At 46.0% G+C, this 72,089-nt stretch overlaps 2 protein-coding genes across 5 annotated transcripts; one reads left to right on the top strand and one right to left on the bottom strand.

The window, feature by feature from the left end:
• The first annotated feature begins 20,811 nt into the window (after window positions 1–20,811).
• Window positions 20,812–42,218, top strand: LOC138765809 (A-kinase anchor protein 17B-like). Its single transcript, XM_069942878.1, has 5 exons — window positions 20,812–20,890; window positions 31,275–32,041; window positions 33,604–33,728; window positions 35,757–36,030; window positions 37,131–42,218. The coding sequence occupies exons 2-5, from the start codon at window positions 31,289–31,291 to the stop codon at window positions 38,724–38,726; spliced, it is 2,748 nt and encodes a 915-aa protein (XP_069798979.1). The 5' UTR covers window positions 20,812–20,890; window positions 31,275–31,288; the 3' UTR covers window positions 38,727–42,218.
• A 3,707-nt stretch (window positions 42,219–45,925) lies between these two features.
• On the bottom strand, window positions 45,926–57,824 carry PGRMC1 (progesterone receptor membrane component 1). 4 transcript variants are annotated; one of them, XM_069942875.1, is made up of 4 exons: window positions 57,727–57,824; window positions 57,182–57,528; window positions 50,351–50,506; window positions 45,926–49,059 (listed from the first exon to the last, which is right to left on the bottom strand). In XM_069942875.1, the coding sequence occupies exons 2-4, from the start codon at window positions 57,471–57,473 to the stop codon at window positions 48,953–48,955; spliced, it is 555 nt and encodes a 184-aa protein (XP_069798976.1). In that variant the 5' UTR covers window positions 57,474–57,528; window positions 57,727–57,824; the 3' UTR covers window positions 45,926–48,952. The 4 variants fall into 4 exon arrangements, with proteins under 4 accessions (XP_069798976.1, XP_069798975.1, XP_069798974.1 ...); XM_069942874.1 differs by having other exon boundaries at window positions 57,703–57,808; XM_069942873.1 differs by having other exon boundaries at window positions 57,655–57,799.
• Between the last annotated feature and the right edge of the window lie 14,265 nt (window positions 57,825–72,089).

Raw genomic sequence — 72,089 nt, 5'->3', positions numbered from 1 at the left:
TGGCGCTGGTCACTACCGGCAGAGATGTCCCCAACGTCCTCAGCGTCCGGGAAACGCTCGCACCTAGGTCTGGTGGGAGAGGCCTCCCTAGGTGTGAATGCCACCTCTCCAAGGTTGATTATGCCCGTCTCCATCCAGACACCCTCAGGGCAAGTTTTCCAGACTACTGCCCTCATCGACTCCGGCGCTGCTGGCAGTTTCATTTCTGCTTCGTTGGTCCAAAGATGGCGGCTACCCGTGATCCAGCTAGACCAACCCCGGTCTATCTCTTCGGTTACGGGGGAGATTCTTACCGAAGCTGTGCACTGCCAGACGGCACCCCTAGTCCTCCAGGTGGGCGCCCTTTATCAGGAGAAGATCTCTTTCTATGTCTTGCGCCATTCCTCTTCTAACATCCTGCTGGGTCTTCCTTGGCTGCAATTACATACCCCTAAGCTGGACTGGAGAACGGGGGAGGTTCTCAGCTGGGGCCAGGACTGTCATAACCTGTGTCTGAGATCTCCTCAACCCAAGTGCTCTACGAGGTCACCTGCTTATGTCAAGCCTCTATCCGGACTACCGGAGGACTACCAAGACTTTGCTGATGTTTTCTCGGCCAAGGAGGCGGACTCTCTACCACCACATCGGGCCTATGATTGCCCTATAGACCTTCTTCCAGGGGCTTCCCCTCCACGTGGTCGAGTATATCCTCTCTCTGTGCCCGAGACTGAAGCCATGTCCTCCTACATCCGGGAGAACTTACAGAAGGGCTTCATCCGTAAATCCACGTCTCCCGCTGGCGCTGGATTTTTCTTTATTCAGAAGAAGGACGGTTCCCTCCGCCCATGCATTGACTACCGGGGCTTGAATAAGGTGACTGTTAAGAACCGCTATCCTCTTCCGCTTATTCCTGAACTATTCGACCGTCTTCGTGGAGCTAGGATCTTCTCCAAGCTGGATCTCAGGGGAGCGTATAACTTGATCCGTATTCGTAAAGGAGACGAATGGAAGACCGCTTTCAACACCAGAGATGGGCACTACGAATATCTGGTCATGCCATTTGGCCTATGCAATGCCCCAGCGGTCTTCCAGGAGTTCGTGAACGATATCTTCCGAGACCTCCTCTATGTCTGCGTCATTGTCTATTTGGACGACATTTTGGTCTTCTCCCCGGACCAGCAGACTCATGTGGCGCAAGTGCGTCAGGTCTTACAAAGACTACGGGCCAATCATCTATATGCCAAGCTTGAGAAGTGCGTTTTCCATCAGCGCAGTCTTCCATTTCTTGGCTATATCGTCTCCGACCAGGGTCTACAAATGGATCCGGCCAAGCTCTCAGCTGTCCTCCAATGGCCACGCCCTGTGGGACTTAGAGCTATTCAACGTTTCCTTGGATTCGCCAACTATTATCGGCAATTCATCCCTCACTTCTCTACCCTGGTCGCACCCATCGTGGCCCTCACTAAGAAGAGGGCGGACCCCAGACATTGGCCTCCAGAGGCCGAACAAGCCTTCAATAGCCTTAAGTCTGCCTTTGCCTCTGCTCCTGCTCTAGTCCGCCCGTATGTCTCCAGGCCGTTTTCTCTCGAGGTCGATGCTTCTTCTGTGGGCGCAGGAGCCGTTCTCTCGCAAAGGGACACATCTGGCAAGACCAGAACCTGCGGGTTCTTTTCTAAGACTTTCTCCCCTGCCGAGAGGAACTATACTATTGGGGACCGTGAACTCCTGGCCATTAAGTTGGCTCTGGAGGAGTGGCGTCATCTACTAGAGGGGGCTAAACACCCCGTTAACATCTACACGGACCACAAGAACCTACTCTACCTTCAATCGGCTCAACGCCTCAATCCCCGGCAGGCCAGGTGGTCCCTCTTCTTCTCCCGGTTCAACTTTACCATCCATTTCCGTCCAGCCGAGAAGAATTTAAAGGCCGATGCATTATCCCAAGCATCCGATGTCATGGGGCAAGAGGAATCTCCTCGTCACATAATACCTCCCGACCGCCTAGTACCACATTGGGATGGATTTCATCACAGACCTACCTCCATCTGCGGGCAATACAGTTATTTGGGTGGTGACGGACCGCTTCTCTAAAATGGCTCACTTCGTGGCTCTTCCTGGCCTACCCTCTGCTCCTCGTCTGGCTCAGTTGTTCTTCCGACACATCTTCCGCCTGCATGGACTTCCTCTTCACATTGTGTCCGACCGAGGCTCTCAATTTGTCTCTAAGTTTTGGCGTGCCCTCTGCTCGCAGCTCCAAGTGAAGCTGGACTTCTCATCGGCCTACCATCCCCAGACCAACGGGCAAGTGGAGAGAGTCAATCAGATCCTGGGTAACTACCTACGTCATTTTGTGTCCAGCCGCCAAGACAACTGGTCCGATCTCCTTCCATGGGCGGAATTCTCCTATAACCATCTGGACTCGAGTTCCACAGGCAAGTCTCCTTTCTATGTGGTCTACGGGCATCATCCTCGTCCTCCTCTGCCTCTCTCTCCATCCTCTGGGGTCCCAGCCATGGAGGAGTTGTTATCTGACCTGCAGTCGATCTGGGAACAAACTCGACAGTCCTTACTCAAAGCCTCTGAACGCATGAAGGACCAGGCTGATAAGAAGAGGAGACCTGCCACGAATTTTCTTCCAGGTGACAAAGTCTGGCTCTCGGCCAAATATGTTCGACTCAAGATTCCCAGCTACAAGTTGGGTCCTCGATTCCTTGGTCCTTTCTCGGTGCTAAAACGCATCAACCCTGTCACCTACAAACTCCGCCTGCCCCCTACTATGCGGATTCCGAACGCCTTCCATGTCTCCCTCTTGAAGCCAGTGGTCCTCAACCGGTTCTCCGATCAGTCTCCGTTCTCTGTTCCACAAGCCGTCTCTGACGACGTCTACGTTGTTAAAGATATTCTGGCCATGAAAACTGTCAGAGGGAGACGATTCTTCCTGGTGGACTGGAGAGGATTTGGTCCTGAGGAGAGGTCCTGGGAACCCGAGGCTAACATCCTGGATAAAGATCTCATCAAGGGGTTCCTGCAGGCAAGAAAGAGGGGGAGGCCAAAGGGGGGGGGGTACTGTCATGGCCGCGGCGGCGTCCCGTGCTCCGGGCCGCCGCCGCGACCGCCCTCTATCTGACGCAGCTGCCGGGGTCCCGGTGCAGGGACCCGGCGCTGCGGTCTGTTCGGCCCCGGGGGGCGCCTCACCTCGTCCCGCTCCGCTCTCCGTCTGTGCCGGCCGGCGCACGCGTCCCCGCCTCCTAGGGCGCGCGCGCGCCGGCTGTCTCAGATTTAAAGGGCCAGTCCGTCCCTAATTGGTAGTTGCACCCAATCACTCCCTATAAATCCCAGCATGCCCTGTCCCTCGTGTTGGAGCCTCTACATGCTTCCCATAGCGTTTGGCCCAGCTCCCTGTTGTTCCTGACCTTAGTCCTTGTCCCTGGTTCCTGTCCTTAGTCCTTGTCCCTATCCTTGCCCGCTGCCTTCCCATTGTTCCTGAGTCCTGTCCGCCACCTGCGAGCACGCCTTCTGTCCTCTGCCTGCACGATCTCCTGCCTACTGCTCCTGCCACGCCTCGCCTGCCGTCACCAGCAACCAAGCCAGGGGTAGCGACCTGGGGGTCGCCTGCCGCAGCAAGTCCATCCCGCCTTGCGGCGGGCTCTGGTGAAAACCAGCGGCCCCTTAGACTCCGCTCCCTGGTGAGGTTAGTGCCATCGCTGGTGACGGTCCAGTGGATCCACTACTCCAGGCGTTACAGATGGTAACATGTAAATATATATATATATATATATATATATATATATATATATTCATTCATATATATATGCATGGAAGAGGAATTTAGCTAGGCACTGCCTCTCCGTGTATACAGCGGGTAACCGGTAAGTGAGGTATAGCCGATGGCGTTGCAGGATGTGATACTCGTAGTGAAGCACTAAAGGTGGTGCTCTGCCCAGCAATAGTCCAATGCAAAGCAACAAAATAACAAGAAGGCAGTCACTCACCATACAAGTGCTAGATTTATTGTATCATCACCATAATAGGTTACAGGCAGACATGCTGTGCGCGTTCCACTAATGCTGGGTTTACACGGAGCGATAATTCGCCCAATCGTACGATTAACGATTTCGAAGTAACGATTTTTCTTTTATAACGATCAGCGTTTAGATGGAACGATATATCGTACAGAAAATTCGTTTTCCGATCGTTTTGCGATCGCTTAAGCCTATCTCGCACATAGGTAAAATCAGTGACCGACTGTTTACACGGAACGATCGGCGAATTTTTTTCGAACGACGATTTAAGAACAAGTTAAAAGATCAAAATGAACGATTTCTCGCTCGTCGTTCGATCGTTCGCTGCGTTTACACGTACGATTATCGGTTGAATTCGATCGTTATCATGCAAATTCACATGATAATCGTTCCGTGTAAACCCAGCATAAGGCCTTAGTGGAACGCACACAGCATGTCTGCCTGTAACCTATTATGGTGATGATACAATAAATCTAGCACTTGTATGGTGAGTGACCGCCTTCTTGTTATTTTGTTGCTCTCTCTCTCTCTCTATATATATATATATATATATATAGCCAGCGTTAGAAAAACACGGCCACCCTTGTCTCCACAAGAGTTGTGCTGTCTCTGGCAGAAAGTTGCCATGTTTTTCTAAGGCTGGATAGCCCCTTTAACCTTTTCTTCCTTTTCTTTCTATTATCCACTTGTATTCTCTGTTTTTCAGTTTCATGTACTCTGGCTGGAGGAGCAGTCACAGAAGGAACATCACTTTGTTACTTTCTTGTATTTAATCTTAGGGAAGGAGTCACTTCCTTGAGTCTTTGTTGGATGATACAGATTTGCACAACATTGTATGACTCATTTCTGCAGAATAACTACTGACCTCTGTTTATATGCTGAGAACACAAAAAAATAAAACATGGAACATTGTGGTTTGTGAATTGTATCTAAATCTCTACAGCAATGACAAGTGTTCCCTCAACTGCTCTGTTTTACTGCCATGACAATGAGCCTTGACACCTCGCAGTGTGTCTGGAGACATATCTCTGGGACTACATTCCAGTTTACATAAAAACAACCCTGCTTCATGCCGCTAATGCACATTAACCCACCAACATCTGGATTAACTCTTTATAAATCAGAAGAAGTTGTACAGAATGCTGTAGGTCATTTTGCACATCGGCATTGAGCTCATAATTTGCAACATACTAAATGATACTAAATGTTCCCTGTCTGTCCTTGATCATTGATCTCAGCAACTGATGCTTCCCAAGCTAGAGTATATATGGTTATTTTATACAGGGATTTTATACAGCACACAGGGGGGCTATATACTTCAGGAGGGAGCAACTGGGGGGCTATATACTACTAGGGCAGTCACCCCCATTGTACCTAATTTGAAAGGGCTGGTGAGAGAGAGAAAATGCCAGTTTTCCCACTACTTAACATAAATTCTTTCACGTTTGTGAAAAGTAACAAAACACGTTACCTACTGATGTTCAGCTCGGACCTTCACCTGACAATAGACCCCGGTAAGTGGCCCTTCACTAAAAGTTGTTGAGTACCCCTGTTCTATGGTATAGAAGCACAGACAAATATATATATAGGGTGCCATGTGTCTTCTTGACCTAACAGCATCTAACAGTGTCAGCAGTTGGGAACACGCATTAGAGCTGACAGATTCCCTTGAAGTCTTGTAAAACTAACGAATGAAAGGCAGGCAGGGGGGTGCAGGAAAATAATAAAGAAACTATACTCCTCAGTTCTCACGCCCCTGCACCGCTCTCTCTCCCACAGCCGCTAGAAGTCATTTTCAGTCATTTTTGTATGTCACAACCACAGCTCCTTTAGCTGCAATCAGTGGCGTAGCTACCATAGAGGCAGGGAAGGCGGTTGCTATGGGGCCTGTGGAGGGAGGGGGCCCAGGGAAGATAAGAGCCTCCTGTGTCTTTTTGCTTAACCCCTTATTTACTGCAGTGTGTAAGTGACCCAGTGTTCTCTAACATGCTGCAAAACAAAAAAAGGGTTAATACAGAAGACAATTAGCTCTCTACCTGACTACTCTGATAACCTCTGACCTCTGTTCTCTGAGTTCCTGCAGAGGTCAGGGGTTATCAGAGCTAATTGTCTTCTGTATTAACCCTTTTTTTGTGTTGCAGCATGTAAGAGAAGACTGGGTCACTTACATACTTACACATTAGTGTGTAGGGGAGGGGGGCCCCCATACAGTTTTTTGCTATGGGGCCCCATGAATCCTAGCTACGCCCCTGGCTGCAATGTCACATACTAATGGATTGCCTGCTCAGCCAGTCACTGACTACAGTGGCGTCCATCCCCAGTCAGTGATTGGCTGAGCAGGCGATCCATCAGCTAAGTATGTGATGTTGCAGCTGGAGGAGATGCAGGAGGCCGGTGGCTATTGGATATAATTAAGGAAGAGCTACTCTACATAGAGGAGTGAAGCTGTTTCTGGGAGAAGGCTGTGTTCACACAATTTGTATATCTGTTGCAATTTTAACATGCATTTTGATTGGTGAACTTATTGAGAGACTTGAGAGTTTACCAACCACATAGCATCATAAATATCCAGGTAGGGATTCCCTCCTTACAGACTGCATAGGGCCCCTATGCAAAAAATGTACCTGCCCCCCCAGCAAACCATGCCATCACATTCCTGGTTTCACCCATCCCCAGACTCAATACCCACCCGACCCCCCAGCGATCCTCCAGGTCATCAGGATGCCCAATGCCACGATCGCCAATGTATGACCGTCAGGTGACTCCCCGAGGAAGGGAAGGAGCGTGCGGCCGCTTTGGCCGACCATGGCTCACATATCCAATGCAGTATGTAGGGCGGGCCGCGGCTGCTGGCATCTCTACGTGGCGGGCACAGGTTGGCAGGACATCCGATCACACCTGGTGCATGGGTGGATGGACACTACATATCATCTATGCGGCGAGGCCCGGGGTAGTGGAGGGCTCCGTTAGACTGAGGCTCATAGTCCAAGCCTGATGAGCCCCTTTGTTGGCCTGGGACCCTGTGCAGCTGAACAGGTTGCACAAGTGATATGTCCACCACTGTATTTGGCAGCCCTTTCAGCATATAATTACATCAGATTGTCAGCAGTCTCCTTCATATTAACAAATCCACCGTATATAACCGTATACCAGTGGATTCTAAACTGAATGACTGGAAATGCTGGGAATTGTAGTGTATAGAAATGTTTGTGAACCACAAGTGTCCCTCCAAAAAGTTGAGAGGTATGGAGGAAGGGCTGACTGCAAAGCATTATGGGGAAGCTTGATGTCATGTGTTTTCACTCATCATCATCATAAACTTTACAGCAATGGAGCAGCTTTATTAACCTGCCAGAGACAAAACACAGTCTGATTCGCCCATAGCAACCAATCACAGCTCACCTTTCATATCTTAACAAGCTCTTATAAAATTAAAGCTGAGCTCTGATTGGTTGCTATGGACAAGTTATACTGTTGCACATGGCAACCAATTACAGTTCAGCTTTTATTTTACCAGAGTAATTTAAGAAACGAAAGCTGTGCTGTGATTGGTTGCTATGGGCCACATCAAACCATATTATTTAGTGTTCTTAGTGTGGCCTAACCATAAGCTGTTTGCTTGGTCACAAGTGTGTTTAGTGATCTCTGCAGTAAAGCGCATTGCCAGTGGTCAATGGGTTAATGCTTCAGATGTCTTTGCCTGCAGTAACCATAGCAACCGGACACTGTGATGACAAGCGCTTATGTCATAAAGAAACTTCCATAAAGCAATGCACCGCGCCCTGATCAGTGCCATCTTAGATGCGCCAGAGGACCTTGAGCTTGACTACTTTACTGCCCCCTACCCTTGATGTAATTTGGAGGTTCTAGCAGGGGAAAAGGGGTGGTCTGCTTTAGACTACCCCTTCATCAACTCTCCACCTTCTTGAGAAGTGGACCTGGATCTGTGAGGGAGAAGAGATACAGCCGCCGGCCATCAATAAGGTGACAGATATTGCAGCCGGATTTCTCTCACATCCAGTTTATTATATTTATAGGATGGTATTACCCTCTAAGCCTAGGGGAGGGGCAGCTCTCCAGCCATGGCTCCCACGAGGTTTCCCCCACAGGGGTTTTTTCCTCGCCTGAGTGCTGGAGGGTGACTCTTCATGAGTCAGGGGTCTGCCATTTTTGGTGTCATGTAATTTTAAATAAAATTGGGCCCCTTTGACACCTGATTACATTGTGTTGTGTCTTTATTTTGCGTTCTTTGGTATAACTTATTATGTTTGGGAGTTTGGGATCCATCACATACTGAAGAGTCATAAAGCTGGACATCTGCCTGCTACACAGATCCATTACCTGCACAATGAGCCCAAGTAGGATACAGCGGTGGATAGTAGGACTCCTGCATGTAGGTGCGCTTCATTGACTTAACCCCTCGCCGCAAAATGACACTCCGAGAACGTCATGGAATGCAGGTACTTCCCGCAAAATGACGTTCCCGGAACGTCATTCTCTCCCTGCCTCCCCCCTCTGTCCCTAGCAGCGATCGGGCAGCGGGAGGAGGCTGTGTCACACAGCCTTCTCCCGCTGCCTCTGCCCAGAGGGGAGCCGCGCTCCCCCCCGGGCAGTTAACCCCATAGACACGGCGGTCGGGGCGACCGCCGTGTCTATGGAGCAGCCGGAGGGAGATCCGCTCCCTCTGAAACCCACCCCCCGAGCCACGCAAGTGTTCATGTGGCTCTGGGGGGGTTACCATAGCAACTACTAAGGTCCTACTAAGGCAGGGACCTGATCTATGAATAAGCTGTCAGATTCTGACAGCTTATATATTCTCTATAATACATTACAGCACTGATCATGTGCTGTAATGTATTATAGAGGTACCTGTAAAGTGAAAGTGAAACACAAACACACACATACATACACAAGTAAATAATTGCACAAATAAAATAATAATTAATTAAATAAATATAAATAAATAAATATACACATTCCCCATCCCCCTTTATGAACCCCCATAAATGAAATACATATATTTGGTATCGCCGCGTCCGTAATGACCCCATCCATTAACCCATTACATTAATTATCCCACCTGATTAACGCCACAAAAAAACTAATAAAAAACTAATCAAAATTACAATTTTTTGTTAATCCCACCCCCTAAAAATATAGATAAAAGCTAAACATCACATGTACCCAAAAGGTGTACCACTAAAAACGTCAGCTTATGCCACAAATAAAAAGTCCTCACATAACTCCATTGGTGAAAAAAATTTAAATATTGCTGCTCTTACAATATGCAAGACACAAACAGTATTTATAGTATAAATGCCATAAACTATAACAAAAGCTATATAAAATGGATATCGCTGTAATCGCACCAACCTGACGAATAACAATAACATGTCATATGTGACGTATAGTAAACGGCGTACAAAAAAAAGGTGAAAAACTGCTGCTAAATTGTGTTTTTTATTCATACCACCTCATAAAAAATTTTTTTTTTAAATGATTAGGGTGTCACATGTCCCCTACCGAATGGTAAGACGTCAACCTGTCTTACACAAATATTTTGGCACCACAAGGCCTCTGTTACATGGTATAATGGCTAAAAAAAACTGAAATAAAAAAAGGCCCCAAAATTCCCCAGGTCTCTGTCATGTCTGCGGCCTGTGGTTGAGTCAGGTGATACGGCCACATATGGGAAATTTCTTCAAACATTGGAATAGGCGGAATAAATAGTGAGTGGTATTTCTCAGTTAGTATTTGATGTGTTAGAGGAAAAAAATTATTAAAATAGAATATCTGCCCAGAAAATTTACATTTTAAATTTTCCCTCCAACTTGCTTACATTTCTGCGAAACACCTAAAGGGTTAATAAACTTATGAAATGCTACTTTGAATACTTTGAGGGGTGCAGTTTTTTTTACAGTGGAGGGATTTATGGGGGTAACTAATATACAGGCCCCACAAATCCAATTCAGAACTGAACTGGTCCCTAATAAAATTCAGAGCTGAAATTTTCATGAAAATTTGAAAAATCGCTGCAAAATTTCAAAGCCCTCTAACATCCTAACAAGTAAAAGGATGTTCACCAAATGACGTCACCATAAAACAGACATGTTGTAGATGTTGCATTAATTAGTTCATGTGGCATGACTATCTTTCTTAGGAAAAAAAAATTTGTGCAAATGTGATTTTTACAAAAAAACTACTGTGTATCAACCAAAGTATACCATAAAGAGGAATATGCCACGAAAAAACTATCTCAGAATATCTGCAAAAGTTAAAAGCATCGCAGAGTTATCACTACATAAAGAGACACAGGTCCGATTTGAAAAATAGGCCCCGGGCATTGAGGCCAAAACAGTCTGAAGAGGCAAGGGGTTAAAAGGACACTCAAATCTTAAAGAAAAAACATGCATCGCATGGATTCTACCTACATCTGCAAGGTTTGTCAAAAGTTTTTTTAAAGTGACAGGGTCACACCAATCATAGCAATATGGACACCACCATAAATATACACCATGTATATGTTACAGGGAAATGATAAAATCAGGGATTTGATCAAATCCCTAAGGATTTGATGTACATATTGTGCATGTGTGTGTACTATGTATGCATATAGGTAAGTGCATTACTTTATATCTGTGTATGATGTGTGTATATATTGTGCATATTTGGATGTAATAAGTATCTACACATTATGTTCACTCGTCTGTAACTCCCGCATTCCCATACCTAAACCTGCTGGGGACTCAGCATCCATGCATCAATTAAACAGGGAGAAGCCTCTTTGATTCTTTGAACCAGAGAATAAAAGCATTTCCTATGCTATGGAAGCACAGAATAATATATTTAAGGTGTCATCTTGATATAACCGCATCTAACAGTGTCAGCAGTTTGGAACATGAATTATAGCTAAAGGAGAAGTCATGTGAAACTAACAAATGACAGGCAGGCAGGGGGGGGGGGTGCGTGAAGATAATAAAGAAAGTATACTTACCAGTCCCTATGCCCCTGTAATGCTGCTCTCGGGTCTCTCTTACAGCTGCGAGAAGTAATTTTTGCCGGGGTTCAGTGTACATCTCAGCCCTGGTTCCTCCAGCTGCAATGTCACAGAGCAGCTGATGGATTGCCTGCTCAGCCAGTCAGTGACTGCAGTGGTGTCCTGTCCCAGTCACTGATTGGCTGAGTGGGTGATCCATCGGCTGAGTATGTGACTTTGCAGCTGGAGGATCTGCAGGAGGCCGGCATCTATCAGATATCTTTAAAGAAGCACTACGAGGGAACGGGAATAGGTAAGTATACTTTTGTTATTATGTTCCCGCACCCCCCTGCATGCCTGAGATTTGTTAGTTCAGTGGCACACTGTGCTGTTTGCATAGATTGACTGACAAGTTACTAGCAGTGAGCTAGCATCATCACATACACAGCTCTGTGCAAAGTAGCTAGAGTAATGTGAAAGGTTTGATGCTGGTTATATTTGGTGTATGTAGGGCGGGCCCCTAGAATTAAATTCCCTGGTGGGCTCAGGGTACCCCAGTCCAACACTGCAGGAAGTGAATGAGAGCTGAACTGCAATTACAGGTCTCCATTATTTCCGACTGAATGGAGACAAACTTCGGTCACTGTGTAGTATGGGCACCAAACAGATGATTGGCTCAGGTACCAGAAGTAAGCACCCCACCAATTAGTGCATTGCTTATCAGTCTGTTTTGGTCAGAAAACCTCTTTGATGGTCTCTGTCATTTTTAACAACTTCCCTCCATCCCTCACTATGTGCTCTCAAACATATTTGTAAATCTCTTGATTCACCAAAAATAACTCCTTACGTCAGAAAAACATCAATAATGTATTGGCCATTAGGTATCTGGAATCTGCTGTCCACTAACTGTTATTATGGGAATTCTGTCTTTAGTAACAGCTAGAACAGGTCAGAACACAGAAAGGGAGACAGGGCCTCTCTAGTCCTATGTGCAGGAGAGGAGGGTGAAAGCCTGGGCTGTGTACCTGCCTGCTAAAGATAGCACCAAATAACAGTGCCATATAATAGTTAAAATAAAAATGGTTAAAATAATAAAGTTATATCTGCAATGATGTCCATTAAAATATGCAAGGCCTAGTACATGCACACTTATGGGTGCGTTCACACATAACAAGTTTGCAGCGAATTTTATGCTGCGAGTCTCGCAGCAAATCTGCTGCCATTCCCGGGTCTATGGCCATGTATTCTCACTGCGGCTTTTCATTCCACTGCAAGAAGGTAGTGACGGCCATGGTTAACTTTTTAAATGCTGTGGGGGTTAAAAAAGAAACAGATAAACAACAAACAAAAAATAAAATAAACAACAAATAAACAATAAACTGCGATCCCCTGACGTCTCTGAATCCTGGCTCAATGACAGCCCACTCAGCCAATCAATGAGCTGTCCCACCACCGGATCGTAGGCAGGTAAGCATTGGCTGTTTATTATTTTTTAACCCTACAGCAGTTAAATAGTTAACCAAGGTCGTCAGATAATTCTCATAGAGAAATGAAAATCCTCTGTGAGAATGCAGGGCCATAGACTGTAATGGTACAGAGTATCACAGCGGATTTGCTGTGAAACTCAGTACATGTGAATGCACCCTTATAAAGAGGTCCTGGCTCAGTTCTACACATATCTAGCGCGACACTATTTATCTACTAAATATTGGAACATATTTATACAAATGGACACAAATGAACAGTTTTTGGCACAAATATGGATAGGAACATAAAGTAAGAAAGTGTGCAGTATACATTCAGCAGCTGTCCATTTATGCATGCTATCTTCATATTCAACCTCATTTGGGATTTGGCTTAATGTGCTAAGTGTAAGTTCATGCAACTTTTGTACACATCAAATAACATATACCCATTTTTTGTATTTGATGTACAGTCAGTAAATGTGTCTGCAAAAGGTTTTTTTTTTATAAATGTGTCAGATTGCATTCTGCTTTAGATGTTGTTGCCTCTTGTCTGAGCGCAGTTCTAATATTATCCAGCAGGGGCAGTGATTCTTCACTTTTCTAATGTCTGTGCATCATGAAGCTTCCTACATGTCTGTTACAGACTAACAATGATATATTTATAAGAAAAGGAAGAGTGGCATATACTGATTGTGGATCAGTTCCCAAGCTGTAACTAGTGGATAGCTAATAGTCAGGAGCTCAACAAGTCTTGCAGCTGTCAATTGTGGCACTAAAGAGCTCTTCTAATTCACCCAAGCAGCAGGACCTGATGCAGCTTTCATAGGTGAGTGTGCGCTCACCTGCCAGCTTGTTGTATTTTTATTAGAATTTAAGAAAATATTTTTTTATGAAAACAATACAGAAAGACAAATAATACAGCAATAGACAAGTGCGAATAATGCAGATAAAGCCCATATCACAGAAATCTAGAAAATCAAGTAAAAAAAAGCAATCCAAACAGAGAGATAACACATTCCAAAAACCATTCCAAAAAATCCGATGATAAGAATGCAAAAAAAACAAATGTTCAAACAGTTCTGCATCACTTAGGGGACAAGGGAAGAGAATAGAACACAGGTGGTCTCTTAACACACAAAACCTTGTCGTGAGGTACTTCAGAGAACGTATTTCCTAATTCTCGCCACTAAATCTGTAAAGGGAGAGAGGGCTGTTGCTTCCAGTGTCGAGCAATCAGAGTCTTAGCCGCAGTCAATAGATTCAATAGAGGTTTAGTGGGCTTTTTACTAAAGGTTTTAGGGGTTAGGTTCAACAAACAAACTACAGGGAATAGGTTGCAAAAAAATAATAGAAAAATTACTACAAAAGGCTATCCAGTAGTCTTTAACAACTGGGCAAGTCCAAAAAATATGATAAATTGCGCCTATTGCTTGAAGGCACCTCCAACATATGGGGGGGTTTCACTTAACAAAAATGACAGCAGCCGCTCACCTGTCCCGCCGCCCGCGCTCTCTGCTCTCTCCACATCACGTCACCCTGCAGCTGTCTTTGACCTCTAGGCTGTGTTGAGTGCCCGGGGTCGGTGGGGGACGTGATGGGGCGATTGGGTCGCGCGGGGCCACCGGGGGGGGGGGGTTGTGGTTTGATGCGGTGCGGGTGGTGTTATGAAGTTTGGGGGGGGGCGTGGCGGTATGCTGGCCGTCAATTAGGGGGCGGCCGCCTGAGGTTTGCCTCAGGCAGCAGAGACCCCAGAATCGGCCCTGACGAAGGGGTATAAATCAGTGACTGCGAGGGGGCCAGAGATGGCAAAAAGTAAAAAATTTAGGAGCCCTTGAGGTGGTTTACAGGAAAAATGACATTTATGATTTTCTTTTTGCAAATTTTAAAGGGGTACTCTGGATTGGTACGATTTATAACAATTAATAAAAAGTTACATTACTTTGTAATTGTACCTTATTACCAGTTCAGCAGTGTTTCACAAAGGAGGACATAAGGCTGCATGAAGAGAAGCGGCCAGAAACAAGACAACGGGACTGGAGGAGCGAACCAAGCGAAAAAGTACAGGAAAAGAGTAAGGGAGGAATGGAGGTAAGTATGCAGCATTTTTTAAACTTTTTGAATGGGGCTGGCCGTAATACCCCTTCAAGTTTTAACCATTTTCTCCTGTAAGGGTGCGTTCACACCTACAGGATCCGCAGCAGATCTGCAGCAGATCCGCAGCAGATTTGATGGTGCAGATCTGATGCTGTGTTCAGTTATTTAAATGAAATCTGCTGCGGATCCGCAACAGAAAATCCGCTGTGGATCCGGTAAGTGTGAACGTACCCTAACACAACAGATAATAACTAAATTTTTATTACCCTGATTCTGCAGTTTTAAAAATATCCCATATGTGGCCCCCTAGCGCTGCTTGAAAAATTGTGAATTTTGTGACTTTTTTAATTAGGGTGTTTTTTTAGGCACCATTCTGGGTTTACTGAGGTGTGAAAACGTAAAAACTATGCCCTAAAGACCCAATTTTGACCCAAGAGGTTTTGTGAGCATTTTATCCATACAGACATTTCAAAGAATATATTCAAATTAGGCTGCAAAACGGAAAAAAATTACAACTACATGTATATATAGCTTCAGCTTAAAGCAAATTACGATAATTGATCAGCGCTGGGATGCCCATGGCATGGACCTTTTTTTGAAACAACGCCCAGTTCCGGCACTCTGCGCTGGTCTTTTCCTAAGCACCGGTCTGCTTCAGAGCTTTGTGGCGGTATCCCCTCCTCTTTGTGACGTGGCTCCATTGATTCTAATGATTAAAGTAAGTCTTGTGTAAGTCTTAAAGGGTTAAATTAAGTTCTTAGCTTTGCCCCCTTTCTGTAGTCATGCACATGGGTGGGAGTAGTCCTGCCAGCTTTAGTGTCTCCTTGGCAGGTGTCACCTTGCTGTAATTGAGGCCCCGGTCTCAGGGATGAAGAAGGCCCTGGTCTTAGGCCTACTTCCTACCTGAGACCGGGGCCTCAATTACAGCAGCAGACTGGTCCGGCACGCCACAGCTGCGGCCTTTGGGGGTATGCATTGAGTGACAGCAGGGGCAGGCATCAGCGGCGACGCAGGGGGTCTGGGTGGGTCCCCTGCTGTAATTTAGGTCCTGGTCTAATGGAGGAAGAAGGCCGCAGTGGGAATAGTGATCCGGAGCTCCGGAATGCTGCTCCAGGATCAGGTGAACTTCAGAGGCAGGCTCAGCATTGGCAGCAGTGATGGGGATAGCCCTGGTACCACTTCCCCATCATCTGCTCATACTATGATCAGATGATAAGGGAGTAGTACAGAGCATATGTGGCGGCAGCTGGGGGGGGGGGGGAGCGGATTGGTGACGGGGATGGCCCTGGTACTACTCCCCCATCCTCTGCTCATACTATGAGTAGATGATGGGGGAGTAGTACAGTGTATATGTGTGCAAACAGATGTTTTACATAGACAGCCATTGATTCCATAGAGTGTCCAGCAGGGGCACACTATATATAGGAGTCAATTGAATTCTATATATAGTGTGCCCCCTGCTGGACACTCCATAGGAATTACAACTGATTCGTGACATCACAAATTTTGAGAGAATTTCAACACTACATGATCTACTAAATTAAGGGAAATAGCCCTATATGTGCATTTCCCATAATTAATGTACATTAGGAATTTGTCTAACTTTCCATAAGAAATAACATATTAAAAAATACTTTTGGCTGGAGTTGTCCTTTAAGGTTCCCTTCACACATCTTTACAATACAAGTGCTTTCAATATGATCTAGTATGCCAACATACATTCCATGTACATCACATGTGCCCACATGGCCACTAGTGTACCATGTCATTGTCTCCCCTTTGTGTACCGTCCCACCATGTCCCCCTTGTGTAGCGTGTCATCATCTTATCTGTTGCAGAACTACAACTCCCATTATGTGATGTAGTCCTGCATATTACCACACACCATGCTAGGAGATGTAGTTCTACAGCCTACTCTATACACCATGCTGGGAGATGTAGTCCTGCATATTACCACATGTCATGCTGGGAGATGTAGTTCTACAGTCACTGGCGCCGCAATGATGAGGCGACCTGAGTCGTCTGCCTCAGGCGGCGCCACCAGCTGTCTTCATGGGGGCGACATTCAGTGGCAGATTATAATATGGGCGGTTCAGGCAGCCGCCCACATTATAATCCGCCACTGATTGTACCATGTACCGGAGACCCCCGTGCCCGGACAGCATCTGTAATTATATGCTGGGAGCGGGGGAGACTGTATTCATAAGCGCCGCGCTGTAATGAATCATCCGCGCAGTGCTGTTATTACAGCGCGGCGCTTATGAATACAGTCTCCCCCGCTCACAGCATCTAATTACAGATGTTGTCCGGGCACGGGGGTCTCCGGTACCGGCATTCCACGTCCGTGATACATCAGGATCACGGAACGTGGGAATGCAGCCTTAGTCCCCCGGCTGATGTGCGGCTGCCGGGGGTGTCCCGTCCTGTCCCCGGCAGCGCGCATCAGAGAGCTCCCCGTGCATCGGAAGTCACAGCCACAGGCGCACGGGGAGCTCTCTGATGCGCGCGCTGCCGGGGATAGGACGGGACACCCCCAGCAACCGCACATCAGCCGGGACCAGACCAGAGAGGCTCAACGGGGGAACGGAGGGTAGGTGAGTTATGTGCTGTTTTTGTTTTATCTGCTGTGCAGGGGGGGGGACCATCTATAAGGGAGGGGGGAGAGGGAAGAGGGGGACCATCTATAAGGGAGGGGGAGAGGGAAGAGGGGGACCATCTATAAGGGGGGGGGAGGGGACCATCTATAAGGGAGGGGGGAAAGAGGGGGACCATCTATAAGGGGGGGACCATCTATAAGGAAGGGGGTAGAGGGGGACCATCTATAAGGGGGGGAAGAGGGGGACCATCTATAAGGGGGGGGGAAAGAGGGGGACCATCTATAAGGGGGGGGAGAGGGGGACCATCTATAAGGGGGGGAGAGGGGGACCATCTATAAGGGAGGGGGGAAAGAGGGGGACCATCTATAAGGGAGGGGGGGAAGAGGGGGACCATCTATAAGGGGGGGGAGAGGGGGACCATCTATAAGGGGGAGGAGAGGGGGACCATCTATAAGGGAGAGGGGACCATCTATAAGGGGGGGAAGAGGGGGACCATCTATAAGGGGGGGGGAGGGAAGAGGGGTACCATATATAAGGGGGGGAAAGAGGGGGACCATCTATAAGGGGGGGGGGAGAGGGGGACCATCTATAAGGGAGGGGGGAGAGGGAAGAGGGGGACCATCTATAAGGGGGGGGGGGAGAGGGGGACCATCTATAAGGGGGAAAGAGGGGGACCATCTATAAGGAGGGGAAGAGGGGGACCATCTATAAGGGAGGGGGGAGAGGGGGACCATCTATAAGGGGGGAAGAGGGGGACCATCTATAAGGGAGGGGAAAGAGTGGGACCATCTATAAGGGAGGGGGGAGAGGGGGACCATCTATAAGGGAGGGGGGAGAGGGGGACCATCTATAAGGGAGGGGGGAGAGGGGGACCATCTATAAGGGAGGGGGGAGAGGGGGACCATCTATAAGGGAGGGGAAAGAGGGGGACCATCTATAAGGGAGGGGGGAGAGGGGGACCATCTATAAGGGAGGGGGAGAGGGGGACTATCTATAAAGGAGGGGGGAGAGGGGGGGCCATCTATAAGGGAGAGGGGACCATCTATAAGGGGGGGAGAGGGGCACCATCTATAAGGGGGGAAGAGGGGGACCATCTCCTAAAAGATCAGCACCCTCCTCTCCTGACATCCTCTGTGCTGCTGGGACTTCTCCTATAGGATTAGCACCCTCCTCTCCTGACATCCTCTGTGCTGCTGGGACCTCTCCTATAGGATTAGCCCCCTCCTCTCCTGACATCCTCTGTGCTGCTGGGACCTCTCCTATAAGATCAGCCCCCTCCTCTCCTGACATCCTCTGTGCAGCAAGGGACCAAACATTATGTTTATTGGGGACAGCAGTGTGGGGGGGGGGGGGGGGCGCAGTAGTGGATTATAATGTGGGCGGATTGACCGGGGGGGGGGGGGGGGGCGTCATTCTATAGTTCGCCTCGGGCAGCACAGAGGCTAGAATCACCCCTGTCTACAGTCTATCCTCTACACCATGCTGGTAGATGTAGTTCTGCATATTACAACACAGCATGCTGGGAGATTTAGTTCTGCATATTACCACACAGCATGCTGGGAGATGTAGTTCTACTGTGCCACAGCTTCCCCCCCCCCCTCTTATACTGTGCCATCCTTTAATGAATCTTTTGCAGAACTACAACTCCCATTACGGACTGCCAACAGGGCATGATGAAGGTTGTAGTTCTGCAATCTTAAGGGTCACAGGGTGCAAAACTACAGCTCCCACCACAAACTGTTAGAAGGACATGTGGGGGGTGTAGTTCTCTGGGGGTAATCTCATGTGCCCTGGTTCCTGCTTGTCCTCCTCTGCTCTTCTCTCCGGTCCACTGGTAGTCATTGTGACCGGGGGGGGGGGGGGGGGGGGGGGAGAGGCAATGCCAGTGAGATCTCGGTGTGGAAGGGGATGGTGGCCCTGGGACATTTTGTGTGGTGGTGGTGTTTGAGGTGGGGGTCGTCCGGCAGGGAACACTGTGCAGGGTGGGGCGGCCAGGGAAGTTAGGTGTGCATGGGCGGTCCGGGTTGCTGTGCAGGGGGGGTTGGGGGCATGTCCACTCTGACAGTTGCCATGTGCCAGCAGCCTGGGGATACTGTGAGGGGGCCGGGGGTCGTGGGGATGTGCCGACGGCCAGTCCAGGGACAGTGTGCAGGAAGGGGGGCGCTTTGACACACTGTTCCGGGGGGGGGGGGGGGGGGGGCAAGGGGACAAGTTAGGCAAAGGCAAACTTTAAATGTCTGCAAGGGCACCCTTGGTTTTATTTGCATTTTATTAGTGTAGATTTTGCTGGAATGGTTTTTAGACACTGTGTCACATTCGCAGTGCCCCAGTACAAATATAGTGTAAATTCTCTGAAAAAAATTTTTTAAACCCTCAGCTAGGGTCTAGTGAGCATTTAGACAGCACAGGTGTTTGATGAAAGGTTTTAGCATTTGGCTGTGAAAGAAAAAGTTTACATTTTTCTAATAATATACATTATATAAATAATATACTATATGGTTCCCTGCAGTAGAGTATAGAACTACAATGCATCTTGCAGAACATACCAGCCGCGGCTGCAGCAGTATCTGTACAAAGTTTTATTATGCCAACATAAAATACCTGTAGTGCCAGATCCGAAGCATGCTCGACACCAACACCTCCATGGACTTTTATAGGGTCTGTTGAATTTCCATTGTGGTATATAATATTTTACAAATAATGCTGCATGCTGTGTTATTCTGTCGTGTTGGAACCACCAACATAAATTTGAACCAGTGACGTAGCTACCATAGAGGCAGGGTAGGCAGCTGCTATGGGGCCCGTGCAGCAGGGGGGCCCAGGGGAGAAGGTAAGAGCTGTCTTGTGTCCTTCTGCTTAACCCCTTATGTACTGCAGTGTGTAAGTGATCCAATGTTTACATACATGCTGCAACACAAAGAAAAGAGTTAACAAGCAGAAGACAAAGAGATCTCTGTTTCACTGCACTGATAACCCCTGACCGCTGCCTGCCACAATCAAGTAGGAAAATGTGTGGGAACTCCGTGAAGAGGTCTGGGGCTATCAGTGCACCAACAGTAAAGCAGATATCTCTGTCTTCTGAACATTGGGTTACTTACACACTGCAGTACATAAGGGGTTAAACAGAAGGTTGTCTGCCTCTGCACCTATTTATTTAACCATAAAAGTTCCTAATGGGCCCTTATAGTTAAATACAGTGGACTGGCAGAGCCCTTGGCTTTCTGCTCTTCTTGATTCTGGATCTGGCCACAATAGATTTTATTTTTTGGCCACATTACAGAATATATATATATGTTGTGCTTTGGGAAGAGGGGGCCCCCTACAATTTTTTGCTATGGGGCCCAGTGAATCCTAGCCACGCCCCTGATGTGAACCTTGCCTGATACTGGCTCCATGGCACAGACCATATGAATACTGAGAGCCAGTAGACGCACACTTGTATGAGCTAGACAGGGAGCTCTCTCCTCTTCAGTGCAGACATTAATAAGAAGTTAATTCCATTGCCATATAACAGATAAAATGACAGCCCACAGGCATTCTCCAGGTTGGAGGCAGGATCAGCAGATAGTCAGTTACTTGCCAGATGCAGTACCTGAGCCAGTAAGCGGGCTTCGGTAAACCCCCTGTGTTTTTCATAAGCTAATATTAGATGCATTTTCTGCAAAAGCAGGAAGCCGTTCACACATATTCCACCTGCCAGCAGCTCTCCAGCCTTGCTGCAGCCTGTGCACGCCAGCAGACCTACACACAGCTAAGGTAAGAAGAAAAGTTTATATTATACTTCCCAGCCCATAATATAAGGATAGATTTTGGTATTACATTACGGGATGTGTCACTTCTGATGCTTTAATGTCTAGTTCCTGTTATTCTAATCCCTTTAAGGGAAGTGCAGTCTCTGTTACATGGCTGGGTATCTATGTGTTCATCTGTACAGCTCGTAACACTAAATGCGATCTACTTTTATCATCTGTCAGAGCGACAACGCCAGTAAAGTATACATAACGCCCATCGCTGAACACAGCCACACAATATCTGATCATTATTATTCGCATTAGCAACTACTTTGTAATGTTAGCTTTTATATGAACAATCCTGACAGTAAGCTATGACTGTATTTCATACATGGCAGACTTGTTGCCGAACATTCTGTATCTGATAATCCATTCTGTTCATCTTGTTTCTGCAACATGTGCATAGATTTTTTTTTTCAAGTATAGAAAACATCAGAAAACAGAACTGCATGTATGAACATACCCAACGACAAAAAGATTATTTATGGCTGTAAAAATAGCTGTCAGCGTAGAATCTGGGGGGGCTTGTTCATTTTAATCATGCAAAATATAGTATGATATATATATATATATATATATATATATATATATATATATATATGTGTGTGTATATACAAACAGGTCTGTAAATTTGCGTGTAACTATACATACATATGGACAATGAGAGAAATTTGATGAAAAATAAAGAGGGTGCCAGATGTTGCCTCTTGCTCCTCTGAGGCCCTCGCTGTATAATTATCTCTATTTATCCTCACCTGCACTGTCTTAGTTATTAGCTGTTGCGCTTTGAGATCTTTTAAATCCCTGTAAGTATCTTGTTTACGATGTATCAAATATAGTTGTCATCTGTTTCTCCAACATAACTTCAAGCCTGTTAAAGGGGTACTTCGGCGAAATTTTCTTTTTTTTTTTTTTTAAATCAACTGGTGTCAGAAAGTTATATAGATTTGTACATTTCTTCTATTTAAAAATCTCAAGCTCTCCAGTACTTATCACCTACTGTATGTCCTGCAGGAAGTGATGCGTTCTTTCCAGTGCTCTCTGCTGCCACCTCTGTCCATGACACGAACTGTCCAGAGCAGCAGAAGGGGATTTCCTTCTGCTCTAGACAGTTCCTCTCACGGAGGTGGCAACAGAGAGCAGTGTGTCAGATTGGAAATAATACACCACTTCCTGCAGGACATACAGCAGCTGATAAGTACTGGAAGGTTTAAGATTTTTTAATAGCAGTAATTTACAAATCTGAATCAATTTCTGACAGGGGTTTATTAAAAAAAAAACAAAAACTTTTTTGATCTAGCACGTTGACAGATTCCCCATTTCATCCTAGGGAGTGACAGGAGGGATGCTAAGTGTAATGCGTCTAGTTTCTTGCATCCAGCCCTTTCATAGCTCTGAATTCCTGGACATATGGGAATAAGCCAGAAAGTGATTACTCAGCTCTATCCGGCTGCTTCATAGGAGTGAATAGAGCCGTGGGTCATTTGCCATACCCAAGGTTGTATATTCATAACAAGGAAGCCAGGAGCCGGGGGTTGGACCCCCGCAGTCCCCAGATAACTTAATTTTGCCTGGACGACCTCTTTAATGATAATATGCACTATTGAGTGAAAATAACCATAAACTTGTTCAGGGGAACAGGGCGGTTTATGCCCATAGTAGCCAATCAGATTCTTCTTCTTCTTTTTTTTTTCCTTTTCATTTTTTTTTAAAGGCCTTTGAACAATAAAAAAATGAATCTGATCCACTGTTCCTCTGCTTAACCTTTGCTAATTCTCTCCCTAAGCATTTAGCAAGCTTTGCAATAGTCCACATTTTTGAGCCAAGAGGAATGGAAATATAAAGGAAGGACTAATTCTCCTCCCTGCCGAAGCTGCTTATGGCTTTGTGTGTTACCCCAGCCTCATGATTTGTCTGTGAGGACACAGCCCCTTTAAGTTGTTATAACGTCTCGGCTATTTCTGGATGATATCGCCACAGTTCAGACTTTGCGGTCTTGATGCATGTTTTTCCTATGTGTTCTTTGAGCCAAAAGGAAGAAGTTTTCTTTCTTTTTAATGTATTCCTAGTTTTGAGTATAAGAAAAGTCTTTAAAATTCAAAGGCCTGTGTCTTGGAAAGCTGGGTGACACACAATGACAACTTCCCTTAGGGCCCTTTTACACAGAAAGATTATCTGACAGATTATCTGCCAAAGATTTGAAGCCAAAGCCAGGACTGGATTTGAAAAGAGGAGAAATCTCAGGCTTTCCTTTATGACCTGGTCTCTGTTTATAGTCTGTTCCTGGTTTTGGCTTCTAATCTTTGGCAGATAATCTGTCAGATAATCTTTCTGTGTAAAAGGGCCCTAAGCCAGTTTCTATCTAAACTCTTACATGGTAAAACTGTCAATCCATTCAGTGATACAGAGATGCATCTTGCACTCATCTTGCACTCCTTGTGGAGACTGCCAGCTGGTATTACCGGTAGTTCCCCATGGGTAAAGGGTATACAAATAAACTCTACTCCAGAAAGAAGAAAACTGCAGGGGAAATTTATTAAGAAAGGCATATCCATACACTGGTCATGATGATGTTCTGCCCCCTCACCTGCGCTAGTGTTGAGAGGTGCACGCCTGTACAGCAGCCTCAGAAATCAATGCCAGCTCCCAGCTGGAGTGGATTTGTGTTACACTGTATACCAGATGGTAGGTGTAAATGGTAGTAAAACAGGAGCATGGGAATGCCACGCCTCCTTCATGCCAAGTTGTGCCACCCTGTCAGTGAGTAGGGCACAGACCAAGCAAAAAGTTGCACATTTTTGTGCTGTTGCCTCCCCCCTTACTTGTCTCTAAAGACACCTATAAGTAACTACCCTGTCAGGTGCACACTATGGCATCCCGGCGGATCATTCGCTACAGATTCCGCAGCTTGCGCCCAGTCGTGGATGCTGGCGTGTGCGTGCATCTCCGCTGGTCCCATAGGCTTCATTCTATGGTTTACCAGATTCCGACGTCCGCCTGAAGGTGGATGGCGGAATCTGGCAAACCATAGAATGAAGCCTATGGGCCCAGCAGAGATGCTTATGGCCACCAGGGGCCGCGAGAAGTGAGCTGCAGAATCCAGGCTGGGTGATCCGGCGGGATGCCGTTGTATGCACATACCCTAAAACAGCCTTGAAATATGTCTAGAGGTTCCAAATGAAGAAGATACTTATGTAGGCACCTGGTTTTAATAATCCTTGTGCAAACAGGAGCAGAGTGAATAATAAAATCAAATAACTAAGGATGTGCATACACCATTATACCTTGAACATCTGACTGTAATGATAAAATTCAGCGTTGTTCCATCTAGCTTTGCACACTCTTGGCATTTTTTTCAATCAGCTTCATTAGTCACCAAGAGGCAGTTTCATCATAGCATTTGATGGTTTTCATTAATACACTTGAGGATACCTTTAAAGTTCTTTTAAAGAAATGATTCAGGTTGACTGACCTTCATGCCTAAAGTAATGATGGACTATTGTTTTTCTTTAGTTATTTTAGTGACCATGATGTGGATTAGTACAGTAGTTGAATAGGGCTAAATGCTGTACAGAGCTGTGTACTGCACAACACAAATGATGGTCTCAAAAGTATTATGAAGGCAATTGATTCCATATATTAACTCTTGACAAGGCATACCTTTAAATCCAAAACCATTCCATTTGGCTACCCCACTCTTTTGTTTACTAGATCATTTTATCTACATTCTTCAATATGAGTTTACAATGTAGAAAATAGTGAAAAAAAATTATGTATCAGACTGCACCCGACCTCAGAACTGGTGTAGAATTCTGTACCTGGGATGCTACAGCCGCAAGTCTGAGAGGCGCACGCTTCTTACTAAATCCAGTATGGGGGCAGGGCTTTATGTAAGACCAGCATACTTGTACGCCGGTCTTGATAAATTCCCCCCTTTGTGTGCAAACTGTTGACTGATACTGTACTTGCCATAGCACTGCGGAATCTCTTAGTGCTATACAAATAAATATTATTATTATTAGTGTTGTCCCTCCGCTGGATCCAACAGCCAGTTACTTAACATGTCCCAGGATCATCAATCCTAGGGCAGTTCTGCATCTTTTGCATCAAGCTTTTAAATTAGCTGACGTTAAGGGCTCTATTACATAGAGTTATACTTGGCCAAATCTGGCCGCTACAGCCGATTATCGCTCTGTGTAATAGAGACAATGATCAGACAATGAAACGGGACTGCCGTGGCTGTGATTGGCTGAGAGGTCTGTCAGTTAACAGGCCGCTCAGACGCTGCAGCCGCTGGGACTAGTAAGCTGCAGAGGCCAGGAGCAGACCAGGACCAGGAGCGGGGAGAGGTAAGATATCAGGTGTTTGGGCAACCAACGTTTTAGGTCCAAACCTAAACCAATCATTAGTCGATGATTGTTTCATCGTCTGATCGTTGACTCTTGGGCTGAATCACCCAATTCGGCCCATTATCGCTTCGTGTAATAGGGCCCTTAACGTCAGCTAATTTAAAAGCTTGATGCAAAAGATGCAGAACTGCCCTGGGAGTGGTGTTCTGGGACGTGTTAAGTCACTGGCTGTTGGATCAAGCTGAGGGACAGCACTATGGCAAGTACGGTATGAGTAAACAGTTTGCACACAAAGAGGGGAAATTTATCAACACCAGCACGCGGAGGAATCGCTGCAGACTGTGATTTGCAGAGCGGCCTTTCAGCTGACAGGCTGCTTAGACAATGCAGCCATTGGGAACAGGAGAGGTAAGGTATCAGGTGTTTGGGCAAGGGCTGCATGGATATCGCTAACGATGGTCTAATAGGTCCAGCAGATCAGTGCTTGTTTACTAAAATGATGGGGCCGTAGTCAGCTTTTGTAACAGGACCCTAGGGCTTTGAGTCATCTACAGGACACCATTGAACCAACTTGCGTACACTCAGTGCTACAACACTGTGTGTTTATAGTCTACCTGTTTATTACCAATGGCCTGGGATTAGGCACTGATAAAAACAGATACTACACTTGATATTAGCCAAAAGTATCCCTGGGGGAAAAAAGTATGCATATGAGATCTCCTCTTTCTTCCCTCTGGCATAATTAGGGCAGAGAAAGTTTAGGAGGAGCTTGCCTGCTGCTACAGTTACTACTGAATATGCAAGAAAGGGGTCCGTGGAGCCTCGGTTGCGAGTCTCAAAACACAGGAATAGCCAGATATCCCTCCAGGGAAGGAAACCTGTTGCCAAGAGGTGCCCCCCAGTGGGGAGATCACCAAACCACCCTGATACGTAGCCCATTATAAATCCCACTCAGTTGCGAGTATTGCGACACAAATAGGGAAATACCAGGGTGGCCCCTTTTTTTCAAAGTCTAAATCAGTTGCGAGTATTGCAACATGACAAAGATTTACCAAAGCCAGGCATCCATTCACAAACAGCTGTTTGGGGGTGTTGCCCCTCGTCAATGTGGAGTAGGATTCTGGCTAAAGGCAGCAATGAAAAGAAAGTAGACCCCTCTCTTGGATATTCAGATTTTATAGGGGGCAGTGTATAGGGAGTCTCGTGAATGAGTTTTCCACAGTTTGTTTGTTTGTTTTTTTGCTGATCTCCCTGAGCTCAGTGATTGTTGTGTTTTGACAGTTACTACTGATCAGCCTCTCCTTGACCAACCTGCCTTGATTGATAGACATCTCCCTCTTCTTTATGTTTAGGATGAGATTGACTGTGGGGCAGGCAGAAGCCTTGAGGGATTGTCCAATGATTGTGACAGTGATGACAGGTTCCCTTTAATGAGTTGGATTTTGATTTCCAGGGCAAGTTACAATTTGCTTTAGAGAGAAACTTCTTTTTGGACGAACTAATTTGAAGACTGTTTATGCTGTGTTGTTCTTTTCACATGCATTTTTTGGGGCTTCAAAAGGAATCAGCAACATAAAGAATCAAGTTAAATTGCTGCCTCCTGCTGGATTCACTTTGGCTCAAAAAACTGCTTTGGTATTTTTCCAAAAATCACTGTGTGTGACACCATCATGTGGGGAGACCTTATATTATAACAAAGTGAGGGATTGCCATAGGGTGTCTTAGTACCTTTTTTCCATTCTTATTACCACATTCTTATTACCACCTTATTTTGAATTATACTGTACCTGGGACTGGCAGTACGTGACTTGGGTTTATTTGTTGCTGCTTAGATTTGCACCGTGTGGCATATAAAGCTCTGCTTAACAAAATCTATGGGGCTGCATGACTGGACTTATGATTCTAGAGATGAGCTGCCTCAGTGATCAGTGACATATTTTCTTTGTGTTAATGAACCCTAAAAGAAGTCCTCCCGCCCAGCACCCCTCAAGGGATTGGTCTGTTTTTGTAACTTATTCCTATTCATCGAAGGCACAATATTTTGGTTTAACTTCCTAAAGACACCCATGTTCTTATCACCTGTGGACTCTCTTTTCAGTTAAAGTTAGGTTCAATTATAGTATACCTGTCATGACGGACCGCTGCCAAATCAGCAGAGATTTCCCCTATTAGGCTATGTTCACACAACGTAAGTAAACTATTTGCAACACAGCCGTGATTAATCCTGGGCCGGTGTTTTACTGCATGTGAACATGGCCTTAATGTGGAAGTTTGGATCTTCATGGCCACGAACACACCATGAGACCGTGATGTGCGATCCCTCTGTGTATTACAGTCTCATGGCATGCTTGTAGCCTTGGTGACCCAAACTTTCACATTAAGGGTGCCTTCACACCTACCGACTCGCAGCGTTAATAACGCTGTGAGTCGGCTAGGTCCTGGCAGATCACTGTCAGTACATACACGCAGAGGTCTGAACGACTGCTGCGTGTATGTAAATCTGCCGGCCACTTAACCCCTTCTGATGCCGGCCGGCCGCCTCCCGCTCAGCTCTGTATACATTACCTCCTCGCTCCACGGGGTCCTGGCGTCCTGCTCTTGCGCCCGGCCAATCAGTGTGTTGCCCTGCCGCAGCCACTGTAATGTATACAGAGCTGAGCGGGAGGCGGCCGGCCGGCATCGGAAGGGGTTAAGTCGCCGGCAGATTTACATACACGCAGCAGTCGTTCAGACCGCTGCGTGTATGTACTGACAGTGATCTGCCAGGACCTAGCCGACTTGCAGCGTTATTAACGCTGCGAGTCGGTAGGTGTGAAGGCACCCTAAGGCTGCGTTCACACTACGTATATTTCAGTCAGTATATTTCAGTCAGTATTGCAACCAAAACCAGGAGTGGATTAAAAACACAGAAAGGATCTGTTTACACAATGTTGAAATTGAATGGATGGCCGCAATTTAATGGCAAATATTTGCTGTTATTTAAGAACAACGGCTGTTATATTGAAATAATGGCAGTTATATATATGGCGGCCATCTACTCAATTTCAACATTGTGTGAACAGATCCTTTCTGTGTTTTTAATCCACTCCTGGTTTTGGTTGCAATACTGACTGAAATATACATATACTGACTGAAATATACGTAGTGTGAACGCAGCCTAACAGAGGAAATCCCCACTGATCCGGCACCAGGCAGTCATGATGTAGACATTAAACTATATACCTTCCCCAAGCAACACCTACTTGACCAGTGGTGAAAAAAAGAACAATTCTTCAATACCAAATGGGCATCTCATGTGTCTAAACTACTTTTTGCAGTCTTGTTGAATGTCATATTAAAGGAATATAGCTTGTCTGTCTGCCCCAATCACCTCTCAGACGGGGACTTTGTTTCTTTTAAAAATCATGCACTTACTATGCCTGATGCCTGCTATGTGGATCTATTGGTAATCTAACTTTGGCTTGTGTCCCTGACTACATGTTTGTCTCCTGACTTGGTCTGTATCTTTGTCCTCTGTTTTTTTTTTTTATTCTGGTTTACCTTATTTCCTAGAGACTTTGTACTAGTATCCGCCTCTCCTGGTTTGACCATAGCTTGCTGACCCCCTGCCATTGTGTATACTTGTCCTTGTCTCGTATTTGTCTTGTGTGCTGTTCTACCTATATGACTGTCGCCTAGGACACATCAAGGCAAGTAGGCAGGCACAGTGGGTGTGGGACAGCGTTAGGGCTGCACTTTTATAAAGTCCAACGTTTCTTTACGCCGGGCTTACAAATGTCCCTGCAGTCCCGGAGCTTAGGGGATTTATATAGAGACGCATAGCCTCTACATAAATCCCAATCGCACGGAGCCCGTCGGTGCGAAAATTTTAAAACCTATGCCAGCTCGGAGCTGGCGTAGGTTTCAGTATCATTTTTACACCGGAAAAATGATAAATGCGGCGCACACAGAGGCCGCGTCCCCTCTGCGTGCAGCCACACCCCCTGTAATGCCCCCTCTCCACCCCACTGGCGAAGGTGGCGCAGATGCGAAAAAAATGTTCGCAAAAATACCATTTGCGAATATTTTTACGCCGATCTGCCCCATCTGCGCCTAAAAAAGGCATTTATTTCATATGAAATATATTTTTAATTGAGCACATGATGAATACTTGCTTTTAGAATAAATTATTTAATTATATAAATATATAATGTTTATATACTCCATCTCTTTCACTGTAAGGGCATTGCTATTTTCACACTGCAAACAAATCCACAAGAGATCATTTATCTTTCATCAGGGAGTGTTGGATGAGCGATGACTAAGGATGACTTGGGATTTGATTTTACCTGTTGATAAAAAGAAAAGCGCATACAAATAAAGACATTTTTCTTAACCCTATTTACATGTCATGGACACAAACCTTACAGATTTTAGAGTATACAGTGGTACTTCTATTCTCGAACCTAATTGGTTCAGGAGGGCAGTCTGTGAACCGAGCAGTGTTTTCCCATAGTAAAAAAATGTAAATGTGTTACCACACCAACCACTAATTACCTGCAATTTATTCATTATTACTTAATTACTTATTATTCATTGAAAAGTGCCCAGTTTAATCACTACAGTACAGAACAGCACTATTCTGTACAGGACATTTTAACAAGAAATGTTCAACAAAACCAGCAATTATAGTACAGTAGTCACCAACTCCTCACTCATCCTTTACTATATAGTGCCCCCCCCCCCCCCCACCAGCACTGTAAAGAATGGGCACTGACTGTACTACTACTGCACTGTATATGCACTCCAGAAGTCTTATACAGAACTGTACTGTATGTGAAGCCTCACCAGTGCTAAACTCACCAGGTACAACCCACCATCCACACTCACAAAAACATTTGGTTACCGGGAAAAGTTCAAGTTCCAATTGTTACTTCTGGGTAAATATTCATTCAAATGCCGAACAGTTAAAATTCACTTCGCTTGCCGCTTTGCACATGGATAGAACGGCGCCAGTGCAGGGAAGCCGGTGCTGCGGTCCTTTTTTGAACTGCGGCCTCGTTCCTGCGTATAGCGACTTTCTATTCCTGGGCACTGGTCAGTGGCGAAGCACTGGAGGCGGGCTGGCCCACCCCCAATGGGAGGAAACCCCCACTCCTCTATGACGCGGCTCCACATTAGAAAAAAAATTTACATTTCCAGTTATGGGGAATGAACATTTAAAGGAACATTTATTTAGCTGGTAATGGGCTTGTGTAAACAGACTTTAGAGTCTGTCTAGTCTCAGCTAACGCCGTCTACGCTTTTATTTATTTTCCCTAGAGTGTTTGTGAATGTCAGTAAACTTCTCTATATAAGTAAAGACTCGTGCACAGGATATAGAAGTTTGAACAACAGTGCAGGGAGCCTACAGCTACTATACTCCAGAGCAATACAGACACCATGGTATTGCCTTACAGGATCCGTAAGACTCAATGTGTACAGAAATATTCTTCCCGTCCAAAATAAAATAAAATTTTTAGGCCATGTTCACACAACGTATGTTTTGCATAAATCACAGCCGTTGTTGCAATTTGCAGTAACGGCCATGATTTATATAAAACATACGTTTTATTTGAATGAATGGAATCCCGGCCGGAGTGTATACACATAGTATGTGCTCTGGCCAGGATTCCATCCGTGCGCAAAAAAAACTGACATGTCATTGAATAGCAGCTGCACAGAACATGTCAAATCACACAATGGAGCGTGCGGCTCCGTCCACACCCTCCATTGTGTGCAGCGGTGAATTGGGATGCGGGCGCACATAGCCTTATAGTGAAAAGTGGAGTCTGCCACATTTTTTGGTAGGTTTCACAAACATAGTATGCCTCTATATGAAGACATGACATACAGTATGGAGGTACAGTAGAAACATTATGAAAATTATATTACAATTTAGGGTCTACAGTATTATGTGCCACAGCTCTTATTTTGTATGTACAATGGCTTCTAACACATTGTCTTCTTCTTTTGTTGCAGATCACCTGAACACAATGATAGTCACTCCAGTATATGATGACTCTGAAGCCGTGGAGCTCAGTGCAGTTTACCATCTTTATCTTAAACCCAAGGCAAAGTTAATCATCTCAATCCTACTTCCAGAAGAAACAGAACAACCTAGACCAATATCAAACTGGGACATTTTGGAAGAACTGAAAACCTTGGTGGCTCCAGACAATTTCAGTTCTGTTAGGGTTTCCAAAACCACCAAGGAATTTATTCGAATTGAAGGTGAAACAGACACTAAACAGATGGCTCAAATTTTTTTTGAAAAGCTCAATGGGCAAAGCTTGCCAATCAGTTGCCTGCCCAGACCATTACACATGGCAGTAACTGTGGCGCCTGCTGACCTTCCAGCCAACGATAACACTGAGAAATTACTGGCAGAAATAGTAGACGATTTAGAGGGCAGTGCAGAAAATGATACCCCGTCTTGTATTCATTTGGAGGGTTTGCCATGTAAATGGTTTTTAGCATTGGATTCGAATACAGAAAAGCCAAGTTTAGAAATTTTGAGAACCACTTTTGAAAAGTTTGGAAACATTGTAAACATTGACATACCTATGCTTGATCCCTATAGAGAAGATGATAGTGGAAACCAGTTGGGTACTGGTGGTCTTCAACCATTTGATGCATTCATTCAGTATGAAAATCTATCAAGTACTATAGCTTCAGTGCGATCACTACAAGAGATGAAGCTCATGTTTACTTCGGAGGATGGAAAATCCCTGGCATGTGATATTAAGGTGAAATATCAAAAAGATTCCTAAAGCATACATTCATAAGCAAGCATACAGAAACCTAGTATGCATGGAAAAATGTCTGGACAAAAAGTAAAGCACTTCCTCATGGAATCTAATCAGATCATTTTATATTTAAATCTGCATTGCAGGCCATTTAAAAACACAGAGCAGACATGTTACCAATTGTCATTTAAAAAAAAACAAAAAACTTGTGACATGTCCAGTTCCTTTTATCATTCAGGGTCTGAGTGATCAGACCCTGACCAAACACTAGAATGAGCAGGGAGAGAAGCATTCAGTCGGGCACTTCTTTCCCTGCTCTGTGTCTTTGAGAACAGGATGTTCCCACAGACCTAGGCCTCTTTCACTTATCCATGTGCAATCTGTGATATACAAAAAGCAAAAAATGGCCAGCACTCCAATGCCTCTGTTCACACTGTGCAGATTGCACGCCAGGACTGGCACTTGCAGGTTGCTGTTGCACTTTCCTGTTTGGGCCATGTTTACCCAACGTAAGTGCCGTGATTGGTACAGAACCTACGTTGTGCTGCAGGCCGAGGGAATAACTGCCGGAGTGTATACACAGAGTATACACTCCGGCCGGGACCCCTAGCAGCGACATAGTAAACATATCAGTTTTCTGTGGCCACTATTCATTGAATAGTGGCCACAGAAAGCCCTCTCATTGCACACTATGGAGCACACTATGGAGCACTCTGCGGGCCGAGAGATCATCTGGCCAGTACTTCAGTACCAGCAGCGATGATCTTTTCAGAGACCGGACAGTCTCTTACGCCATGTGAACATGGCCTTAACATGTTTCGGGAGAAAATTCTCCCTTCCTCAGAACAAGTGTGCCCATTGTTCTGCCTTTTTTTCTTTCTAGGCGGTTTAAACAGAGATTATACATACACCTGCATGCTGGCCATAAATCATAGTGTACTTGCCTTTAATAGATATGTGTTCAGACTGTGATATATGGCCAGCCTACAAGGCTGCACACAGATGTTTGAAAGGGGCCATCTTGGTCATGTGACACAGCACCAGGAGAGAATGCACTAAGCATGGACTCATTTTCAGACCCCATCCAATCAAAACTTTTGATATTTTTCATTATGACCATTTAAAAACTTATGGGGAGATTTATCAAAGGGTGTGTTAGATATACAATGGCATAAGCACAACAACAACCAATCACAACTCAGCTTTCAGGTCTGGTAAAATATTAGAGGAGCTGTGATTGGCTGCTGTTGGCAGTTTACACCCACAGGATTCACACTGCATTTGTGTTTATGTTTAACATATATGTTTTATACTCTTGAAAATCATAAAAATGTAAAGTTAACAAATGCTAAAAAAAGATTTCCCTATGTCATTTGGCAGAATCCATTATATATTACTGTATAAAGTAGCGCAGACAACTACACTTTTGTATACAGCAAAAAAATAAAATGGAAACAGTGAAACATAAACCTTTTTTTAAAACTAGAAAGCCACAAAGGTAGAAGATAATTCAAATTGCAGTTATGTATCTTGTTTAATGATTTTATATTTTATTTAATCAGATATCTGTTGACGAAACCAATCATTTTAGTGAAGAGGCCATAAATAAAAGGACTGCTGAACGCCTCAAACTACAAGAGCTGGAGCAGCAGAGGAAACAAGAGAAAGAAGAGGAGGAGGCTGAAAGGTAAGGGAAAGGCTGGTGAAATGTATCAAAGTTTACTTGTCATTCTGTTTTTTCCCAATCGACAAGCATTCGCTCTCGCTGCCAGAAGACTCAGTAACCATGGATATGTCTACACCAGGTGAGTTCCTTGCACAAGTCCTATGAAATGAGAATAGGTTTTGTGCACGGAACTCATCCAGTGTGGACGTATTCATGGTGACGGGATTGACCGCACACCGATCTGGAACAGCAGCAGAATGACGCTTCATAGTATTCATAAAAACTACGTCTGGACGTCTTTTCTCTCTGCCACCTCCTCCCCGGCCAGATCCCAAAATAGCCCCCCCCCCCGCTGGAGTACCCCTTTAAATGTAAGCTTAAGTTTTCATACATTAAAGGGGTTGGCCAGGGGAGTCTGATTTTAGCTCTATGAGGTACACTGCTGTGAAGTGCTGTGAGTGAACTGATTAATACTTTACACTAAGCTATTGTTTTATTTAAGGATTTTAAACAGCCATGGTCTTTTATGGTTTGTCTGTGAAAGTCACAAAAAATAAGTTAGTCAGCAAATAAATGGTGCACGCTGCTATGGCTGCAAAAAAAATACAGCCCCTTAATAAGCGTTATTGATGAAATAGGAATATCCCTTTAATGAAATTCACTTGTGTGCTGTGTTGTCACAACGTGCCTCTTCTTTAAGTAGACAGTATAATCTGCTGTATGAGCTGACATCCTCAGCTTCTTCTCTAACATGATGGGACAGAAAATATTTTTCAGTTTCAGTTTATAATCAGTATAGATCAACATGTATAGAGGAAGGGGTGATTCTTCTATTTTTTTGATGGAAACTCCTTTCCTGAGTCCTTCTGCGTAGTGTTACCATGCTCGTACACTGGAATAAGAAATGAAGTTTTTAAAACAAATTTAAAATGAGGTGTATCGATGTTTGTTTTCTGCATTGCTCCATTGGCGTCGGTGAGGGGATCCCGGTGGCGTGGTCCTTTTTTCAAAACGCTGCTCGGTGCCCACGCTCAGCACCATTCTTTTTCCCGGCTCTATGCACTTGGGGCGGGTCCAGCGCCCCACAGATTGACAATATCCCCTCCCTTCTCACCTAGATTCTAATTCTAATTGATTCTTCTACTACCTATAGGAAGTAAGTTGTTATTATGAGAAAAAAATAATACATGGGCAGGCTGTTAGACTAAGATTTTCTCTTATTTAGCAGTTCTGTACTCTGGCTTAGAGAGGGGGTTCTGAGTAAGGAATCTCCCTTTATGACACCCTATGTGCAGAGGGAAATGCGTGGTGCAATGGCAAAACTTTCCATCTGATCAATTTTTCATCCATGAATTACAACAGATTACAAATTTATGTAATATATTTAACTTTTTGGGTATAAATCCTCTTTCCACTTGAGCCACAGCTCTGTAATAATTTACACAAAAATTGTTGCAGCAATGGTGTGTGTGCAAGCGATAAGCACTCCTACAACCCCAAGTGCTGTAATATATCCAAGTAAAACACAGCGGGACTCCAACAGAAGAAATAAAAAAAAAAAACTCTGTCTTTATTGCACCCAAAATACAATGTTTTGGTCTTACAATTAAGACCATTTTTAAGCAGTGTAATTCATACTGTAGATATGCATAAGCTTCATTTACTTTGCAATCTAGTCTGTTCTATATATAGGAGAGCAGTTTACGACGGCTGCGCTTGTTTTATTTTTTTCCACTCAGAGGGCTGTGGTTTCTTGTTAGCTGATTTGTTAGCCAGATTTATCACGTGCAATTTTTTTTTTAGTTTATGTTCAAAATAATTGCGGAACAGCACTCCACTCCTTCCCTGATTTGTTTTGTTTTTTTGCCAAGTTTTGTTAGCTAAAAAATGGCACAAAAATTTTGAAGCACACAAAAAATGCACAAGATTTATCATGGCAAATACATTTTGAGCAAGATCTGTGAAATTTTGCGCAGCATAGAAAAATGCACAGAAAAAAAACTGCACAGATGATAAATGTGCCCCCTAATGTATGTTCTATATACTCAGAAAAAGAAAACTTGAGGAGAGAAAGGCAAGAGCAAGGAAACGGAGGGCCAGGCTGAAAAGGAAACTGCAGAAACAGAGACAGCAGAAGGCACTGCAGCTGCAGCAGCAACAACAGCAGCAGCAGGAGCAACAACAACAACAGCAGCAACAACAGGAGATCTGTCCTGAAGAAGAAGAAGAGGACACTGAAGAATGGCAGGAGAGGAAGCTGCTCCTTGCTCAGAGACGACTTGAATCAATAAAGCTTCTTACTACCATATTGGACAAAGTGAATGTGAGTGTTTTCTATGAGTTCTGCAGGTGCTTGTGACAGTTAAGATATGTTCCATCCAGATGGTTGTCAGTGACAACAGATCCCAAGCATGACATTATTACCCACAACAGTGCAGATAAAAATTGCCAGACGCTGCCTACCTGCAGCTACACTGGAATCACTCACAAAGAGAAGTGTCAATTTTTCTTTGGCATTACTTTGGATCACCTTGGTAGGGCCATGAGTAGGATTCTCACACACACACACACACACACTCGCCCAGCCCGGCACAGTCTCCTATCGTTAATTTGTTCTCCCAGCTCCCCGGCGCACAAGTGATGTCACTTGTGCACAAGGGATGTCTGGTCTAGGGAAGGGGGGGTCTGGGGGTCTCCTGGTGCAAGCCGTACCATGGAGGCAGACCAGGCTGCATGAGAATGGCATAGCTGCTCTACTTGCAAAATGACCTCTGCCCAGGTCTTAAAACATGACTAGAAAACTTTCCCATATAAGTAAATCATAATGTTGTTTTCAGTGGTTCATTTGGCTGCTGTAAAGCATATCTCTAAATGCTGTTAACATAGCACTGAAAAAGCTTAGGTAATATGGTGGCCCCCCCCCCCCCCATAGTAATGGACACAAATAAAAACTATGAACATGTGAGAAAAAAAGCACATGTTTAAGTATCTGATAAATTGAAAAAAAAAATCTTAGTGACACATTCTCAGGCAACATTCACAAATACCATATTTGAGTACTTGATCCTGTGTTCAATCATTAATCATTTGGTTACATTGATTTACAGCATCAAATTTGCAGAAAACACAGTACGAGTTAAAGTACGCGTAAAGTTTTTTTTAACAATTTGACAGAAACCATAGTATAAACTCATATGTTAGATCCCATACAGTTCTCATGACTATTGTTCTGTTCAGGACCAGTCTTTGTTTGAAAAGTGAGTATGTGAGTACTTGTTATTTTCAGCTTATATACAGTTTAAACTTTGAATTTGAATACAGTTTGAATTCTGGTTTCCCTCTGTAGTTGTCTGATGTATTTAGTATTTACCAATAGATTGTTACCCATAAAAGTAACTATAAATTTGCGTTTTGTCTCTGAAGGATTTGGTTCAAGTCAATAAACTTGAGGAAGAGCAAATGAACTGTGATTATCTGGCACTGAGTGACTGTTCTGTGTCCACCTACTCGGAGAACAGTAAGGTTATGTCTTTACATGTCTCAGATGAGGAAATCAATCACAACGAAATGGGCATGTGCACTCAAGACAAGGTAGAAATTACAATCTCAGGGGGAGACACTGAGACACACCAACACAGACAAAGAAAGGACCCCAGGACCGAAAACAGTTACCACAACTTAGCTGATCAGGAGCCTAAGTTTAAAGATAAAACATACGAAGAGCCAAATACGCAAATGACTTATGGTGAACGGATCTTTAAACTATCAGATGATTCCATTAACCGACCTTCTAAAAAAAGGAAAATTTATGAAACGGATGAATTTATTAACTATTTGTTAAATTATTACCATTATCCACAGTATGCCAGAATATTTTTGGAAACCAAAGAAAGTTCAAACAACCCATGGTGCCGGAGAGTGGTGCGCTGGAAAGGAAACAGCTTCCAGATAAAACTCCAGAACCTTAATGGACATTTTGCAGAGATGAACTTCATGCCAGAGTTGGAGGAAGAAACAGAAGATGATAGTGGTAAATGTGAAGCCCCTGCTGAGCAGTCAGATGGAAAATCACAAGTGCCTCTAGATCGAAGAAAAGATGCTACTGGAACTTTCAGGCACCTGGTTAAAAGTGAACATGAGGTTTCAGTTCCAGTAACAAAAGCAGAAAAGCCTTGTTTGATAAAGCCCTGTGAGCGATTATACAAAAAAATATGGGATGAGGACAATGATAGCCTTAGCTCAGTGCCCAACAGTGAACTTAAAGAAGTTCTGGAAGAGATAAGCAGCACGTCGGAATACTTTAGTGAGGATGTCAGCGAATTGTCGGGTAAGCAAACAAATATCAGAAGAGCTTCAAGGAAGCAAAGAAGAATTAAGCAGCTGAAAAAATTAAAACGCCACAATATTTCCTTGCATTCTCAGTTCTGCCACGAGGATCTGTTAGATCACCTATTACAGTCATATTACCACCGATTAAAAAAACATTCAAAGTTTAAAGTGACTCATGGCCATAAAAAGAAGCCAGTTTTATATCATCAATACGACTCGGAAACAAGTGACTCTGATTTTGACTCAGAGGCTAAGGCTCGGGCAGTATGGAAAAGAAAAAGATCAAAGTTAAAAAATCGACTCGACTGCCTTTTGGAAGAGAAAAAAGTCAATAAAGAATTGTACTTAACCTCTGAAAGCGAGAGCAGCTCAAGTGATCAGCACAAAGGAAACATCTGGCGTCACCACCATGATGGCAAGCCAAAGCGTAAGGTACATAAGGCAGGGGGTTCAGATTCCGCTGATAAAACCTCAAAACAGTTGGAGTACTGTTTTGCAGAAGATGTCTCAGAGCCTATTGATCAGGAAGAGTCCCCATGGGATGCAGAGGAAACTCAGACTAGCTGTAGTCTAAGCTCTAGCCATCAAAGAGCAGAAAACAAGAAGCCTAGAAGTCAAGCAAAAAGTTCTTACGCTGATTACTGGGATTGGGAGCATCATTTTTATAAGGGGGATACATGTAAAAGTTAGAATATAGAAACATTCAAAACCAAACTATAGAACATGGTGTAGTGCCTTATTTTGTAACATTAGATCAGCCAGAAATATTAGAGTACTGGACTGACTAATAGTTTATTGCTAATAGCTGTGCAGTCAGTAGGAAAAGTTTACGATTTGAAAGAAAATGCCCATAAATATTAAAGGGTGTGTGCATTTTACATCTTCATTTCTCTTATTGCTGCAATGCATCTACAATGTAAAACGTGCAATACAGCAAGAATTTTCTTTAAGAAGTGTATTTGGGTATACAGGATTTATACAGACTACCAATAAATCTTACAGTCATATATGACTCCATTCGCTATGCCCCTCATCATCTGTAATCTAAAACAGCAGATAGGCAGTAAGGCTACATTCACATGTTCCACAGTGCTGTCATTGGCCATAGCTACTGATAGCACAATGCAATGGACGGTCCTATTCATAGAAGAATTGGTCACTGCCTTGTAACATGTATGAATGTGTTAACAGGCTGTTCAAATGAATGGACATACCCTTTAAAATAAAACATACGTAAATGTTATACTACCTAGAATGAAGATATCTAATGTGCTCGGAATAAAACCAAATCGAAATAAACATCACTCTTTCACCTAATAGTAAGGCAATTTTGTATGTCTGGTATATTGCCTTATTCACAATTTAGGGTATACGTTGACGTTGAGTGTAACGTTGAGTCGTGGATCCCCTGTATTACCACTAGCAATGGTGCAAGCTGCACCAGGGGGCGGAGTATAAGGGGCCGCTGGTTTTCACCAGTGTCCACCACAAAATGGGATGGACTTACTGCAGCAGGCGACCCTCAGGTCGCTACACCTGGTTTGGTTTGGCGGCAGGTGAGGTGCAGCAGAAGACACGTAGGCAGGCTGGGACACAGCAGGAGTCGTAACTGGAACCATTTGCGGAAGGAACCAAGGGGCAGTAGGAACCAGGGGCAGCAGGACTCCTAACTGGAACCATGGGCGGTAGGAACCACGGGCAGTAGGTACCAGGGGCAGCAGGACTCACGGCTGAAATCATGGGCAGTAGAAACCACAAGAATCACACACTATGGAAGCATGCAGAGGCTCCAACAAGGAATGTCAGCACTGGTGTACATTTATAAGTGATTGGTGCACTAACCAATTTAGGGACACACTGTACCTTTAGAACTGTGACAGTCGATGTGTGCCCGCCCTAGTAGGCGAGACGCGTGTGCCAGCCAAGACAGCGGAGAGCAGGACTGTGGAACAGGGGCCAAAGAGGAGGTAGCGCCGACACAAGCATGTGGGGCCCCCAGTGCCCGCATGAGGAGAGGCGCAGGAAGAGCGGGTGCAGCAGGGGCCTTCCTTAACACTAACAGTATGGCCAGTGGCAGCAACAGACATGGCGATCCTAACAGGCTTGGATGAAGGTTTCGGCTCCCAGTAGCACCTAGTGGTCAGGTGAATACCAGCCAGGCTGTGGAATGGAATTCATTCAAAATTAAAGGTCCATGGCAGTCAGTCCTAGAGCCAGCAATCACCAATCTGTGCCAAGGGGAGAAAGATGTATTTTTTCCACCGAGCCAGTGTCAGGTCCCATCCACAGCTTGTTGGTTTAGGGGCAAAAGGGAAGGAGTACAGCGTCAGGTAGTCACCAGACTGGTATATAGGAAAGCACAGGCAATCAAGGGGAACTCCAAGGTAGTGGCAGTACTCAACAACAGTCTAGCAGTGTGCTTACTACAAAGAACTGCCGACTGAGATCAGTAGTGTGGCAGTTTTTCTGTCAGTGGTGGCAAAGACCATGATGCTATCTGCAGCATCTGTGATCATAAAGTGGGTCAGGGTTTGGGTTTAAACCCAGGTACTGCTTCTATACATTAGCACATGGAATGCTAACACCCCATTGCCTGGAAGAACCGGGACCCCCACAACACTTCTTGCCTGTAAACAACAACAGCTGCAGCTACTATCGCACAGCCCCATCTCTGCAAGTCAGGATAATGCAGCCTTGGTTGAAAGCAGTAGGTTCCTTACATCTACCTCTGGGGACCAGGGGGAAACCACAAACATTGCTGCAGCACCCACCCTATCCCATAGATGATAAATAGACAACTGGCTAAATTGACTGCCCTGTATGCCTTCAATTTTTAAATATAAAAATAAAAGACAAAAATAAACATACCATATCTTAATTTAACAACATACACTATATCCCAAAAACATTTTAACTACTATCAACCATAACATATTAATAAACTATATACACTACTATAGACGATTAACCAACATAACTAACTAAATGTGAACTCCCTTATCATTGTTCACAACCTGATACCACCCAAAAAACACAAAAGCTCTCTGTCTCGCATTGGGCACATAGCATCTACAGCTATGGCTAGGGACACTGGATAACAGCCCATCTGGGAGAGCTGCAGCGGCAGCAACAAGAAATGGAGGTCACATTGCAATCTACTCCTAGATTTCGGCATGGACATCATCTGGAGACTTCATTGTCTACCTCCACCACCTTGTCCAGTCACCACGCCAAAACAAACTCTGTCCCTGTAGCGTACCAACATTGCTAAGCCAAGCGCTGTCAGGTTGTCCTTCCCAGGACTGAAGGATCTCCTGAAGATGGCAAGGAAACTTTGTACCCACTTCAGCCACTTGTACGTGGCACCCAGATCCAATGCAAGTGTGGACTGCAACAACATCAGCTGATCTGCCAAATGACAACACAGTGGAATTCATCCCTCCATGTGTTGGATTAGCTGTACCAACAGAGGTCAGGGGAACCAGATAACAAGGATAGTTGGGGTACAAAAGCCAGGGTCAGAGTCAGACTTGGAGTCACCGTTACCCCTAAATATTTTTGACCCAGTGCAGTTCTGGGCAGAGAAGGTCAACATCTGGCCGCAGCAGCCAGCAATGTGGCATCTGAGAGGTTGTTTAGTGCGGCAGTGGCCATTGGGAAACCCACAAGGAGGAGACTTTCTTGCCCCAGTGTGGAGAGGCTGACCTTTATCAAATTGAACAAAGCCTAGATAGGACCGGATTTCACCACCGCTGTGACTGATATTAAGAACCGAAACATCAGTCAGCAAAAAGGCACGTGCCTGTGTCTTAAAAAATTTTCCCACAAGTTTTAAAAAAAAATATCAAGTAACATTCCCCCTTTACATCCCCAATAATATGATAATCTCATAGAACCCCAAAAACAGTATTATCCAGGCACAAATGCCCATGACATTTCCCTTTTTGTTACCATAGCCGTGGGGTTTTTATTCACTGGCACTTGTGACAACGAATAGTAGCTTTCATGTCCTATTTTTACAGACAGGCATTGTGACTGCCTAACTGTTCTTGTAAATTTTTTACGATATCAGGATGGTAGATGGTTTGCTCTATGGTTCACGAAAGGGAATTCGTTGCATGAGGTTTTAAATGGGTTATCCAGCTTTACAAAAATATGGCCACTTTTCCCCCTACTGTTGTCTCCAGTTCAGGTGCAGTTTGCAATTAAGCTCCATTTACTTCAATGGAACTGAGTTTCAAAACCCCACCCAAACTGGAGACAACAGTAGGGGGAAAGTGGCCATGTTTTTGTAGCGCTGGATAACCCCTTTAACAGCTCTCAAATAAATTTATATGGGGGATAGTGCCCCTACTGGTGCCTCTATAGATGTGACAGGCCACCGATGTAACCTAATTGGGGGGGGGGTGAATACTTTATTGTACAGGGGTTGGAAGGAGCTTGATTGGGATTTGAATGTGCTTTGTAATATTTCGAAAGGACACCCACACACTGATTTGAAAGGACAGTGGCTTTATAGCACCCATACACGGGCTTGAATGGACACTCTCTTTACAGCACTCACAAACTGGTCTGGACACTAGCTTTACAGCACCCACAGACTGGTTGAAATTGACACTGGCTTTACAGCACCCACAGACTGGTTGTAAAGGACACTGGCTTTGCGGCACCCACAGTGGAATCACAAGAGACTGGCTTCACAGCAGCCACACACTGGCATACCAATGGGTTAACCACCCACATCCTGGATTCACTGGACACTGACCACTTCTCCCACACACTAGGATACCTTCACCCACAGACTGGATTCACTGGAGAATGGCTTTATAGCATCAACAGACTGGTTTAAATGGATACTGGCTTTACAGCACCCACAGTCTGGATTCACTGGAGAATGGCTTTATAGCATCAACAGACTGGTTTAAATGGATACTGGCTTTACAGCACCCACAGTCTGGATTCACTGGACACTGCCCACTTTTCCCACACACTGGGATAAGGGGGACTGTTTTAGTTTCCGGTGCTCACCCTAATTTGTTCTGTATGGATATTTGTTCTTTAAGCTACCATTGTTGTTATAGTTACCTTTGTGTTTGCTGAATGAGGTGAAATTGTTATACTAAGATGTATGTATGTAATATAGGAGAAGAGGCTCACCTTGCCTTCCTGTGATCACTCAAATATTACTTAAACTTGATTATACAATTTAGCAAAGTTTAATAAAAACATTTTTGAAAGTCCTCATATGGCTGCATGAAGAAAAACGTAAAAAAAAATAAATAAGTTTTGCAATGCAGATTTTAAAAGTGCCCGGTTATTAAGGGGTTAAAACATCTGCAAACTATCCTAATAGGCCACTGAAATGCTGGAAGGGAATGTGTGTTTGATAATGGTTTTTGTTATACATTTACAGATAGAATAAAGCAGATGCTTTGATTAGCATATGAGAAGCTTTTATTGACTCTGTTGTTATTTTTAGTTGTGTCCTATAAATATTAATCAGCTTAGTATCATGTGGCCTATTGTCATTACAAACCAAGCATCATTACCCTGCTGACGTTTTTAGAACTGGAGTGGCCAAGACCAAACAAGAACTGCTTAAAAACATTAAGGCTATGTTCTTCCACAGTGAAATAATACCAAAGTACAGATGTATTTTTAAGTGAAAATAAAACTGAACAGGTAAAAAAAAAAAGTCATAAATAAAGAGCATGTTCATTATTTTGACAGTTGTAATCAATTATAGATGTTATTCTATATGATGTGTACCCTGATGTCCAATTTCCAATTGATTTGCATTATTCTGCTATTTTGCAATCAAAACCAGGAGTGGATTGCAAACACAGAAAGGCTATGTTCACACACTGTTAAAATTGAGTGGATGGCCGTCATTTAATGGCAAAAGATGGGCATTGTTTTAATTATTTGCCATTTAATGACGGCCATCCACTCAAATTCAAGTGTGTGAACATAGACTTTCTATGTTTGCAATCCACTCCTTGTTTTGGTTGCAAAATACTGAGCAAAAAAACTGTGTGGGAACATAGCTTTATACTGGAAATGCCACCAGATTTAGCATTGTTTTACTTTGTGCAAACATAGCCTAAAAGTGACCATATTAAAAAAATTCATAAAATAATTGATATGTCATAGAGTCATGTCTTGATTGGTCTGGGTGCTCAGACCCCCACCAATTGTTAAAAATAAAAAGGAGTGGGCTTTATAGACATCAAATTCAGAGAGGAGAAGCAATGGGGAGAAAAGTGCGTAGCTGAGCCCTTTTCCCAGCTTATTCTAGTCTCAGCACCTAGACTTGTCAATTTTTGTTTTTATAACTGTTATTTTTTTTTTTTATGTATACATGGCAATAAACTGGCCCAGCAGTGGACTAGAGGATGCTCTGGTAGGCTCCAACATCTGCACTGTGCGTCACAACTGTAAAGGCATGGTCTCCCTCTGCGCTTGCTTTCCTAGGTCATTAGATGATTCTGGAGCGTGGAACAAAAATTAATACTCACTGGTTGCCTAAGCATTGGCCAATCAATGCTAAACTTGTTATTACTCCTTAGGGATTCCTAAATACATGGGGTTGGGGAATAGGGTATGGGGCCTAATTACAAAGAGGGGACGGAGTCTAGGCAGCCTAACTACATGGGGGTATGGGGGTCTAACAACAGAGGAGCAGGGTGGCCATTACTACAGACAGAGGAGAGGGACATACACACACCATTGGTGCCTAAATACATAGGTGCGGGCATACGGTATGTAGGCCTAACTTCAGACGCGTGGGCACACAGTATGAGAGCCTAACTACTTTGGAGGGGAGCACACTAAGGATTTCCTCTGGTTGGCCCAAGACTGACTTCTCTTGTACCACCAAAACAGCTCTAAACGTGTCTTACGGTACCTGTTAGCAGTAAGTACTTTACCTTCTGTAAATTTCAAGATGATGCCTCCAAGGATTAGACTTGTTTTTCTAGAACATTCCACAAATTCAAATCCAATGCATTCTTTTCATGGTGCAGGGAGCATGATCCTGCTGAAAGAAGCCGATGCCACTAGAGAATGCTGCTGCCATGATGGTATGGACTTGGTCTGTAACAATGTATATGTAGGTGGTATATGCCATACCACATCCATATGCTTTCCAAGACTCAGGGTTTCCCAGCTGGTGTTACCCAGGAAAGTAATGCACATTCACTTAGCCAGCCACACAATGAAGAACAGAAGGTAATTTTTCAGACGATTTCATTACCATCCATTGTTCTTGGTCCATTCCTGATGCTCACATGCCTTTTAAGCCCCTATTCAAATGCATTGCAGTTTTCACTAGTAGCCACTGTATTATAGACACCTATCCTTTATGACTATCCTTCCCTATAAAATGAGGAGGATAAACCCTCCTTGTACGGAGTCAACAGTTCAGGCTGTTTGAGGTGGCATAATGGTGTGGGGAATGCTTGGATGGACTTTGAGATCACATTGAGGGTAGACATTTGCCCTATGGCACAAGGACACTATTGGCTGGACAATGCTTGTATAGCTGCAGCATAATGATAACAAATTTGCACTTCCATCCTAAGTTGTTAATCCTACACAGCATCCCCAGGATAATGTGGAACGGGCTGTTCAGAAGATGTCCGTACTGTCATCTGCGAGAAGCTATCCTATCCGCTTTTTTATTGTACTCTCTCCTCCTATAGGAATAAGGTCCCCTCTGGGCCTGGATGCATCTGAACCATTAAAATTACACCCCTCTACCATAACATTTGTCTCAGAGACTTCTAACACTTCTTCTATACTGTCAGATACGGATAAGCTTGTATCATTTCACACTTTCTAGGTTTACAAGGCATGTCAGGAAACGTGTCAAACATAAAAAGCCAAACTATTATGAAAAGAGCATTTTATTAACCAAACATGCACAGAATGTACATTGTGCTTTTCATCTCATTAGATTACATCAGGTGTGATGGCTTTTGTTCCCTTTCTGTCTCTCTTACATTACACATCACACTTCTGGAGGTGTAGACCACTAGAACATATCAACTTGAATTTAGTAATAGATTTCAAAGTAGTTGTCTGGTTTAGACAACTTATTTATTGACCACCCCACCTACCTTCCCAAATTATAGCTGGGTGAAAGTAAAGGGGTTATCCAGCGCTACAAAAACATGGCCACTTTCCCCCTACTGTTGTCTCCAGATTGGGTGGGGTTTTGAAACTAAGTTCCATTGAAGTAAATGGAGCTTAATTGCAAACCGCACCTGAACTGGAGACAACAGTAGGGGGAAAAGTGGCCATGTTTTGTAGCGCTGGATAACCACTTTAAAGTAGTTATGCATGACTATCAATATTAGATTGGGGGGAGGGGGGTCTGACCATTGCTGATCAGCTTTCTGAATGCTATGTGGCATGGCTCCTCTATTTACAGGCACAACTCTGCACTTTTATTATTGGCTGCAGAACCACAATTTTAATAGTCATTTAAAAGTAAGTCAAAGTATTTCTATCAATCACAATAAGATGTAGATATAATTACATCTACGACCTCAAAAAGGTAGCAAAAGGTCAATCTCAATTAAAACAGGCACAATTCCAAGACATATAGGAAAGAAATGGTTGCTATACAACTGATAACGCACAGCCATGCAAGATGAACTTTCTGCTTAATTTGTATTGTAATTTCTGTCCAAAATCTGCAACATTTACAGTAAGAGGCCTTTTACACAGCCTGATGATCAGCAAGCAGCATTGCTAGCAGCGCTCCCTTGTCTGATAATTGGCCAGTATAAAAGTGTCAACGATCAGCTGAACAGCAGGGAAACACCTGATCGAAACTTTTGTGCTGCACTAAAATCTATTGCTGTCAGTAGCACATGTTCCTATGTAAACAGGGGATGTGCGGCCGACAGCAATATATTTAAATGGCCGGACAAATGATACAGGGATCGTTCATGTGGCCCGGCAGCATGATTGATAAACGAGCCCTGATCGGCTGTTGTTTCTTTCCATGGACAGACCCATATCGGGCCATCAGTGGATGAGATTTACAAAATGCCAACCAAACACTATGGGGAAAAAAAGTCTGCAAATGACATTAAAAGCTGTAGTACCTCAGATTAACTGCAGATTTATGGACTTCAATAGGAAAGCTGAAATTTACAAAAGAATCCGATATTTTTTAATTAGACCTAAAGGCATATAAGAATTATGTCCGTGGCTGTATTACAGATTTGCATTTTATGGATCTGTAACAAAGCCCATATTACATGTCTGTTTGCCTCTGTAGAAAATTAAGGTTTAGTGGGATTTTAAGCAGAAGCATCATCATGGTTGCATCAACATGGTTCTGCAATACAACACACGTGAAAGTGTGTGCGTTGCTGTACAAAGTCCACACAGAGGACATGGCCGGGTGCATGAGCCCTTCATGGCTAAAACTTGTTTGCATTACTGTACTGACTCCAGTCGACTGATACAGATCTCCATGTAACACTACAAGATGCACGCTACTGTTTTATACTGATATAATGTGCAGGTAATAAACCAAGTTCATGGTTGTAAAATAAACTATTAAATACCAGACTTAGGAAATTATTTAGTGCGAATATAACACCAGCACAAAAGTGAAGTAAGGCACCTAAACTCTGTCTGCTGCCATTATTGATAGGTGGTGTTAGGCCTCACATTGGGTGCAATTTCTTATCAATTACCACAAATACTCAACCTTTTACAATTACAGCCTTTGTAAATGATATGATGGGGTTTTCCCATAGATTCAGCACCTTTTACCAATAATATCAAGCATAGTATGTGTGTAGCGTACGTCATTTTTCTAATGTGTAAAATATAATATGTCTATTGTATGGTTAACCATGATTAGGTCTTAAAGGGAACCAGTCACCATGAAAATGTTGCCTAAGCTATTGGCATCGTGTTATAGAGCATAAGGAGCTGAACAGTTTGATATATATCATTATGGGAAAAGATTCACTACAACCTGTAATTTATTGATTGAAATCTCTGATGTTTCCATGCTAAAGAGTCCAGTCCATTGTGACACCACCCACTGGACTCCTTACCACAGAATGAGCAGGGATTTCAATCAACATGTTACAAGTTATACTAATTCTTTTCCCACAAAGATATATATCAATCTGCTCACCTCTTCCTGCTCTATAACATGATGGTGATGGAATAGATAGCATTGTCTTGGTGACAGGTTACCTTTAAAGAGCCGTAGAACAACCACTACTAGCTGCTATTAGAGCCGACACGAGTTTGTTTTTCAGCTCTCCCAGGAACAGATATAAGAAGCTGTTCACCTATTTGCTGCCAACGTATGTTGGGATACCATCAAAAAATGTATACCAATGCACAGCCAAAAGGTTTGATGACCCAAAAAGATAGCCAGCAAGAAACAGACAACATTGAGTTTATCAAACCCTTTCGATATGTCTCTATATACATCAGATTGTCTCTTTGATGGTTTCCTGACATACTGCATCCTAGTGATGTGAACAACCCTTAACTAACTAACTACTAAATTATATCTAAGAACCTGTTAAGAAAGGAATTTGTTCTATTCCTAAATATCAATGAACACTGCAAATGGCCCAGTACTTGTTAGTAGGGCGTTAGAATAAGAAAACTTGCATTCTAGAACTTGGTCATCTATTGTACTGTATTAGGTATTAGTGTTGGACATAGTTCTTACTTTTCATAGGGAGTTTTGGAATTAAACAGCTCCCTATAAGAGGGATACAATAAAAGGCTGTGCACAGACTGTGACACTATAACATTCAGGATCACCATGGCTCACAGTTATATGTGCACATAATATCGTGGACCAAAGTAGAAGCAATTATCATGCACGTTCTGGAATGTTAAGGGTTAGTTTAAAACGTGTTCCTTTAATTTGTCTTCTTCTGGTCTGAAGAACTTTTAGCATCCTCTTCATCAGTGTATTCTGTGGGTTCCTCTCCATCCCTCAGAAGCTTCCCAACATGATGGTATTTAACTGGAAAACAGGACATTGGAGACGTTAAAGACAAATACTCATACAGACCTTAAGAATCATAAAAGTCCAAACAGCAGAATACAACTAGTTCATAGTCTTATAAAGGAGTCCTGTGTGTTCAGTAATATTACTTTACTGAAAGAGTAGTGGTGCTTGAAACAAACTTCCAGCAGATGTGGTTGGTAAATCTACAATACATTTCAATCTGCCTGGGATAAACATATATCTATCCTATGATAATAAGAAGGGAAATGCTAAAAGGGCAGACTAGATGGACCAAGAGGGCTTTTTCTGTAGATAATCTACTATGACAGGCCATAGTGGATTTTAATATGCAAGACATCATACCTTTCAATATGCTAATTTAACTCATAAAAGCCTACTTGGCAGATACCAACTGTTTGAGCAGAAAGTTAATTTGAAGATAAACCAGCCTCCCCATCTGAGTCATTTATACATTTAGAAGACAGATCATGGCTAGCTCTGTACTATTGTTTCTTCATGTTCACAATTGTTTGGGTTTTTTTTGGTGCCCGTATTTCCAGCCTTAAAACCCTTTACATTTTTTAATTTTTAATTGCCATACATGGTCAAAAAATGACCATGCGCTAATTTTTGCACCTGCAAAAAAGAACAGCTGTGGAATTAATGTACGTGCGCACAAACTGAGGTTTTACTATTGAGTCCAACAGAACAGAACAGTTTAAAGCAAAAACAACAGCCCCCCCCCCATGTTTTGGTTTGAGCAGGTAAATTATCAAAAATACTTGGGATGTTGGCCTCAGAATGGGTATATACCCATCTCTTATATGCAATAGCTAATCCAATTATATATTAAATACTGTACTTTATAATAATTATGCGAACCAAGGTAAATCAATGCCGCACATTACCAGCCAGTAACAACCACCATGAGTAAGGCTGCAAGAAGAATTCCAAATTTGTTGGCCATTGGACTATCTGGTGGGGGTTGTTACTGGCCTTTAAAGTACATATATAAAGATGGGAATTACGTCCCAACAAGTTTAAATGAATCATAAGTTCCAGTAAAGATCAGTGCTCTGTCTTGCCAGGGGTTAAATCCACACGGAGACTGGGACACAGTAAGGGTGAGCTGGGTCTGTTTTCCTTTCTTTGTATATAAACCGTTCCCTATACCTGGTCTACTGGTTAGGACCAAACATTTCAGTAACACAACATTGTGACCTATTGTTCTAGTGAAGTAACATTCTTTTATCTATGGCATTTCCACTGAGACCAACCTGATACAGCAAGTACATCTTCAACTTACAGGTAAATTGTTGTTCCCAGTCACTCAGGGTCTCCCTCTGGGAAGCGGTCAGGTCTGACAGGTCATCATAGGTGTCCGACAAAGCTTCTTTTTCAAGGCAGAAAGTGGCGAGACCTCGTGAAGCATCACGTCCAGCAAACACACCATAAGGTCCCTCTGAGGACAGAAGAATTAGATCTGAATCCCTGCAGTGCATCATACAGCAGGTGATATCATTAGGTCAGTCCCTTTAAGCTCTTGACTATATTACTTACAGTAACTATTATTGTTGGGCAGTCAGCAGGGATTGAAGCTTATTTATGTCCTATTGTAATTAGTGGGGTAAATAAAACAATAAATGTTGTGTCCAGGCTGCAGCCGACCTTATCAGTCTGCAGTCACAAAGCTAATGCGTTTCTCCATCTGCACAGACTGATGAATATTTCATGTACAGAAATCATTAATAAGAGCCAGATACTCCTAGCACTGTAACAGTCTCTAGACTTGTGCAGAGAGGTGGTGGCATGATGTTGGGGTACCACACCCAGCTGGTCAACCCTGAGACATAATCTGTGAAGTATTTATAATCTGGTTTCTGCCAACTATGACAATGCCTTACCTGCCAGTGTTCTGTATCATATTTACATTCACATTTATACACTGAATGGCTTTACCTTGTATCATTACCATTTTATATTATGTATGGCAAATCACATGGCAAGCAGAGAAATAGGAATAAATGGTGAAAAGTGATGCCAGTGTATAGGTAAGATAGCATAGTATCAGGCTTTTCACAATATAGGATATTCAGAGCCTTTCACTTTTCCTGCACAGGTCACAAAGCATGCCTAGAAAACTCTCCCACAGTCTACTGTTCCCCATGTCCATGGGGCTGCTGTAAAGTAGATCTCTAAATGCTGTGCAGAAAGCCAAGATAATATGGTAAAAAATAAAAGTCTATAATTTACAAAAATGAAAACATTAGAATAAAAAGAACATTTTTCAGCATCGGGTTCTCATGAAAAAACAAAAAAAGGTAATGCATTCATTTTCATACAACAACAAAATCACCCGCCTCAGGTTCCCTATTTGCATGCTATACAAGACCCCTTAACAAGACACAAAGGTTGTTCACATGGGCGTATATATTTGTCAGAGACCAGAACAGACCAGCACGCAAAAAAAAAAAAAAAAAAAAAAAAAAAAGGGAAAGTTACTGTGCTGGAAACAGTTCTGGAAATACGAGGACACCAGGGTCCTGAAAACAACCATATGAACAAGAATCCTAGCAGGATCCTATTTCCTTAAGCTGTACAAGACTTGCAAAATACAGCGTCTTTATTACAGCCCTTATACTTGAACTTGCTGTCATGTACAAGTTATCAGGAAGCCGCCACCCTTACAAAGAGACCTTAAAGCGACTCTGTACCCACAATCTGACCCCCCAAACCACTTGTACCTTCGGATAACTGCTTTTAATCCAAGATCTGTCCTGGGGTCTGTTCGGCAGGTGATGCAGTTATCGTCATAAAAACAACTTTGAATCTGGCAGCGCTGTGTCTAACAGCCGGGGCTTACATTTGTATATGAATTAGGCTGGCACAGCCTCTCTGTCCTTCCTCCCCACCCTCCTCATCATTAGAAATACTCCAGGCAGATTTCTTCCTATTCCCCACCTGTGGCAGCCCGGCACATGGGCTGGATCGTTAATACACCTGTGCAAAGCTCAAACAGCAGTAAATGTTCCTGGATCATTCCTAATAATGAGGAGGGTGGGGAGGAAGGACAGAGAGGTTGTGCCAGCCTAATGCATATACTAATGTAAGCCCCGGCCGTTAGACACAGCGCTGCTGGATTAAAAGTTGTTTTTATGACAATAACTGCATCCCCTGCCGAACGGACCCCAGGACAGATCTTGGATTAAAAGCAGCTATCTGAAGGTACAAGTGGTTTGGGGGGGGGGGGGGGGGGGGGGGGGGAGTCAGATTGTGGGTACGGAGTCACTTTAAAGAAGACATGACATCAGCCTAGCATAATGTATGCAGTAGGGGAGAACAATTATATATATGACTAATTTAACTAATCCCAACAAATATTACATTTTTGCTTTAAGTTAACCATTAACCATCCAGACTATTCAGATAAGAGTCTCCACATAATACACGAACCAACATTATGTGACAAAGTACAAAGTTTTCTGTCCTTAACTATTTCGCAAATCACTTTAATGTCCAACTAACGTTATGAAATCGATGTTATCACTGAAGTCACTGCTACTGGGCTCTAAACTCCTCTATGGGAAACATCTTTTTAAGAATCTCTCTAGCCACTTTTAAATACAGTGGTACCTAGGTTTAAGAGTAACTTGGATTAAGAGCGTTTTGCAAGAAGAGCTCACAGTTTTTCAAAATTGTAACTTGGTTTAAGAGCATTGCTTTGGTTTAAGAGCTCCCTGTATGGGTGAAAGGGGGAGTGAGGAAGAGGAATGGTCTGCATAGTGTGGTCTACAGACCCAGGAAGTCTCCCTCACCTTCTAAATCATTGCAGAACCACTTCAGGCTGGGGCTTACATCAGGGGCCAGGACTATGGAGGTAATCCCATAGCTGTAACCCCTCTCTCCCCGGACAGAGACTGCTGCTATACGGTGTCCACATCTGCTCTGCTCTTTCCTTTATGCTCCCTGTAGTCTCGGTTAGCTCTTGTGTTTCCCATCCTCTCCAATACTACCATAATTTGCCTGCACTTACACTCAGCTATACACACTGCTGTATAGAAATGTTTGTCACTGTCCTCCTGCACAGCTCTGTGATTCTCACTTCCTGATTGGTCCATGCTGAACATACACCCCTCCTCATTGCTGTCATGTGACCACAGAGACCTCTGACAGCAGCCCTGCTTCTCTATGATAGCCTGTTGTACTACACTACTGCATTATGGGGATCTGCAGTTCCATCATGTATCTACAATGTGCTGCTGTTTTTTTCAGGTTTATGCACTTACTATACATTATACTCCACATGCTGATTGATATACTGTACAGTAACTTACAATATCACATATTCAGCTGTTTCTGAATGTTTGTTTGTTTCATCTATTTTACATGTTATTCAGAATTTTTTTAAAAATCATTATTTCTGGGGTACAGAACCAATTGTCTGCATTTCAGTGATTTCTTATGGGAAAATTTGCTTTGGTTTAAAAGTGGATTTGGATTACAAGCACGGTCCCAGAACGAATTATGCTCGTAATCCAAGGCACCACTTGTATATCGTTTATATGAATACAATGACCTGTAACACATATTGGGGCATAGCATGGCCTCTGCCACAATAGTAAACTCCTTTAAACGACAGCATTATGAAAATGTAAAACATGCTGCATCCCAGCAGTTAGGTGTGTGGGGAACCATCAAAATCTGTGGGTAATTTTATCTTTTCAAATTTTTTTTTCTACTTAATATTAATTGTATTTCAGCAGCTGTATGTTCAAACAACTCAGGTGATTACCATAGACAAATGTCAAGGAAACCGGAGCTGGGACACTATCAATTTCGTGTGCAGCTCCGGCCCAACTCTACCTGTTCCCCTTATGTAATGAAGTGCATTTGTTTGCCGATTCTCTAATAACGTCTGAACTGGATGAACAAGTTATGCCAAGATCGTGAAACACGACACTAAAGCATTCTGGAGTAGTAGCTCCCAGCAAATAATGTCTGGAGGAATTATCGCTGTTCATCTTAGGAAATAAAAGAATAATCTGAAGATTAAAAACAGAAAAGAAAGCCATGGTCTTTATCAGGTGTGTACATTACAAGCTAACACAATATCATCTGCTTAAAGCAACACACCAAAAAGTGGAGCTGCATAGAAGGAGGAGGGGCAGTGGGACCCTTTAGCTTCACCCCCTAATGCCCTGTATGGAATAAACTTCATGGCTGGACTGTTGCTTTAAAGGGGTATTGTATTAGTTATTCCCTATCCACCGGATGGTGGATAACTAGCGGAGAACCGCTTTAACCTTGTTCTAGGTTCCCGTGTAATTTTCACGTTCTAGACTACAACTACACTTATGTTGCAGCTACTGCATGCAGGTAAAAGCATGCGTAATGTGATGGCCAGTAGCTGCATAATTTGGCAGTAAAACTAGGGCATAATTGGCAAAATAGTGCACCAGCTGCACCGGTGGGGGTGGATGATGGAATAGGACATCCCCTTATATAGTGCTATTACTGGAATCACTATTATAAAAGAGGTTCCTCAATCTGCAGCCTCTCATACCATACAGGTTATTTTATACCAGTCTGCTTGTGCAGAACACTGGCACAGATGACAGCTGGCATACTGCTAACTGTATAGCTGGGAAATTGTAGCTGTGATGCTATTATGGAATAACGCCAGGTACAGTTTACTAACAGATGAGCAAACCTTGAGCATGCAACATTTGATCACAGGTGGCTGAAGAAGCTGGATGAAGCCCTAAGGCTGCCTGGACAACATGGATACAGCCATAAGCTAGGTTCACACCATGTAAAAATGACAGCCATCTTTCATAATAAAAAGCTATTTGCGCAATGACAGTTGTCACTACGAAGGGCGGCCAACATTTTTACATAGTGTGAACCTAGCCTATGACTGGATCCATGTTTTCCAAGACTCCCTAGGGTGGCATCCAAGTGGAAATCAAATGCTGCATGCACGGCTTCAAACAAACCCAATCATATTCAAGATGCCCTAATCGCTATTTACTAACACATGAATAACTTAAAAGAGTTTTGTCACAAAGAAAACTGGGTCTATAGTGATGCATTATGTTAAATTAAACATAGTATCTGATCACAGTTCAGAGTGATCAGATACTAAGGGGACATGTCATGTCAAATTTTTGGAGGCACTTGAAATTGAAATCCTGCCACTTTTACTCAGTGTGAACAGGCACTTACACATGAAATCCACAATCCAGCTTTATGCTCCCTCTGAACTTTGGTTATGCTGAAGTATAAAACTGGCCATAGACATCACAGCCAAAGCAGACAATTTCAGTGGGACTGGCTAATAATCATGTGTATGGGGCCTCCCAACTCCACCCCAGCACATGATGTTAGGAGAATGACACAGCAGACTGATGGATGTCAGCATGCCCAATGCTTTAATAAGCCACCAGAGGAGACTGGCAGCAGCTTACCCATCCTTTCCATTGAAAGTGCCTGCATTGTCAGCCAAACAAGCAGCTACCTAATATATCTTACTTTAAAGGGGCAGGATCAAATCTGGGCTGCCTGCAGTACTCACACCTGGAATCCCTTCCCTTACTTCTCTGGCCAATCACAGTGTGGTGTCCCAGAGCAGGTGTGCCACTACATCTCAGCACAACCGTCAGGTATTAGATATGTGTCACACTCTGGGCTCAAGGTTGTCTTCTCTATTTCTGCCACTTGGTGTCTCACTTGTTTGTCTGTATTGCACTCCGAGATCTCTTCTGGTGGAAGTCGGTATCAGGATAAGCGGTGAATATGAGCTTCTTCTATTAAGCTCTATCTCTTAAGTCAAGTTGCCCCGACAGAGCACTGTACTACCTAGACAAGGCCCCTTAGTAGCCCCCTAGCCTTACTTCGAGTCTAGTCTTACTACACGTAACCTAACCTATAATTCGATGCATGACATAGTGCTGAAGAATGTGCACTGGACTGAACAGGCTGACACTGTGCTGGGGTAATTTATAGTACATTACCATAGTATCTGGCGGGAGAAAGGGGTGATAGATGCACTGGCTTTACAAGGTTCAATTTGGGTGTCTATATAATATAGGTCCAAACACAAAAAGCATATCGCAGCTATAAACCTATTTACAGCACCCAGTATCTGCTTTATTATACATAGTACACAGGCTGGGTATATAGGGCAAAGGTGCTGGAATCTCAATCTCTGAAGTTGCACGCCCTTTAAGGGGGAGGGGTAAAAGTTCTTGTCCTATTTACCCCCACCAGCCCTTTATACAACATGTCTGATCTCCAAAGAGACGCTGACTTGGCACTTGTTGCCAGGCAATTGGACCAAAACAATTAGTAGGTGCTACCCAGTATGCACAGTGCTTCCCAGGTAATCCATGGGCGTATTCACACATTCAGATCTTGTGTTTTTCTTGGTCATTGTTACGAGATCTGTATAAAAAATAAACCAGAAACTGCTTTCCTCCAACCTCAAGGACCCACAGATTGCCTTTTAATCTTGGATGGCTTTCTGCCCACATTTCCAGCAGTCATGTGAGATAAGTCTAAAAGTTCAAGGCTACGGGCGGCGTACAGAGCTACGGAGCTGTCATCTCCCAGACCACAGCGGGGGCTGCCACACACCCCTTGCCAGCTATAGCTAAGGGTCTTTCCTAACAATGTGGAAGCATTTAGGGGGGGGGGGGGATGTTCTGTGAATAAGGCGTTATTCACATCTCACGCTTCTCCTCCAGTTAGTGTGTATGTTAAACAGAATCTGTAAAGGAGACCTGTCACACACTATCATGACATCCAATGAATGGATAGGTGTCCTACAGGATCTTGTATATGGAATAACACAGTCTACTACACTACATTACTACTGGGTATATACTGGGTCAGTGTGACTAATAAGCCTTCATGTCTATCTAATATTATATTTAGTGTGTGCGCAGGTTCCCACCATACATGCTAGAAGCAGATGAGAACCTTCTAAGTACCTGCAAAGTAGAGGTCATTGGTGAAATCTCATGTACTCACTGCACCCTACTCCCTGGCTGACAGTGACCTGTGGATTGTAACATCAGATTTTATGCATTGAAACCAATGAGGAGACTAAATCCCCAGCCCAATCTGCCCGGGTTACCTGGCCCATAGAACTTCTTGCCCCTGGTGACATCGAACACCTTGCCATTGATGGCCATGAGGATGCGGGGGCTCTGCAGCCCGTCGTACTCCTTCAGCTGCGCCAGGGTGAAGTCTCTCCTCTTCATCTTGGGCAGCTGCTCCTCCCGGGGCTCGTCCGAGTGTTGGGGTCGGTCGCCCCGGAGGATCTTGTAGAGCAGGTAGAGGCACAGGCAGAGCAGGCAGATGTTCAGGGGGGAGGTGAAGATCTCCTGCAGGATACCACCGCCGCCGCCGCTCTCCTCCTCGGCCATGGTCACCACTACTACTTCTTCTTCCCCGGGTCACAGAGAACTCAGATCCGGACACCTGCAGGAGGACAGAGACAGAATTCCTGACACGACTACTCACGCATCACTCCACAGTGGGGTTGAATTCACACGAGCCAGTTCTGTGACTAATGTCAGCAGTCCGGTATGTGTAGCCCGCACTCACCCGCTGCGTGCAGCCCGCACTCACCCGCTGCGTGCAGCCCGCACTCACCCGCTGCGTGTAGCCCGCACTCACCCGCTGCGTGTAGCCCGCACTCTGGCGCTTCCCTCCCTCCAGCACGGGGCGCACGGCTCACACGGGCGGGATTGGCCGACACTGCACAGGAAGGGGCGGCTGCTCCCCGCTCTCCTCCGTGCTCGTCCTGTTCCAGGTCAAATGTCGCATCGCTGCATACACACTGGCGCACCTAGGGCTATATATAATGAGCTCTCATGTCAGCATAACACTGTGTTTGATCTGTATTAGAGCCCCCTGAAACATCATTTACTGGCGATCATGTGTGATCTCTGGGGACCCCACCAGTCACTAGGACAAGGGTCCCTCCCAGCAGCTTCTATCCCTGTCAGGACTATTGCAGGAGATGGACGCTACAAGGCTGTGACAGATGAGGTCTCCCTGGGTGTGATGGAAAATCACTGCTAGACCCCATTTATCTCGCATAAGCCGCAGCCAGAGGGGTCTGGCGGCAGCTTAGCCCTCCCTATAGAGAACACAGGAATGCTGGGACAAGCTGAAAGTTCCTGTGTATGTGGAGGACCTGAGGGAGAACAGTCAGCCACACAATCCCTAGCCCCATAGTTATTGCAGGAGTATGGCCACCTTTACAGCAGAGCCAGCCTCCTGCAGTGAGACAGAGAGAAGTGCTCAGCGGTGTGCTTCTCTAATTCTATCTAATTATCATCAGGGTGCTGAACTCCCAGACCCTGACTAAAAAACTTTGGGGGGGATTTATAAAGGACACGCCCGAGGCGTACGCCAGGGAGAAGGAGCAGATTCGCCCCTTCTCCCTGGCGTACGCCCAGGGCCGTACACCCCGCTCGCCCGATGGGCAGGCTGGCGGAGCTTGTGGAGGTGTGATAAGCTGGCGCAAGTCATGATCCAGCAGGTGTAGATTTGGTACGACTGGCGTAGATCTGGGCACCCGGCCAGGAAAAGGGGGCGGGGCCGAATATAAGACTGGCGTACTTGTACGCCGATCTTCATAAATCCCCCCCTTTGTGTAACAAGTAAGGCCCCATTCACACGTCCGTGTCAGTTTTTACTGTCAGGAAATCCTGATCAGGAGACCTCAAATGTCATCAGGATAGTATCAGGATTTCCTGACAGTAATCCGTTTTTACCATCAGGAAACCATCAGGAAAAACCTTCAGGATTTCCTGATGAGATGGTCTAGTATGCCAACATAAATCACAGGTACCCGTGTACCTGGATGGCCACAGGCTGCAGAACTATAACTCCCATCATGGCCTGTCAGCAAGGCATGATGGGAGTTGTACGTCTGCAACCTGGATGGCCACAGACTGCAGAACTACAATTCCCATCATGGCCTGTCAGCAAGGCATGATGGGAGTTGTAGTTCTGCAGTCTGTGGCCATCCAGGTTGCAGAACTACAATTCCCATCATGGCCTGTCAGCAAGGCATGATGGGAGTTGTAGTTCTGCAGTCTGTGGCCATCCAGGTTGCAGAACTACAATTCCCATCATGGCCTGTCAGCAAGGCATGATGGGAGTTGTACGTCTGCAACCTGGATGGCCACAGACTGCAGAACTACAACTCCCATCATGGCCTGCCAGCAGAGCCATGATGGGAGTTGTACTTCTGCAACCTGGATGGCCACAGACTGCAGAACTACAACTCCCATCATGGCCTGCCAGCAGAGCCATGATGGGAGTTGTACTTCTGCAACCTGGATGGCCACAGGCTGCAGAACTACAACGCCCATCATGGCCTGCCAGCAGAGCCATGATGGGAGTTGTACTTCTGCAACCTGGATGGCCACAGGCTGCAGAACTACAACTCCCATCATGGCCTGCCAGCAGAGCATGGTGGGAGTAGTAGTCCTAAGGGGTAATCTCACCTGTCCCGGATCCTGCTCTGTCGGGGCCGCGAGGTTGGCGTCCGGGTCCGGGTGCAGTGCTGAGGTCCGGGCAGCGGCGGCGGTCGGAGGTGTGGAGCATCCGGCGGGCGGCCCGGTGGTGAGTTCCGGGGGGGGGGGGGCGGTGTTTCGGTGGTGAGCGGCGGCGGGTATGGGGGCGCGGGGTGGTTGTCGGGGGCTAGCGGGTACTGGGGGTTAGGCGGCGGGGGGGGATCTGCACCGCACTCTGGCCGGCCAGCCCTGTAGTGCCGGGCAGAGTGTGCGGTGCGGGGGGGGTGGGGGGGCTGGCTCTCTACCAGTCCGGAATCGCGGGCACTTTCCTGATATACATCAGGAAAATGCCCGTGATTCCGGCGCTCCCATAGACTTCTATGGGGGCGTCCGTGCCGGATTTCCGGACGAAAATAGGACAGGATCTAAAAAATCCGGTCCTATTTTCCGGAACGGACACCCTTCCGGAAAAATCCATGGGGCTGATTCATTACAGTGTGGCGCATATCTGTACATTTCCCCCGCTCCCAGCATCAGGTCAGGAGAGTCCGTTACAGGCATTGCACGTCTGTGTTCCGTGAGGAACACAGAATGTGGGAACGCAGCCTAACAGACACTTTAAACAGGACCTGTGGCTCTCCTGACCTGTCCATTTTAGTAGATCCTTGTATTCACTATGAAATATAAATTCTAGATCATCTCACCATTAGAGATGAGAGCAACATGTGCATGACTGAGGCAGATAGTTAGGCATTTGAATACAGGTGGCTGAGGAAGATGTATGCAGCCTTATACTGCCCCTCAGGCTGCATCCAACTTCATCAGTCACTGGTATTCAAATGGAGAATGATCGGACTTGAGCATGCACGATCTCTGCTCACCATGTATTGTGCTAGTCCCTAGAAATGTATGACTACCAGCCGGTGACGTGTCCCTACACTGCCTGACACCATCCAGTCCCATGTGACAGTCATCTATGATTGGATAGTTGTATAGAAGTATACATGTGTAGTAGGAATAACAAATGAATGACACAACTGCAGACACTATGCCAGTTTCACACAGGTGTAATATGGGCATATTTTGCTGCCGTTGTGGACATAACAAACTACGGTATATACAAACACCAAGTCCAGGAAGATACAGTATCTGTTACTGATGCAAGACAAGGAGGACGCTGTTCTTTCTTATATGCTATTATTTTGTTGTATATGAAAATGTTAAAGGAAAATTATTAGCAGGTTAGAACAATCAAACCAGCTGATATGTCCTAATAGCGCAGGGGGGGCTGAGGAGGAAGAGGAGGTTTCCCTAGAATGAGGGTCACGCACATTATGGTCTCATGCATGGTCATAGCCATGGAGACTTGTGCTCGCACAGTGATCCGGCAGCGGTCCTAATGACAGGTCCACTTTAATGCTTGGTGGTGCCTTAAAGGGGAACTATCAGCAGGTTAGATGTATCTAACCTGCTGATAGCCCCCTATAGCACGTGGGACGCTGAGGAGGAAGATTTGAAGGCTCAGACTGGCCAATAGGGGAGCAGGGGAATCCCCCAGTGGGCCCTACCCTTTGGTGGGCCCCTGAGCATGAGGTGAGCCTGCTCAGGGCCCAGTCCCCATGCCCCTGCACCGCTGTCTTCCCCACAGCAGCTGAAAGGGATTTTCAGTCATTTTCGACCAGGTTCTGTGTATGTCACGGCCGCAGCTCAATGTCACAATGTCAATGACTACAGCAGCGTCCATCCCCAGTCACTGATTGGCTGATCCATCAGCCGAGTATGTGATGTTGCAGCTGGAGGAGCTGCAGGAGGCCGGTGACTATTGGATATAATTAAGGAATGGGTAAGAATACTTTTGTTATTATGTTTCTGCTCCCCCCCCCCCCCCCCCCCGCCTACCTGAGATTTGTTAGTTTAACCCCTTAACGACATCGGGCGTAAATTTATGCCCTGATGCCGGTAAGGGAGTTCAGAGCGGGGCCGCGCGGCGGCCCCGCTCTGAACCGCGCCGGTCCCGGGTGCCGCATGTAGCCCGGGACCGTAGGTATTAGCGGGCACGGTCCGATCGCCATGCCCGCTAATACAGTAATCAGATGCAGCTGTCAAACATGACAGCTGCATCCGATTACCGGACGCAGCGTCATCCCTGGTGTCTAGTGGGGAGATCGCTCCTCCGGGATGTTATCCCGGAGGAGCGATCTCCGTAAATGAAGCCGGCCGGGGACCGCTCCAAGATGGCGCCGTCCCCGGCTCGGCACTCGTTTACTTCCGGCTGCAGCAGCCGGAAGTAAACGAGTGCCTATCTCATGGATCTCTGCAGCATATCTATGCTGCAGAGATCTCTATGAGAGATCAAAGCACTTATACTAGAAGTCCCCCAGGGGGGCTTCTAGTATAAGTGTAAAAGTTAAAAAAAAAATGTCATTATTAGTAAAAAGCCCCCTCCCCTAATAAAAGTCTGAATCACCCCCCTTTTCCCAGGTTATAAATAAAAGTAAATAAATAAATAAACATGTTTGCTATCGCCGCGCGCGTAATCGCCCGAACTATTAATTAATCACATTCCTGATCTCGCACGGTAAACGGCGTCAGCGCAAAAAAATCCCAAAGTGCAAAATTGCGCATTTTTGGTCGCATCAAATCCAGAAAAATTGTAATAAAAAGCGATCAAAAAGTCGTATATGCGCAATCAAGGTACCGATAGAAAGAACACATCATGGCGCAAAAAATGACACCTGACACAGCCCCATAAACCAAAGGATAAAAGCGCTATAAGCCTGGGAATGGAGCGGTTTTAAGTGTCGTATATTTGTTGACAATGTTTAAATTTTTTACAGGCCATCAGATACAATATAAGTTATACATGTTACATATCGTTTTAATCGTAACGACTTGAGGAACATATATAACAAGTCAGTTTTACCCCAGGGCGAATAGCGTAAAAACACATTTCCCCCAAATAAACAAAATGCGTTTTTTTTTCAATTTCACCACACTTTGAATTTTTTTCTGGTTTCGCAGTGTACTTTATGCAAAAATTCAGCCTGTAATTGCAAAGTACAATTAGTGACGCAAAAAATAAGGGCTCATGTGGGTCTCTAGGTGGAAAAATGCAAGTGCTATGGCCTTTTATGCACAAGGAGGAAAAACCGAAAACGCAAAAATCGAAATTTGCTCTGTCCTTAAAGGGTTAATGGGATTTCTCAGTTCAAGAAACTTATGTGGCACATTATGCTGTGTGCTGTGAGTGACAAGATACTAGCAGTGAGTTAGCATTGCTGGTCACATACACAGCTGTGTGCAAAGTTTCTATAGTAATGTGAAAGGTTTGGTGCTTGTTATAACTGATGTAAGTAGAGTGGACCCCAAGAATCAAATTCCCAGGTAGGCCCAAGGTATCCAAGTCTGACACTGGCTGGGCCGGTGCTCCCCCTAAAATCCATAGGATAGGGGATATCAAGATACATTTTTTATTTATTTATTTTTTCAAATCAACTGGTGTCAGAAAGTTATATAGATTTGTAATTTACTTCTATTAAAAACCCTCAAGCCTTACAGTACTTATCAGCTGCTGTATGTCCTGCAGGAAATGGTGTATTCTCTCCAGTCTGACGCAATGCTCTCTGCTGCCACCTCTGTCCATGTCAGGAACTATCCAGAGCAGGAGGTTTTCTATGAAGTTTTGCTACTGCTCTGGACAGTTCCTGACATGGACAGAGGTGGCAGCAGAGAGCACTGTGTCAGACTGGTAAGAATACAAAACTTCCTGCAGGACATACAGCAGCCGATAAGCACTGGAAGACTGGAGATTTTTTTTTTAATAGAAGTAAATTACAAATTTCTGGCACCAGTTGACAACCCCTTTTGTACAGTTAATGCAGTTTCTCCAGTGATCAACTAATCGGGTGATCACCGATTTCCTATGAAATGTAGTTTTACATGTCACCCATACTGTATTTACCCAATTACATCAGATTGTCAGCAGTCTCCTTCATGTTACCAAATCCACCGTATATAACCGTATACCAGAGGATCCTAAACTGACTGACAGGAAATGCTGGAAATTGCAGTGTATAGAAATGTCTGTGCACCACAAGTGTCCCTGGAGGAAGGTCTGACTGCAAAGCATTATGGGGAAACTTGATGTCATGTGTTTTCACTCATCATCATAAACTTTACAGCAATGTCGCAGCTTTATCAATCTGCCAGAGACAAAACACAGTCTGATTCGCCCATAGCAACCAATCACAGCTCACCTTTCAAATGTTAACAAGCTCTTAAAAAATTAAAGCTGAGCTCTGATTGGTTGCTATGGGCAAGTTAGACTAAGTTACGCATGGCAACCAATTACAGTTCAGCTTTTATTTTACCAGAGTAATTTGAGAAAGGAAAGCTGAGCTGTGATTGGTTGCTATGGGCCACATCAAACCATATTATTTAGTGTTCTTAGTGCGGCCTAACCATAAGCTGTTTGCTTGGTCACAAGTGTGTTTAGTGACCTCTGCAGTAAAGTGCATCACCAGTCATTAATGGGTTAATGCTTCAGATGTGTTTACCTGCAGTAACCTTAACAACCGTGCACTGTGATGACAAGCGCTTATGTCATGAAGAAGCTTCCATAAAGCAATGCACCGCGCCCTGATCAGTGCCATCTTGGATGCGCCAGAGGACCTTGAGCTTGTAGACTTTACTGCCCCCTACCCTTGATGTAATTTGGAGGTTCTAGCAGGGAAAAGGGGCGGTCTGCTTTAGACTACCTCTTCATCAACTCTCCACCTTCTTGAGAAGTCGACCTGGATCTGTGAGGGAGAAGAGATACATCCGCCGGCCATCAATAAGGTGACAGATATTGCAGCCGGATTTCTCTCACATCCAGTTTATAATATTTATAGTATGGTATTACCCTCTAAGCCCAGGGGAGGGGCAGCTCTCCAGCCATGGCTTCCTCGAGGTTTCCCCCACAGGGGTTTTTTCCTTGCCTGAGTGCTGGAGGGTGACTCTTCATGAGTCGGGGGTCTGCCATTTTCAGTGTCATGTAATTTTAAATAAAATTGGGCCCTTTGACACCTGATTACAATGTGTTGTGTCTTTATTTTGCATTCTTCGGTTTAACTTATTATGCTTGGAAAATGGGGATCCATCACATATGACAGAATCATAAAGCTGGACATCTGCCTGCTTCACAGATCCATCACCTGCACAATAAGCACAGATAGGATGGAGCCAGTGGCGTAGCTATAGGGGTTGCAGCGGTCGCCATGGCAACCAGGCCCCTATGCTAGGGGGGCCCGCCAGGCCCCCCCCCCCTCTACTTTTTCCCCTGGACTCCCACCCAACACCTCCCTAACACACCCTCTGATGTCCAGCGCCGCTGGCATAGCTAAGGGTTCATGCTGTCATCTGACTGGGCCTGTTACCTAGTCAGATCACAGCAAGTAGCGGCCTCTCCCCTTAACATATGCGCCTGCTGCGCAAACTACTTGCTGACGGCGTAACTATACAGTGTCAGCTTGTGGGAGGGGCCTCGTCCGGCAGGCTGCACCTAAGAGGAACGATAATGGATCGCGCTGCTGCAATCCACCTCTCCTCTCCTCAGTAATGTAAGCCGGTGCCAGCGGGGTTGAGGCCCCTCCCCCAGGCTGACATCACTGTGTTCACCGATCTTTACTTGTCTGCTGTACTCAGGGCCACCGATAGGGCAGTACAACCGGTACTGCCGTATGGGGCCCGGACCCTAAGAGACATGGGGGGGGCCCGCCGGCCGCCCCCTCCCCGACCGCTGCCCCCTCCCCGACCGCTGCCCCCTCCCCGACCGCTACACTAGGGGGGCCCGCACGGCCCCCCTTGCCACCTGGGGGGGTTGTGCCGCTTCGGTCCGGTGAGCTTCCGGCACACGCTGCCTCTATCACTGGCCGGAAGCTCACAGCTGCAGCCCTGCGGTCCTTCTCTCCTGCTCGGCAGCGGCGCACGTGACGTCATCGCGCCGAGCAGGAGAGAAGTTCCTGGACCGCGGGGCTGCAGCTGTGAGCTTCCGGCCAGTGATAGCGGCAGCGTGTGCCGGAAGCTCACCGGACCGAAGCTGCATGTGAAGGGGGGACCTGCCAAGCCTGCCTCACCTGCCTCTGCTCCCCCTTCCCCCAGCCTCTCCTCCTGTACCCCCCCTCCAGCCTCTCCTCCTGTACCCCCCCTCCAGCCTCTCCTCCTGTACCCCCCCCTCCAGCCTCTCCTCCTGTACCCCCCCTCCAACCTCTCCTCCTGTACCCCCCCCTCCAGCCTCTCCTCCTGTACCCCCCCTCCAGCCTCTCCTCCTGTACCCCCCCTCCAGCCTCTCCTCCTGTACCCCCCCTCCAGCCTCTCCTCCTGTACCCCCCCTCCAGCCTCTCCTCCTGTACCCCACCTCCAGCCTCTCCTCTTGTACCCCCCCTCCAGCCTCTCCTCTTGTACCCCCCCTCCAGCCTCTCCTCCTGTACCCCCCCTCCAGCCTCTCCTCCTGTACCCCCTCCAGCCTCTCCTCCTGCACCCCCAGCCTCTCCTCCTGCACCCCCAGCCTCTCCTCCTGTACCTCCTCTAGCCTCTCCTCCTGCACCCCACAGCCTCTCCTCCTGTACCCCTCAGCCTCACCCCCTGCACCCCACAGCCTCTCCCCCAGCCTCTCCTCCTCTACCCCCCCTCCAGCCTCTCCTCCTGCACCCCCCTTCCAGCCTCTCCTCCTGTACCCCCTTCCAGCCTCTCCTCCTGTACCCCCTTCCAGCCTCTCCTCCTGTACCCCCTCCAGCCTCTCCTCCTGTACCCCCTCCAGCCTCTCCTCCTGTACCCCCCCTCCTGTACCCCCTCCAGCCTCTCCTCCTGTACCCCCTTCCAGCCTCTCCTCCTGTACCCCTTTCCAGCCTCTCCTCCTGTACCCCCTCCAGCCTCTCCTCCTGCACCCCACAGCCTCTCCTCCTGCAACCCCCAGCCTCTCCTCCTGCACCCCCCAGCCTCTCCTCCTGCACCCCCAGCCTCTCCTCCTGCACCCCACAGCCTCTCCCCCAGCCTCTCCTCCTGCACCCCACAGCCTCACCCAGCCTCTTCTCCTGCACCCCTCAGCCTCTCCTCCTGCACCCCACAGCCTCTCCCACAGCCTCTTCTCCTGCACCCCCCAGCCTCTCCCCCAGCCTCTTCTCCTGCACCCCCAGCCTCTCCCACAGCCTCTCCTCCTGCACCCCAAAGCCTCTCCTCCTGCACCCCACAACCTCTCCCCCTAGCCTACCCTCCTGCACCCCCAGCCTCTCCCCCAGTCTCTCTGTCAGCACCCCCCAGCCTCTCTGTCAGCACCCCCCAGCCTCTCCTCCTGCACCCCCTAGCCTCTCCCCCAGCACCCCCAGCTGCTCTCCCTGCCCCCCAGCTGCTCCTCCTGCCCCCCATCTTCTCCCCCTGCCCCATCTGCTCCTCTGCCTGTCCCCCATCTTCTCCCCCTGCCACCCCAGCTGCCCAATCTTCTCCCTGCCACCCTAGCTGCCCCCTATCTGCTCCCCCTGCCTGCCACCCCAGCTGCTCCTCCTGCTCCCCATCTACTCCCCCTGCCACCCCAGCTGCTGCCCCCGAGCTGATCCCTCTGCCCCACATTGCTCCCTCTGCCCCCCCAGCTGCTCCCCCTGCACCTCTCACCCCAGCTGTTCCCCCTGCCCCCATCTACTACCCCTGCCCCTCTCACCCCAGCTGCTCCCCCTGCCCCCCATCTGCTCCTCCTCCTGCCCCCATCTACTCCCCCTGCCCCCAGCTGCTCCCTCTGCCTCCCCAGATTCTCCCCCTGCCACCCCTAGCTGCTCCCCCTCCCCGTCACCCCAGCTTCTCCCCTTCACCCCAGCGGCTTCCCCTGCCACCCCCAGCTGCCTCCCTTCCCCAGCCACCCCCAGCTGCCTCCCTTCCCCAGTCACCCCCAGCTGCCTCCCTTCCCCAGTCACCCCCAGCTGCCTGCTTGCAGACTAGTTGTGGTCGGAGAAGTCTTCTTGATTGCTGCGCCAGATGGAGAAGAAAGCAAGAAGCGACGGCAATCGGAGAAGACATCACCTGTGAGTCATTATTAACTGCACTATAATCACTTCTATAGTGTGCAGAGCCTGTGTACCATTGGGGTCTAAGTGGGTCAGTGTATTGTTTGCGGTAGTGTACTGACACAGCCCCGCGGTCACTACAGTACACTAGCGCAAACTTTTAAACTAGGACCCAACTACAACAGCCGCAGGCACTACAACTCCCAGCATATGCTGAGGGCTGCAGACTGTCAGTAAATGCTGGGAGTTGTAGTGCCTGCAGCTGTTGTAGTTGGGTCCTAGGAGCATTATACACTGGATGCTTTGTAGCATATAAGAATACATAGATCTGTGGGGGCTCAGTGCAGGGACGTGACCCCAGAACATCACTAATAGGGGATAGGGGGAGATGTTTTGTTCTATTCCCTATTAGTGCCGTTCTGGGGTCACTTCCCTGCACTGAGCCCCCACAGATCTATGTATTCTTATATGCCACAAAGCATTCAGTGTATAGGACCCAACTACAACAGCTGCAGGCACTACAACTCCCAGCATGTACTGACAGTCTGCAGCCCTCAGAGTATGCTGGGAGTTGTAGTACAGTGTAGACAGATGTATTGCTGGACCTTCAGGGCTGATGGTTGTCACCCACAAATTGCAGCCACCAGGAGCCTCTGCACACAGTGATTTATTACAGGGTTGTCCTCTCAGAGACTACAACTCCCAGCATACCCTGAGAGCTGTATAAATGTAGGGATTTGTCACAAATACAGATGAATTCAGGAAAGGAGCGGGGTCAGCATGTCGTGTCTCACTGGTTCTATATTGGTGGGCCCCAGGTCCCCCAGTCCGACACTGGACAGAAGCGGCCCCCAAACTAAGACGTCCCCGGCCTCCTTCCTTCCTCCATCACATTTGTTTGATGAGAACAGCGGGCATTAAGCAGAGCGACACCCAAGTGCCAGGGTATATACCATGCATGTACAGTAATGGGGGGGGGGGGGCGCCTCAGCGTGCAAAGTGCCTAGGGCAGCATAAACTCTAAATACAGGCCTGGCTGCCGGCACTTCATACCAGCAGCCTATGGGAGGCCGGGCCGTGACCTCTTCGGCAGGCGTGATCATGTGACGTCATCACGCCTGCCAGAAGTCCCGTCCCTGCAGCTCGCAAGATGGAGCCCGAAGAGGAGGAAGAGTTGCTGCCTGCACAGCGCGGATTAGGTGAGTAGGATGTTTGTTTTTTTAGGGGCACCTCTGGGGGCATTATTAGTTCATGGGGGGCACCTCTGGGGCATTATTAGCATATGGGGGCACAGCAGGGGGCATTATTAGCTCATGGGGGCACCTCTGGGGGCATTATTAGCTCATGGGGGCACCTCTGGGGGCATTATTAGTTCATGGGGGGCACCTCTGGGGGCATTATTAGTTCATGGGGGGCACCTCTGGGGGCATTATTAGCTCATGGGGGCACCTCTGGGGGCATTATTAGTTCATGGGGGGCACCTCTGGGGGCATTATTAGTATATGGGGGCACCTCTGGGGGCATTATTAGTATATGGGGGCACCTCTGGGGGCATTATTAGTGTATGGGGGCACCTCTGGGGGCATTACAGGGCTCCAGATGGCGACCAAAATGGTCGCCAATGCGACTAATATTTTGCAAATGGCGCCCAGATTTATTAATCTGGGCGCCATTTGCGACTGGCCCCGGCGGCGGCGCGCTGTCTCTTTAAGTCCGGTCCCCGGCTGATGCGCGGCTGCCGGGGGTGTCCCGTCCTATCCCCGGCAGCGCGGCGCATCAGTGAGCTGCCTGGGGCCCTGACTTCCGGCACAGGAAGCGCGCGTCAGAGACGCTTCCTGTGTCAGAAGTCACAGCCCCGGCGTACAGGGAGCTCACTGATGCGCCGCGCTGCCGGGGATAGGACGGGACACCGCCGGCAGCCGCGCATCAGCCGGGGACAGCGTCCGAAGAAGAAGAGGATCGCCGGGGGAGCGGGTTGTCAGGTGAGTTTGTGTGTTTGTTTTTTTTAAATACTGCTTAGCATAGAGGAGGAAGGGGGGGGGGGGGGGCATCTATAATGAGGGGAAGAGAAGGGGGGGGCATCTAAAATGGGGGGAAGAGAAGGGGGGGCATCTATAATGGGGGGAGAAGAGGGGCCATGTTCAAGGGGGGGAGAGGGGGCTATCTATAAGGGGAGGGGGTATCTATAAGGGGGGGAGAAGAGGGGGCATCTACAATGGGGAGGAGGAGGGGGCATCTATAATGGGGGTAGAGGGGGTCATCTATAAGGGGAGGGGGTATCTATAAGGGGGGGAGAAGAGGGGGCATCTATAAGGGGGGGAGAAGAGGGGGCATCTATAATGGGGGGGGAGAGGGGGCATCTATAATGGGGGGGGAGAGGGGGCATCTATAATGGGGGGGAGAGGGGGCATCTATAATGGGGGGGAGAGGGGGCATCTATAATGGGGGGGAGAAGGGGGCATCTATAATGGGGGGGAGGAAGGGGTCATCTATAAGGGGAGGGGGCCATCTATAAGTGTAGGGCAGACTGGCTGCAGACACTGGGAGATAGATATATGCACAATTATTATTATCAGGGCCCCTCAGGTGTCTGTATTGTAGGGGGTCACTTGCATTAGTCACTAGGTGAGAGATATATCTATCTATATACACATCTTGTGGGGGGTCACTATGGCTGCAGTCATAAGTCTAGCTCAGTATGTATAGACTGTTGCAAGCTTTTAAAGGGAACCTGTCACCCCCGGTGACGGGGTGACAGGCTCCCAACCCCCCGTTAGAACCCCCTATACTCACCTCATCGCGCCGGATCCCGCTTCTGAAGATGGTCGGGTCACGGAGATCTCAGCCGCTGCAGCCCGGCGCGCACACTGAGAGATGAGTCCAACACTCATAGAGAATGACGGAGCGCTGGACTCTCCTGTCATTCTCTGAGCGTTGGACTCATCTCTCAGCGCACGCCGGGCTGCAGCGGCTGAGATCTCCGTGACCCGACCATCTTCAGAAGCGGGATCCGGCGCGATGAGGTGAGTATAGGGGGCTCTAACGGGGGGTTGGGAGCCTGTCACCCTGGCACGGGGGTCAACAGGTTCCCTTTAAGTTCAAGTTCAGAAGAGTAAGCCTCATTAAAAGGCTAGCCAAGTGAAGCTGAAGTACTGAGTCAGACTGGATATGGTTGTCAGACTGTATGTGGTTGTCAGACTGTATATGGTTGTCAGACTGTATATGGTTGTCAGGTTGCAAGTTTCCATGTTGAACATTTTCAAACTAAGAAAAGAGAGAATCTAAAGGAGGAGGAGGCTGCCGCGGCCTCTGCACACAGTAAGTCCCATTTAACATAACATTAATTTTACATGGTTTAAAATGTTGGCGACCAAATATTCTATTTGGCGCCTAAATTTTTCAGGTTAGGAGCCAATGGCTCCTAGGTAAATTTTTTAGTCTGGAGCCCTGCATTATTAGTGTATGGGGGCACCTCTGGGGGCATTATTAGTGTATGGGGGCACCTCTGGGGGCATTATTAGTGTATGGGGGCACCTCTGGGGGCATTATTAGTATATGGGGGCACCTCTGGGGGCATTATTAGTATATGGGGGCACCTCTGGGGGCATTATTAGTGTATGGGGGCACCTCTGGGGGCATTATTAATGTATGGGGGCACCTCTGGGGGCATTATTAGTGTATGGGGCACCTCTGGGGGCATTATTAGTATATGGGGGCACCTCTGGGGGCATTATTAGTAGATGGGGGCACCTCTGGGGGCATTATTAGTATATGGGGGCACCTCTGGGGGCATTATTAGTGTATGGGGGCACCTCTGGGGGCATTTTTTAGTTCATGGGGGCACCTCCGGGGGCATTATTAGTATATGGGGGCACCTCCAGGGGCATTATTAGTGTATGGGGGCACCTCTGGGGGCATTATTAGTGTATGGGGGCACCTCTGGGGGCATTATTAGTTCATGGGGGCACCTCCGGGGGCATTATTAGTATATGGGGGCACCTCCGGGGGCATTATTAGTATATGGGGGCACCTCTGGGGGCATTATTAGTATATGGGGGCACCTCTGGGGGCATTATTAGTATATGGGGGCACCTCTGGGGGCATTATTAGTATATGGGGGCACCTCTGGGGGCATTATTAGTATATGGGGGCACCTCTGGGGTCATTATTAGTATATGGGGGCACCTCTGGGGGCATTATTAGCTCATGGGGGCACCTCTGGGGGCATTATTAATATATGGGGCACCTCTGGGGCATTATTAGTATATGGGGGCACCTCTGGGGGCATTATTAGTATATGGGGGCACCTCTGGGGGCATTATTATCTCATTGGGGGCACCTCTGGGGGCATTATTAGTGTATGGGGGCACCTCTGGGGGCATTATTAATGTATGGGGGCACCTCTGGGGGCATTATTAGTATATGGGGGCACCTCTGGGGGCATTATTAGTGTATGGGGGCACCTCTGGGGGCATTA

Source organism: Dendropsophus ebraccatus, chromosome 10 (genome assembly GCF_027789765.1).
Source record: "Dendropsophus ebraccatus isolate aDenEbr1 chromosome 10, aDenEbr1.pat, whole genome shotgun sequence".
Classification (NCBI taxonomy): Eukaryota; Metazoa; Chordata; class Amphibia; order Anura; family Hylidae; genus Dendropsophus; species Dendropsophus ebraccatus.
This window is presented reverse-complemented; position numbering and strand designations above follow the sequence as displayed.

Coding starts and splice junctions, on each gene's coding strand:
- LOC138765809 (XM_069942878.1), top strand. CDS start 31,289: ATGATAGTCACTCCAGTATATGATGACTCTGAAGCCGTGGAGCTCAGT. Junction 33,729..35,756: donor GAAGAGGAGGAGGCTGAAAG/GTAAGGGAAAGG, acceptor CTATATACTCAG/AAAAAGAAAACTTGAGGAGA. Junction 36,031..37,130: donor CCATATTGGACAAAGTGAAT/GTGAGTGTTTTC, acceptor TTGTCTCTGAAG/GATTTGGTTCAAGTCAATAA.
- PGRMC1 (XM_069942875.1), bottom strand. CDS start 57,473: ATGGCCGAGGAGGAGAGCGGCGGCGGCGGTGGTATCCTGCAGGAGATC. Junction 50,507..57,181: donor CAAGAAGTTCTATGGGCCAG/GTAACCCGGGCA, acceptor TTCTGTCCTCAG/AGGGACCTTATGGTGTGTTT. Junction 49,060..50,350: donor CTGGGAACAACAATTTACCT/GTAAGTTGAAGA, acceptor CCTGTTTTCCAG/TTAAATACCATCATGTTGGG.